At 41.4% G+C, this 72,089-nt stretch overlaps 3 protein-coding genes across 9 annotated transcripts in view; all 3 read left to right on the forward strand.

Annotated features, from left to right (window-relative positions):
* Window positions 1–15,765: 15,765 nt before the first annotated feature.
* On the forward strand, window positions 15,766–32,792 carry vwc2 (von Willebrand factor C domain containing 2). The gene is made up of 3 exons (XM_008284639.1): window positions 15,766–16,422; window positions 17,800–17,929; window positions 32,641–32,792. The coding sequence occupies exons 1-3, from the start codon at window positions 15,766–15,768 to the stop codon at window positions 32,790–32,792; spliced, it is 939 nt and encodes a 312-aa protein (XP_008282861.1).
* Window positions 32,793–44,723: 11,931 nt separating this feature from the next.
* On the forward strand, window positions 44,724–57,116 carry spmip7 (sperm microtubule inner protein 7). The gene is made up of 9 exons (XM_008284652.1): window positions 44,724–46,290; window positions 49,442–49,539; window positions 50,927–51,009; window positions 51,409–51,547; window positions 53,090–53,157; window positions 53,231–53,272; window positions 53,805–53,912; window positions 54,434–54,532; window positions 56,585–57,116. Exons 1-9 carry the CDS (start codon window positions 45,813–45,815, stop codon window positions 56,739–56,741), a joined length of 1,272 nt encoding a protein of 423 aa, XP_008282874.1. The 5' UTR covers window positions 44,724–45,812; the 3' UTR covers window positions 56,742–57,116.
* Window positions 57,117–62,954: 5,838 nt separating this feature from the next.
* The window catches only part of ikzf1 (IKAROS family zinc finger 1 (Ikaros)), an 18,136-nt gene continuing 9,001 nt past the window's right edge, over window positions 62,955–72,089 (forward strand). The window contains exons 1-3 of one of the 7 annotated variants that reach the window (XM_008284641.1): window positions 62,955–63,365; window positions 67,609–67,662; window positions 67,832–67,945. In XM_008284641.1, coding sequence (XP_008282863.1) covers window positions 63,038–63,365; window positions 67,609–67,662; window positions 67,832–67,945 — 496 coding nt within the window. In that variant the 5' untranslated portion in view covers window positions 62,955–63,037. The other 6 variants (XM_008284640.1, XM_008284642.1, XM_008284644.1 and 3 more) reach the window with 6 other exon arrangements.

Consider the following 72,089-nt stretch of genomic DNA (forward strand, 5'->3'; position numbering starts at 1 on the left):
TGTTTCTGTGAAAGACGGTGGGAGGGTTGAAGGTGGTTCCAGTAGGTCTGAAAACTGAAGACTCTGAGGTCAAGTTTACATTTTCCCAGTGGACGAAGAGGAAAAAGTAGCAAAACTACTGTAAAAACTACCGTATAGTGTCCTTCACTTCAAATATAACTCCTATATATTAAACTTGTAAAGCAATATCATGGCAAAATGTAGTTTTTAAAGTCAAAGCTGTCGTTATAGGCATTCTAATGAGATATTAACATATAGTGTAGCTGACCATGGTGGAGCTCATTCTAGCAAACACAATGGTAATGTAGAGATAAACGTTATTAAAACGTCCACAGCAAAATCACCTCTTCTGGTGGCAATTACCATTCACAAAGAAAAGAAAATTGGAATTCTCATGGAGAAGTAAGTTTACAGAAATAGTTATAAACTGGTGTTGGCTTCTGGCAGTGACTTTGTAAAATTATATACTATTAGGTGGTTTAATTTTATTGATAGAAAATGGAACCATATTTGATTGACCAGAGTTAAATATCTCACTAAACTAAATTACAGTTTTGTCCATTATCAGGTCAATATGTACTTTGTTTCAGCTTTGTTTTATGATTAAATGCTTTCTAGCTATATTTCCAGACTGTACATTTACTGCTAATTAGCAAATGTTAGCATGCTAATAGGCTAAACTAGCACGGTGATTAGGTGTCCATGTTACCTAATGAATATTGTGCATAGCATGTTAGTATGTTAGCATTAGCTTAACTGCTGCACCTAAAAATGATCTGCATTTATATTTTAAGGTTAATCAGTGCTTTGAGAGAAATGTGGTGTCGTAAGAAGTACAATGCTTAAAGTGGAAGTAAGAAGTAGTATAAAGATGCAGAAAATTCCAACAATACAAATTGTCCTTTGAGTGTTGGTTATTGGGCTACATAAGTAGGCTACATTTTCTGTCAGGGCATGTAAAGAACCATCACCCCACACTGTTCCACGTTCCACAAATGTCCCCAGAGCCACTAGCCTGATCATGGAGCTTTTAATGAACGCTTTGGGTAACATTTCACAAATATTCTATGAACTTCAAGATGGTAGGTCAGGAAAATGTTTCCCAAAAGCTTGTAGACATCAAGAGAATTTCCAAAAATGATCGTCAGGGAAAGTTCGCACGGAGGTGCAGCGAATGTTTCCCAGACCTTCACGATTGTTCCTTAAGGGTTTCATAAAACAACCATCAAAATAGCCTTCAGGGAACATTCCCTGAGGGTAATTTTATAAAATCTTTAGGAAACATTCAAATTTTAGCAATTAACGTTTGCAGATCGTTTGCTGAGGCTTCAGGTTAAAAAAAAAATCACTGTTCAGACCATAACCCCAAGACTATAGGTCTGATCCCTCCATTGTCCAGCCCCTGTTGTCAACAGCAACAGAAACCATGCGCTGGAAAGTTTAGCTGTAATCAATGTTTCTAAATGGTTTTCTAATATTACTGTAACTTCCTAAAATATCTACATCCTCATACACCTGACTGTCTGATAATTCTAACCTGTAACTGTTGTCAGATGGTATGTGAGCGTATGACTGGCACCGAGGGTGGTGCGAGGGTGAGGAGACCATAACTCTGAGGCCGTAGGTTTGGGTAACATTCCCAGACCGTATAGGGAATGTTCTGCAAACGTCAGGACGGTAAACGTGAGGTACGGTCTGCATTTTTGCCAAACGCAAAACTTCTCAAAATGGGACTGAGGAACATTTGGTAAAAGTTCCCAAGGACTTTAAGCAATTGTTTGTAGAACATTCAGCAAATGTTCACTGTCAGCTTGGTAACGTACAAGACATTTTACAGCACCACAGCAAAGAGGAACCCTCAGCAAGGGTTTTGCAGATGTCAAGATTGCAACCCAAAAACAGGCTTTCTGCTGACTTCAGTAAAAGTTTCCAAAATGACGGTTGGAGAAATGTTTACTAAAGAGGTGCAACGAATGTTCCCCAAACCTTGAGCGAATGTTGGCAGAACATTCACCAAATGTTCACTTTGTACTAAGTGGGCTACATGTTGCGTAGTTCCACCATAATATTTTACAGCATGTTAGGATGACCGTTTTGCAGTTGGATAAAGCAGGAGACTTGAGACGAGATAAGGTGCAGACCAACCGGGTGTTTATTCACTGACACTCACATTACAAAAATTAGACACAAACAGAAAACCAAAAAAAAAACCAAACAAAGCAAGGCTGTTAACTGGTGGCATATATTGTGGTGCTCCCGCCTTCTCTTTCATGCTCATGCAACTGCCAGCATTTTATAGGCAGCCCCTAATCAGCCCCTCACGCCTACCAACATAAAGGTTCACCTAAAACAATCAAACACAAGAAATACACAAAAATATAACACCTCTTTACTTTTAACTATAATAACAAACATTAAAACTATGTACTTATTTCCTAAAAACAACTGCTGACATCCTCATCAAACAATGCATCTATTTCATCACCTGAGGAAATTACTATCCCCCCCTCTCCTCATCTACACTTGGTTTCTCCTGGAACCTTTAAAAGGGTGTTCCAGGCCATGAGGACTGTTTTAACTGGAACACCTGAGGAGACAGAAGAGAGGTGAGTCATCACAAACTATTCTTAAAATAATACCACATGGTCATTCAGTTATTAATAAGTCCAATTATTTAATCATGTTACTAAAACTGTTCTCTTTGTCTTGTAGGCCTCACCAGGGTTTTGACCCAGTGCTGTGGGGAGAAGCCACCAAACAGCACATGGCAGCACATGTTAGCCCCAAAGCTACACTCATTAAATTCATCCCACCGTCATTGTCTGGTGTCTTATAATATTTATCCCAAAATGTGCTCTCCCATATGAAGATCAGCTTCACTACACAACGCGTCTTTAGAGGATATTCCTAGAACATTCCCTGAAGGTTCCCGAAAGGTTTCTGTTTCTTGGGCTGCTACTTTCTTGTACAGCTGTAAAAAAAATGATCAGGGAACATTCCTTGAAGGTTCCCTAAAGATATTAGATGTAAAAATGTAACTTAACAAATATGCCAGAAAGATCTTTATAGTTAGCTATAAAGTTTAGACATATTTTTTCCCTTGTGGTGTAGAGAATGATTTACTGCAGAGTTTACAATTTAGGTGGTAAAAGAAAACAGAAGAAATTTAACAAATATAATCTTTTCTGGGTGGGTATGTGCGGGGGGCTCCTGGGGGATTCTTAATGCACATTACAGGAACAATTATCTACATATTTAATCCCCCTGCTTTAGTCTTTCCTCATTCGGTACCAAATCACCCGGTGACCAAACCGTGTCACGGAAACGACTCCCCAATTCGAGCTAATTAGGTGAAGTCGTTCATCACAGCAGCAGCGTGTGCGCTTCACGGACCGCTCGGCCGGTGCGGCATCCAGCGGCTCTAATTGACCGCCTGTTGTCTGCCGCTGCTCCCCCTAGCGGCCGCCCGGCTCACCGTGACGTCGGAGCGCTACTGCCTATTTTCCTCTTTCCATTTATTAAATTATATATCCCCCCCCTCCTCCTCTTTCTTCTTGTCACCGTGAGAAATAAAGTGCCAGCGAAGAGCAGGGGGACATCAGCAGCCCTCTTCCCCCCCAAACAGCGGAGCATCGCCGGAGACGGAGCGCTTTCACTCACTGCTGCGATTAAAGTTGAGCGCGACACGCTGATGACCTGCGAGCATCCTCCGGGGAAACTGTGCATTTGACTGGCTTAACGAGCGTCAGTTTCCATCTCCTCACCACAGATCATTTGTTGCTGTCTGAGCTCCGCTGTCCAACAGTCCGAAGGCTGTGTTTGAAGCGGCGCACTGACGGATACGGACAGACTCCGAGGATCACAGGTGAATCTATGTTTGCTGTGCAGCTTTTTTTATTTTTATTTTATTTTAATTTTTGCATGTCAGTCTAAATTCTGGTCTGGTTTCATGTCAACTTAGTTTGCTGGGGATTGACTGTTTGCAATTGTGTGCATTTTCACAGTGGTTTTACTCACTCAGTGTTACAGTAAAGCCACCGTGCCTGCATGAACATTAAACTGCATCTATCACCAGATCCTATGCAAATGAGCTTGATAGGAGGGGGAGAAAAAAAACTAATGCAGATTGTTGACACCTGCTGAAAAGACTGTTGCACCTGTAGAGACTACACGGTTATTAGTGTAAATGAGCTGTGTTGGGATTGTTCATGTAAATAGGACTGAGGATTTTCATCAGTGGCTGCACAAAAAGACACTGCCTTTGCTTACACACTTCAGGATGCAACATCCAGTCAACACAGGCTTTAACAGCAGAGCAGGCAAACCCACACTACACTGTGTTCAGCATTTCATCAATTCACAGTGTCCTGCAAAGTAGGTGGTTGAGTGATGACAGGGTGCCTCGAATCTATGTTTTTGTAAAAATGGAGCTGCTTGTTTTTTGTATTTTTGGTAAATGCTGTTTTTTTTCCAGTTGTGAAGGGTATTTTTTTAAAGCATTTTTATTTAAGTATCACTCTGTGCTGTGGTAGAGAACAAAGTCAAATATGCTGCTTGCCCATCATTGTCATCTCATCATCTCTCCTTGTTGTTTTTGACAAATGTGGGGGAAAAAAACTGCTGATTTACACTCTCCTCTTTAATACATTGCCTGCCTCAGACTTTTCCTGGCAGGCTTTGTGCACAAAAAAAACCCACCTTGTTCCACTGCACATAATCTTAAGATTATGTGACAGTTTTGCAAGGGCCGTTGGTTTTGCGTTGCATGTTTAGGCAAACTTTCTTCTGATTTGGGTCACTCGTAAGATTTACAGTCAGAGGATAAAATTCAATTAGACAGCCCTGCAGCAATCTTTACTCACTGGCAGATGGCTTAATACTCTTGGATCCTGCCTGAGTGTCCCTTATTGCTCTAATTGGATTTCATCATTTCACACTGTTTATCTGTATAGAAATGAGTTTTAAAACGTGGCATCATTAATTCAATACTTCCTCAGCCCTGTCAGATCCCAGCCCACTAGCCACCTCTGTCGAAACATTTTAACATCTCATCCCCCGTGATCTGCTTTGTCATAAATTGAAGTAGAGCTCAGTGTAAATTGTTGCATTCTCCATGTGTCGTCGATGGCATGTCGGGACGTTGGCACGGTGTAAGTGGGAGAATCTCAAACGTGAAATACATGATGTGCACGCAGTGGTGAGGGCATATTTGTCTGTCTGAGTTAATTCTAGCCCCGAGGAGATGGTTTTCCTCTCAATGACATCCACTTTGATTTTACAGAGGGACATTTGCAGTGGTTTTATTCTCCAAGACAATATGAATGTCATGTTTGCTTGTTTTGCAGGCTCGTTGTCAGGCTTACTCTGTGTACAATACCAGCCTTAAACAGAAATCAAAACAAGGAGGAGGCTGCTGCTGCTGCTGCTGCTGCATCACTTTCTCTCCTGCAATCATTTTCTGTCACCATTTAGTTTTGTTTTTTTTTTTAGTCAATTTGCAAATTGGACTATTTATTCTTTTAAATGCCACTCCTATTAATTAAGACTAAATGGTAATTAGGAATAGACAAACAGAAACATCTTAGCCAGGGTGTGGAAAATTCCTGGAGATGAGAGCACCGCCTCAGTACATTTGGTCCTATTTATAGCATTATTGTGTGAGTGAAACAGCTATCAACCTCCCTGGAAGAAACCTTTCTGAGTGACATCAAAGATGAAAGCAAGAGGGAGGTCAGCCTTTACTCACTTAACCGCCATGGTTTGTGTTATTGAAGCCCTGCCAATTCAATTTAGATGAATAATAGTATCTTATTAGTCAAGGTAGAGCTAAAATTGAACCCCGATCTCAGGTTGTTGTGTCAGGACTTATCGTCCATAGTCGCTGTGCTGTGTAATGAAAACGACAATAATTTATGAGTCATAAATCAATGCGATGGCGAGCATCAGTGAAGCGTGAACTAACAGCCAGGTTGAATCCCTGCTTGATTAATCATTGTTGCTGCACCTCAGTGGTCAAAGCGGCTATGTTCACTAGCCTGAGATGTAAACAGAACTCTGGTCTTTGACAGAGGGATTTATTACTTACAGTGATGATAACAACTGAGTTGCTCCCGCAAACACTGAGGCTAATGTTGAGTTCATTCACTCTCGTGCAGGAAGCCACAGCAACATTTAAATGTCAGGAGAAAGTGGGGACGACGTCACTCCTCAAAAGTAATAGCACAGGGACCGGCAGCATTTCAATTCTGCAAATCTAATATTGGAATGGAATAACAAAATGTTACTTTATTGTTGGGGAGATAATTAGAATTCCCTGCAGCTGCATAATTACATCTCCAAAAAAATAAGAAAAAAAGTATTGTATATCTGATGATTGATATCAACTGTGTGTAGAGAATAAAAAGGCACAGCGCCAGAACAGGTGATATGAGGGGAAGGAGCCCATTTTTAACGTATGGCACACTCAGGTCGTATTTTTATGAGGGTTTGGCCACGATGGATCTGTGAAAGCTGATATGCTTTTCTCTCCTTAATACACTGGAAATGAATTTTGAGCTAACGCTGAGTATCTGTGAAATCTGACCTCACTTATCCCGAGAAATTCAATTTATTTAGTGTTTTCCCTTGAAATATGAATCTTCATTGGATTGCTTTTGAGGACAGACTAAAAATACACGGAAATAAATAAAAAGAAATGCATAAAACACATTGTTTCACATGCTTTTTATATAATTGTGGTCAGAGGGAGTACACTGGTTGATAACTGTCTGATATTTGCAGTATTAAAACATGCTTTTCCACTCAACATTGGCATTACTTCCTCATTGCCTGCTTGTAAAATTTTAATAATTGCTTTTTTTTTGCCTTTAAATATTTTTACGACCTTGTTAAAAAGCAATTTGTAGAGAAGTGGTCCCCTCCCTTAGCAACTACAAACGAGGCGTACGTGTGTAATGAAAGTGAAAAAATACAAAAATTGACCATAAAACGGTGTTGATATACCAAATTAGGAAGCTTTAAATAACATATGGATATTTTTACATTTTGACTGGTGAGGACACAGATTGTTGAAATGCCCCAATAAAGGACTTAGCAGTGTGCTCCAGCTCCCCCTTTTTTTGTATTCTGAATATTTAACGTGTCACATGGGTCATCCGAGCTAAAATTTTGTGTGCCGAATGGTAATTTACAGACAACCAAACACATTACTGTACCCAACACTGTGACATTGCTAATGTCTGGGGTCAGTCAAAACCTGAGCGCTGTAATCCCCTGTTAGAGTTCTTATGAACAAACTTGTAATGTGCAGAAACAGAAATCCAAACACACTTATCTGGCATTTAGGAGGCATAGTGTAATATAAAAAGCACTGGCCACGCTGTTCAGTTTTGTACAGCACTGTATTTGTACTGATGCATGTGTAACAGCTGTGATCCTGGAGACCTCAAACAGAAACAGTTCTCTGAAGTGGGCGTTTGAAAAAATGTCGCTGGTTCAAAATCGGGTTTATAAATCAGGTTGATAAAATTAGCATTAGTTATAAAGTTATAAAACCCTTAAGGCTTTAGGTATGTTTTGTAGGCTGGCCTCAGATGTAAAGCACTTCTAACCCATAGTGTAGATGATGTGCAGCGTACATACTGTCGTCATGAGCAATCTGCAATTCTAACTAGTTTATCGTGATTCATTGAAGAGTTTTTTTTCTCCCTCATTCTCAGTTCTAATCCTGTAATATAGTATTTCAAGGGAATGTGCCTCCTCTGCTTCCAGTGGAGTCTTTCCTGCTGTTTGACCTGTCAAGTAAGAGTTTTGAACTGACAGCTTTGTCATTGACGGTCAGGGTGTTTGCCGATCACGAGCTGGCGGGCGCAGCGGTGGAGGAATAACACAACGATCATTCAGTTCATTTAAACTGTGCTTTAATCATATGATCAGAGATGATTTAGTAATATATGTGTTTAGGATACTGTGGTCAGCCACCTGCCTAATATGGTGGAGCCAACACAGCTCTGAATCACCGAGACATGAACTCCACAGACCTCTGAAGGTGTCCAAGACTTTAGCCGCAGATCCTTTAAGTCCTAGAAGTTAGTGGCGGGGAGTGTTACCCTGCTGATAGAGGCCACTGCCATGAGGAAATACCGCTGCTATGAAAGGATGTACATGGTCTGTAACAGTTTTTAAGTAGGTGGTATATCTTAAAGTGACATCCAAATGAATGAAGGTTTTCCAGCAGAACGTTGCCCAGTGCATCACACAGCCTCTGCCAGCTCGCCCTTTTCCCACAGTGCATCCTGCTGCCACCTCTTCCCCAAGCAAACGATGCACAGCCGTTCAGATGATGTAAAAAAAATGTGATTCATTACACCAGGACAGCTTTTTCTATTGCTTCATGGTCTAGTTCTGACTCTCATGCCTCCGCTGTAGGTGTGTTTTTTGACAGTGGACAGGGATCAGCATGAGCAGCCTGTCTGGTCTGCAGCTACGCAGTCAGCTGTGTGTGTTCTGATGCCTTTCTATCATAGAAGCATTAAGGTTTACAGTAGTTTGTGCTGCCGTAGCTCTGAGGGATCAGATCCCTTGGACCAGCCTTCATTCCCCCACACACATCAATGGGCGTCCATGACCCTGCTGCTGGTTCAGTAGTTGTCCTTCCTTGGACCGCTTTTGGTAGCTACTAACCTCTGAATGCTGGTCCCCCCCCCCACAAGACCTGCAGTTTTAGAGATACTCAAAATAGTTTAGCCGTCAATATTTGGCCCTTGACAAATTCATTTGGATTCCTCAGCTTGCACATTCATCCTGTTTCCAAAACATCAACTTCAAAAACTGACTGATTACTTGCTGCCTCATACGTCCCACTGCCTGACAGGTGCCTTTGTAACAAGATAATCGATGTTAATGCCTCCTGTGTGTGGTGGTTTTAATGTTGTGGCTGTAATCCAGGGATCTGTAGTTTGATTACAGTAATTACGGCTTCTTCTTGCATCGTTATTTATGAATCGATCATCAATTTAAAAAAACAGTTACATCAGTGACGCAAGTGGAGGTTTTGGTTGTCTTTGAATTACTGTCATGCATGTTTAACAATGAGAAGCTTTTTGCAAAGTTCTCAAAACAGGTTGCGTTCAATCCAAGCGGTTGGATTTTTAAATTCACAAAAATTGATCGATGTGTTAAATTGTTCTCACGCACTGCTTTTTTTAAATAAAAGTTTTTGTCGACACACTTAAATCACTTCAGTATTTGCAGACACCCTGACAGGAAAACAGAGAAACCACATGGCTGCTTAGTGCTGTGTGGTTAAAAAAAAAAAGGTGTCTGTTCTTTAAGGCAAAAATATACAGCTAATTTCCCAGCGTTAATAAGTGTTTGTTTTCCTGAGATAATTGTTTGACGCTGACAAGTGTTAATTGGAGAGTTGTTTTTCCACTTAGAGAGCTGATTTTTTTTTTTCCTCCCTCTGAAGTGGGTGTTCAAATGTGTCACAAGTGTGAGTGAACTCAGTGATGTTAGCTTATATAAACTCTGCTATGAGGCTGATTGATGGCTGCAACTTGTAGTTCGTGCGGGGCTTTGTTGTGTTCGGGTGCTTTTAGGTCACACCTGTGCAGAGTGTATAAGAGACTGCAGCATAATTTTTTTTAAAAACTGTGCTGGTGAGAATAGAGAGCTGCTCCACCGGGGTCTGATCCTTAAAAGAGACTACAGAACTGTTGTTGCAGTTTATCACACAATATGGGCTCATTACACTCAAAATAACACGAATAATTTGGCGCCGTAACGGTCCATAACACAAGCTTCTTCATCATCCTGCAGAGACACGCAGACAGACTCTGTGTAGCGTCTGTATGTCACTCCAGAGTTTTTTTGTTTTTCTTTACTGCATCCTAGAATGTCTAAGATATAGCAGTGAAGCAAAGAATAGTTAAATTCTATGCAGAGTGGTGGTGCAAAGATAAATCCATGACCTTTCACCAAATGGCATAAATGCAAAGCTATATATATGTAGGAAAGTTTGCTGCCACTTGAACCTGAGGACTAGACGGGAAAAGAATCCACAAAGGCATCTTGAAAATGTTTCACAGTAGGCACTTGAGTTAAAAAAGGACATATTTGTGTTTCAATTTAGTCTGGAGAATTTTATGACATTGGGCTCACATTATGCCGTGTGGCGGAGAATTAATTAGAGAGACATTTAGAGATGTGAAGATGTGATCTGTATTGGCAAGATGGCATTAGGATGTAATGACTGAAGCAAACAATTTAATTTGAAGAGGTTGTAAAGATAGGGTTGTGGCCGTTTAGCAAAAATAAATGTAAAAGGATACTACTTTATATTTCTCTTATTGCCAACAAATGCAGCAAATTAGGGTCATTGTAGGTTAAAAAAAAAAAAAGGATATTACTGGTAATATCCAGAGACAAGGCAAAGAATATATGAAATTAAAGTTGTAAACGTACAAGAAAAGACTTGGATATGCTCTGAGATTTTAGTGGTACATTATAGGGGTCAACTGATTGTCAGCCAGATCTGATGTTTTGCTTTTTTTTTGATTATTGGTATTGTTATTTTTAACTGATTCCAGATAAAAATAAATAAATTCTTTGGCTCTGATGCATGTACTGACCATAGCACCGTCTGACTGGGTACACCTCTTGTACATTTTGTCATGGGATTTCATTTTTACTGTGTATAAACTGGTTTTTAGACTCCTAGATTATTAATAATTAGTATGTGAAAATCACTTGACCCCTAAAAAAAATAAAAATAAAAGTCAGTCATTTACAAGAACAAAATCTGAATGTTTTCTGAGATTCTAAAGTCATAAATGTGTAAGAAAAACAACATTAATTCTTAAAGTGTTGTTTGTTTTGTTAAGGAACCACATCACTTTGCTTTGTGATGTTGGATCGTGTTTGTTCATGGGTCAAAACGTAACCCGTGGGTCGGGTGAGTTGACCTGCAGGTCAAGCGGGTCCAGATCCAAAAGAGAAAAAAGCCGCATTCTGATTAAGTTTGAAATAACTTACAGAAACATTGTCTGTCATGAGCCAGACTGTCCTTACCAGTTCACCCTCCACTTTCTCCTGCCTTCTCTGCGTGACTCTGACTTTCAAACATGAAGGCACCGGAGTATGCAGGTCCTCCTATTCCCTGACTGTCAATAATCTGCATCACCGAACTATAAAGTAACCTATATCCATCACACATTTCTCTGAGACCAGAGCAGAATTCCTAAGTGAGAAGCAGCAACATGCAGCCACAAAAGAGCATGAGGATCATAGGGACACACTGCCTGTAGTGTTCCTATAATATTCCTTTAATATTTCTTTGATCGTTTTAGTAGCGTCTGCGCTGGTGAGAACACTCCTCAGACCAAGCCACAGAGATACAGATAGCTTTTTTTACCAATCAGCCACAACATGAACACAACCTTAAAGTTCGGGGTTATAACTCTGATCATCGTGTCAGAACGTAACGTTGAGCTGGCTACGTCCTGACATTCATGTGGATGTTACTTTGAAAACCAGCCTCTCCCGTGGAACCAGCACTCCTTTAGCAGAACAGCGTGCTCTGCCGCACTACAAAAACACTGCCGAGAAGTGTCTTAAGGAACACGATAAAGAGCCTAAGGCACTGACATGAACTCTCAAGCAGATCAAGCGTCTGTAAGGAAGCGCTAGAACGAGCCAGATCCACGGAGAAAGAATCCACCATCATCATAATACGCTGGTGGTTTTAATATTGTGGCTGATCGGCGCGACCTGGGAGAGGAGCAGGTGTGCGTCACTGTGCTCAGCTGCTGTAGTTACAGTCCCGGGTCATGTAACTTAAATTGGCCCTGCTTGTAGTGTTTTGTGAGGAACATGTGAAAAGCCCGCCTGAATAAACTCAGCCTGCTGCGTAAAGGTTTATTAACTCACCACTTTAAAACACACAACAACTATAAAAAGACAAAGCGAAGGAAGACAACTGAATATAGAGAAGTGTAGCGTTAAATGTCACAGTTATAGTTGAATTATCCTGCAATAACATTAAAAAAAACACATTTCATTTTTGCTTGTATATTTATGACTGTATCATGTTTTTAAAAATCTATATTACACCCTCTCTCAGCTTTGTGATTTGTATTTTTTTTAAACCTACAATGGCCCTAATGTGCTGCCTGACTGACAAAAGCCAAACAAACGGATGCATCAGTCTGCCGTTCAGTATTTTTAGACTTCTCTACCCTGTTTGTTGCTGTCAGAAGTGAGCCCATTGATTCCTGCAGGAGACGTACATCTTGAAAAATCTGTCACAACTTTTTATTTTTTTATTTTATTGGGTTTTACATATTTGTAAAACAGCAGGACACAAATAGTGAAGTAAATAGTGCAGTTGTCGGACTATTTTCAGCCGTGGATTAATGCAATTTTGTGCTGCTGTTAGCACTCAGGTCACCGGTGTGTAACGGCACTGTGAGTGGCATCGGAAACACCTTGGCTGTGTGGTGGAGGAATACCGGGAGACGGGTTTGTCGTTATCGCTGTTATTGAACACAACATGCAGATGGTGACAGATAAAAGGAAAAACCAACATAAAGCGTCTTAGTAAAGTGTTTGGTTGCATCATTTAGTGTTTTGATGATGGTGGTACAGAACTCTGTGCAACATGTCAGTCCATAAATCTCTCGTAGGTGTTAAACTGGGTTGGAATCTGATGACTGTTAAGGCCATAACATGTGATTGACATCGTTTTCATACAAACCATTCAGTGACCCCTCATGGCTTATGGGTGGAAGCATTGTCACCCTGTAGGAGACCACTCCCACCAGGATAGAAATGAAGAGTTCCATCCATCCATTATCTATACACCGCTTAATCCTCACTAGGGTCGCGGGGGGGCTGGAGTCTATCCCAGCTGACTTAGGGCGAAGGCGGGGGACAACCTGGACAGGTAACCAGTCTATCACAGGGCTGCACTTAGAGACAGACAACCAAGCACACTCACATTCACACCTACGGACAATTTACAATCACCAATTAACCTCAGCATGTTTTTGGACTGTATGGGAAGAAGCCGGAGAACCCGGAGAGAACCCACGCTGCACGGGGAGAACATGGAGACTCCATGCAGAAAGATTCCGGTGCCCCCACCGGGACGCAAACCGGCAACCTTTTTGCTGCTACCAACTGCATCACCCTGCAGTCCGAAATGAGGAGTTCATTTGCAAAAACAGAGAACTCAATTTTTGTAGACTTTCAGAAAACGTATTTTTTGTTGTTGTGTGCTTGAGATAATATCAATCAAACTGAAGCTGAGTGGATTTGACTCAGTAGAAATGACAAAAATAGAGATAACTGAAGTGTGATTGATATTGTCTCAGGTAGACGATGGAAAAGTGGGTTTTCTGAAGGTTTGTGAAGATGGAGTCAAATGTTTAATCACAGGATAAAGGTGATCGCTCAGAACATTGCAGTGTCACCTCTTAAAGCGAACAAGAATCAAGCATTTTCCTTTAATTTGTCGCCCCACTGTATGCTGGTCAGTACCAAAGCTGGCAGACTACAGTTGGCATAGTACGACCTAGCACATAATTAACAAATCATCAACAAGTTAATTCAGTGAACAGAAGGGCTTAGCGGCGTGTTCGCCAAGTGAACTTTTTCATGTTTTACGTCCAGATTAGTATGAACGCATTACACCTACTCATTACACTTTGTAGTAGAATTTCATGTTCACTCGGGGAACATTCTGGCATGGATTTGCTTATATACTTGTGTGAAGCCACGAGCTAATCAACCTGCCTCATCGTTAACAGGCAAAGTTATACGGACACCAGCAGCTTTTATGTACTGAGAGAGGCAGGGCGCCCGTGAGACTCAATAAGTTGATTCGCACTCTGCATAAGCCGTTTTACATTTGGCTCAAATTAATTTGCTTCTTGCCTTTTCATGGGATTTGTTGATAGAGAGGGAAATATGGATGCATCGGCAGCCTTGTCCTTTAACATACTGTGATACCGTGGCTAGTTTGCTCCCCGTTGCCAATCAGCCTGAGGGCCACCCAGAGCTCGGTCCTGACGGAGAGCACAACAGCAGCATCAGCGACAGTATTAGCGTGACAGCTAGTAACAGCTGTTAAGGTGGAGAGGTGAGACTGAGAAAAGCCAAATGAGGTCCTTTTACTAATGAGGCTTGGGATCATCTCTCCCTCTCTCTCTCTCTCTCTCTCTCTCTCTCTGTCTGTCTCCCCCGCTCTCTCCCTCTCTCTCAGCTGCAGCAGTGTTATCGGTATGCACCTCGTTCTGCTTCCTCTCAGTTCCACAGCAGCTCCAAGGATTCTGCCTCAAACATAGCAATTCAGCTAAAACACTACTCAAATACCGCTGGTGTGCCAGCAGTCAATTTCAGCCTTTTTCCTTCAGAATGGAGCAGAATTCATGAATATCAAAATGCATGACTTAAAACATATGGAGGGACTTTGGTTTTCTTACAGCCAGACGTGTGGCTGGTTATCCCTGCATTGTTTCTGCACTGTGTGTTACCACATACCTAATTGCTTACTGTTTACTTACTGCTTAGTTTCTCATCGCCTGCCATTTAAGGCCTCCTAATCACCCTGTTGGAAATGTGCTGTCTTCATTGACGTGGATAAATTAATCAATATGGGGAACTATTCTTAAACAAGCGCAGGCAGGACTTTACAGTTAATTGTCAAGTCAGTCGATACAGAGTAATCTCCCCCCCTCTTTTTTCAAAATAAGCTGTGAAAGCGAACGCGACTGCAGCCCACTAAACGGAGCTCAGCGATGACACCGAACATTTGGTGTGAGGGAAATGAATGGAAGTAGGCCACCGAACGCAGCAAAGCATCATAGCAGGCATTTGAATTTCAAGATGCCGCAGTAAATCAAGTTAAGCAGGAGACAAAAACAAAAACATTGACTACAGCTTTTTCTAAAATGTGCAGCCTCTGCAGTTGATCCTGGGATTTTACTTGACTCGAGCTGTCGTATATTGACTCCTGACACGGTGCTGAAAGCTGTGAGAAAGTGATGTGCTTTTACTTCTGATTAAAGTAACATAATGAAATATTTAGTGGGCTCCTTTCAGAGACAGTTTCGAGACACCTGCACTTCTTTGCGAAAGCTGAAGCAGATTTGTCTTTATTTTGAAATTGATACAGCTACTTCTTTCAGCTGTAGTAAATTCATCTTTCCAGACTGGCATTATGTTCTATTTTCAAATCAATTTCTTCTTTTGTACAGTTGGCTGTGATTCATTTAAAAAAAAAAAAAAAAAAAAAAAAAAAAAAGCAGACATTGATCTCGATTCTTTGCTCCGTAAGAGAAGCAGGAGCTTAGGAGTGTTAGAATCAGGTTGTTCTTTGGCCATTTTCCTCTTACTCAATCACTGCTGGGACCGATTGATGCAGGGAAGTGTTACAGTATGAAGCAGTATCGATTTCCCAACACGGCTCTGTGAATGCTCCCCATCCTGATGATCCAATTCACTGATCCTACAGGCTTGCATCACACTCAGCGGGATGTTTGGTTGGCATGATGAAGCAGTGCTCTGAAGTCAACCGAATTTCCTGCGCCGTTCTAGGGGCTAAATGAGACAAACACCACATCGGGGATAAAAAGTGACAAAATACCTGCTGAGCGCATAATGCCAGTTTAATTTTCTCTTTCCAGATGGACTGGCTCACACCTGAGATGTGAAGTGTGTTATGTGAGCCAAGGTGTTTTCCCACCTCGCTGGTGGTGGGGAGAGATGCTGCACTCCGTTGCCATGACAGCAGAAGTTCTCTTTGTTCTTGGGTTCCTGATGAGCAGTGCTCAGTGTAATCCTATTGCGAACGTACCAGTGAGCCGAGAACGCCTGGAAAGGGTGTTGACCCAAGCCAGGGAGGACAAACACCAGGACAAGCAGAACCCCGAGGAGCCTGTGGGATATGCCGCTCAGCAGCAGCAGCAGCCAGAGGAAATCAATGCTTTGGGCCCCAACAGGACTGCCGTGAGCCGCACCAGGCCGAACCTCACCTCCCAGGCACGAGGATCTAAAGGCGGGAAGTCCCAGGAGCTGTGGAGTGAACAGGACAGCCTGAACCAAATAGACGAGGGCCCTACCAGTGACGTCACCCTCTCCCTGGACGCCATCGACGAGTATGCCTACCCGGACTACAGGGGCAAAGGCTGCATGGATGAGAGCGGCTTTGTGTTTGCCATCGGCGAGGAGTTCACCCCGGGCCCTTCAACGTGCCCTTGCCTCTGCACAGACGAGGGCCCGATGTGCACCAAGCCAGAATGTCCCAAGGTTCACCCTCGCTGCATTAAAGTGGACACTAGCCAATGCTGCCCGCAGTGCAAGGAGAAAAAGAACTACTGCGAGTTTCGGGGCAAGATCTACGCCTCGCTAGAAGAATTTAAGGTGAGCCCCATTAAGTGCATTCACTCATTTCTGACATGCTCAAACTTGAAAGAAGTGCTGACAGAACATTCCTCGCCATCAATGGAGTTTATCACAGGCGCTACACAGAAACTAGTTACCTTGCCTTGCAGCATGGAAGCGAGCAGGCAGGCAGATTTATAATGGCAAAGGTCAGCACTTGTCTTTTTTCTCACACAACGCCAGAATATTACCGGAGGCTAGATTTAGCAATGCAGTTTCAGCAGAGTGTTTCCATATTCAGTTTGTTGAAACACATGATAGAGTTACAGTCATAGCAATGTTACAACTGCAGAGCGCTCTGCTGCATGTGGGTGTTTGAGAGCGAAGACACAGCGATGCACTTGCAAAATCTTTAATGTTTTATCTTCTGGCACTTCATTTAGCAGCGCCTAATGCTCCACTTTATGTTGGCGAGTCTCTCACCAGGTGGTTAAGGCTAATATGGGATTTCTTCCTCTAACTCACGGTGTTGCTGACAGCTCTTTGTCAAGTCTCTGCTTAAGGAAATCTACAGAAAGCTCCACTTCCGCAAGCAGCATACATCAGCCTTTGTGTGAGAGTGGAGGGGGGGCGCTTTGAAACTAAGCAACAGGCAGGTTTTTATGCTTGATTGCAACATTCTGGGGCATTGTGCTAAGTGCTACCTCGCTCCATTTTTCACAGTGGAGTGCCGTGCGGAGGCGCAAGCCAATGCAACGACATCAACGCGGGCAAAATTAACCTTTGCTCTCTTGTTAAGACTAAAGGTATACGACTTTATACGAGCGCCTGCTAAATGAAACCTTTCACGGTATTGTAGGCACTGGATGTAATTCCAGTCGTATGCTGCCAGTCCCAGCCTTTGTCCCACATTTGTTCTGTTCGAGGTACACAGGAACGCTCGGATAACCAAGTCATTTCCAACTCTGTTCACGCACCAAGAAAATTGGAAGCATCTTTCTTTTGTTTCCCGTTCCTATTGATTTCTCCATATCCTCTGATTGGATAGTGAAGTTCAATTTTCAACTCAGCCTTCTCTAAAACGAGCCACTCATTGGCAATGAAGCTGAGAAAGATGGGACTTCCCTATAGATGTAGCTTTGTGACACTGAATGCACACACTCTTAAACAGGCCAGACAGGCAGGAGTATTTTGTTTGTGCATTTGTCTGTTTGAGAGACAGAGATAGCGGGAGAAAGATAGAACAGTAGCAACAGAAAAAAAAGAGAGACTGAGACAAACACTGAGGCGCACAAAGAGCCAGAGACAAAGATAGCAAGAAATTAATTAAGAGGAGATGACTCTTTGCTGCCCGTGTGTATCTGTGACTGAGCTGTTTGCGGGGGTGTTAATTACTATTTCTTCTCTGCTATCCAGGTGTCTCCATGTGAGAAGTGCCGGTGTGAGCCAAGTGGGGAGGTGTTGTGCTCCGTGGCAGCTTGCCCGCAGACGGAGTGTGTGGACCCGGAGTACGAGCCGGATCAGTGTTGTCCCATCTGCAAGAGCGGTGAGTGGCGACGATTTCTCTCAACAAGGCTGCGGTGAACACTTGATCCCAGTACAACCAGTGTTACAGTGGCGGCCGCTCTGTAGCACCACTAGAACAGACTAGTGGCGAATGTTTTTTTGCTCAAGGGCACCTCGACAGGAGTAATGAGGGCAAGGTGGCACGACATTCATTTCGCTGACGCAAAGCACGCAGCATGCTGCACTGCAGTGTGTGCAGTATCTTGCCACATCAGATCAGATCTTTTCAGATGAAGTCACGCCAAAAATATAGCTAATGAGCTCTGAGCCGGGGCTTGTTTTTGTGTAAATCATTTGCTCTTGTGTCATTTTTCAGTCCTAATTTCACATAATAATGGCTCGGCTCATTTGATGAGTGCTGTAGCATATGTCCCATTTAAGGTACGTTTGCTTTTTGTGCTGCTGGGGGTTCTGGGGTTTCTGATCCCGTTGGTTTGAGAGCTCTGGCCTGTCGGAGACGAAGGAATTCTGCGGCTCAGAGTCGATTATCTGAAGTTCTTTCGGATGATTCCAGACAGCATGTCCTAGATTATGTCCCCTTGTTTTCTTGGTGTGACTCTAATGCAACGTGGCAATGTCAGCAACATTGCTTCCTTCAGCAAAAAGAATGATGACTTGCGATATGTATCTCTGACTTGGAATCTTAAAGTGGCGCAGGCTGTCTACTATAAACTAGAGCAAACAATCTGCATGAATCCATGTACTGCAAAAATGCTTTGTCTGTTTGAGCTGCTTACTAGATGACAATATCATTTTTGAGCACCACTGCCAACGAGATATCTGGATTTTGATGCTACTTGTCGAAACGTCTACGCGTTAAGTGATGGACACAAGAGATTCAGAAGAGAAACTACAGACTGTCTAGCTTTATCTTTAAAAGAGATGTGCAAAAATACGTCAAGATGATAATTTAACTAGATTAAGTACACAAAATGTCCACCGCATTCACGCTATGACTTCCATCTACGTACTTCATTATAATTACACCCAGAATATCCCATTAGGATAATTCATGTATCATTATAAACTCATAAAACAAATGTAATGAATGCTCACGACCAGTTATCAATCAGAGGTGGTCCCGCTCCAATTAAAAACCTGTCTTACAACCTTCAGAGATAACGAGTCGCAAAAATTCGTAGTCATGCAGGGTTACTCACGCTATTAATATTTGCCTGCTGTAATCTTGGGGAATACATGTTGGTCCTTTGTTCCCATTTTTTTTTTTACACACTTTTTTTTTTTTTTTTTGCTGTACACCCACTTTTTATATATGCACATATTGATCATGCTGAGATTGCTTTGTACAGGGTTTGGGCAGTGCTCCATATTTTCGCTGTGAAATGCCCAGTGGATTTGCTTGGTTGTATTTGTAGGCACGTCAGTCCAGGAGATAGATGTAGATGCAGTACAGTATGCGCAAAGATGTGGCAGACTGAAGACAGTGTGCATCTGTATTATTCAAAAGTCCCACAAAATCCATGGGCTCATTCAGCCGACAAGGATTTTCCGTTTTAAGATGGCATCAGTCCCTATTACCATAAGATTACCACACATTACCATTCAGTAAACGGAGCTCAGTATGTTAAAGACACCGAGTTACCTGACCACAACTAACACTGTCACACTCTGAGTTAGAAATACTTGGATTAGTGTAGTCCTTTGAGACTCTGTGGCTAATGGGTTACTACACTTCTTCAAATATTAACATAGAGAGTTCTCCTCAGCCTGCAAAAGCAGTTGTAAAGTTACCTCTGTGCTTCTGGAGGAGCTTTCTAAAAATGATGACTCCGATTACATCAAGCTAATCTCATCTTGGACGGGAAGATTTTATATTTCAAGAGAAAACTCGCACTTTAAACTGGGAGCAGTTTGAAATCTGTTGGGTTTCATGTAGACCGTATATAAAGATTGATGACCCCTCTTTGGGGTCACCCACAGGTTTTCTGAAAATTGGTTTTGAAGCTGATTGCGGTGGCTTCAACTGTTTCCATCTGAACAGTTCCTGACTCCCCCTAACTACCAGCTAATCCTAAAGTGAGCAATAAGGTGCAGAGTGGAGCTGAGGAGGAACATGCAAACATATCTGGGTCATGGACTGTCTTTAACCCTTAATAGAATTTAAATATTATTTTAAACTGTGCTGTGGTTCTGAATGAGAAAACTGGTTATCGAGATTAAAAACGTTGTTTGCACCAGGCTGTAGACATGTTTATTTCTGCCGTAAAGTTGGACATTTTACCACGGGGGTATATGGGGATTAAGTCCCTTTTGGAACCAGCCTCAAGTGGCCATTTGGAGAACTGCAGGCAAATATCTGTAAAATACTTTTAAAATATATTTTTGCTGATGTACAGTGCTTAACAAATTTATTAGACCAACTGCCTGATTTGTTGAGCACTGTATATACACATAGACCATCCAGCATCATGAAGTGCTTTAATTTGCACTCAGCTCTTGACGTTTTACCGTTTTGAACAAGAATGAGTAACTTCAAGCTGAATTCACCTCAAATCTGAGCCGCCTCACTGAGAAGTCAGAAACTAATCAAGCATAACATTCAACCGCTAAAACAAACATTTCTGTTCAGACACACAAGTAAATAACTATAATTTGACGTCTTAATGAAGAAATAATAATGTGGTTTACTATTTTTTCTTTTTTTTTTTTGGAAAACAGTAAATTTGAAAATTTGTGAATAGTAATAATTCAAATTATATTTCAGCATAAAAAACATTGTTTTGATTGGAAAGCTTCAACATACCGGTGTATTAACCATTGCAGAAACATAAAAAGATGTTTTGGTAATAACCAATGCTCTTAATTTACAGCAGCTGTGGCATAAACCTTACACTGGGTGGTGGTCTGATAAATGTATTAAGCACTGTATATTCAGATTTTAAAAAAATTACTGTGAAAGGTTGAATTCCCATTTGTAAAACTACAGTTTATTTGGAAATTATTTACAGCCTTTCTTTTTCTTCAGATGTAAATTTTTAACTTTATTATGATTTTACTAGTTATCTCCAATTAGACAAAACGGGGCAGATTACGGCTTAAAAAAATCTGATCTGTTCAAAATTACTGTAAAAACAGTTTTTTAAAAGGCACATTTTTTACAGTGTAAAATTAGGCTATTTCTGATGTATGATTCACTTTAATAAAGATACTTGCATGCATGCTGGTCTTGCCAGCACCACTGAAGCGTGGGGGTGAAATATAAACTTCAACTCAGAGCTCAGAGGAAAAAAAAGTGCTTTCTTGACGCCAACTTTTATTTATGTATTTTTCCTAATTATTGCTAATAATAGGAATAATGATAATGATAAATAAAAGCTAAACCAAGCACCTTGTAAATGTTCCATCTGTCAATTCTGAGCATGATAAAGTGAAAAAAAGTCAAAAGCCACAGTGTAGTTCACACACTGAGTAAAACTTACCTCAGTGGTTCCTCTTATGATTCAACCATTAGTCTGTCGTGACCTTCCAAACCAACCCTCAGTCACCTAACACTGTCTGTACAAAAATGAACTGGCCTTTTTTTTTTTGTGCAGAAACAAAAGCACCTGAAATAGCTTCTTCCACTTTGCAATTCAATGAAAAACACTGTTGAGTTGCATGATGGGGAGTGAGTGACTTTTTGCTGCAATTCTGTGTAATTTTGTCTTTCATAAAGTCCTTAAAATTTATGGAATTGAAGTAGTAAATTGCCAGAGTGTCCCCGCTAACCTGGTCGTATTATTTCCTTTGGCGTACACCTGTATGACACTTAGCTAAATTTAGAAGCCTGTTCCTTCGTCGTCATGCAGCCTCTGTCAGCTCGGTCTCACACTCTTTTAGCGTAATCTACGGGAGCACAGTGGTATTTATGAAGATGCAGAAATAGCCTTTGGCAGCATTTACGCCTCATCCGTGCAGCAGTCAGGCTACAGTGTTTTTAAAGCTGAAGCAGATGAGATTTTTAAGTATTTTTAGGATTGTGACAATCATTTTGACTCCGTTTTCACTTTTCCGTGCCTCCTGCTGGTGTTTTCACATATTCAGGATAGCTGTGAATATCGGAGCTCAAACTGTTAATTGGATTGAGAATCTTTGTACCAGTGTGTGTTTAACAACCTCTCGTTGGACAAGGAACGATTCTGGCTGTGATTTCGTGAACACGGCTGGCGAGGTTGTCACCGTGTAAACACGAGGTGTAAACACTCTCCGCAGCGTCTTTGTGAGTCTCTGCGTACCGCCGGTCACCTTCCACCTCCTGGGGAAAATGGAGGCCTTTGTCAGGGAATAATCAAAAGCATGTTTCCTTCGAGACTTAATTGCAACATGATTGCATTTGCATTTGCAGTTCATTTCACACAAGACTTGACACAATAAAGTAAACACAATAACATGTGAAGAAACTAACAGCACACGGGATACCTTATTAAATAATTGGAGGAAATACTAATTGGATGTAAACAGAAGTAAATGAGACATCAATCTAAATAACATCAATGATCTTCTCTCAGGTCGTATCAATATCAAAATGATTACACATCGGATTTCACTTTGTCTTTTATTCATGACGCTTCTTTGCCAGGTATTGCAGGCGCCGTGATTTAAATGATGAAGATCATTGATTGTCAACTCCCATCTCGCCACCGTTGATCACGCTGCACTCAATATGAGACAGCGCCGAAGTGGTAGCTCCGTGATGAAACACACTGATGATGTAAAATAAGGTTACTGGAGGTTGTCGGCGAGTTCCTCCTCTGGTTCTGTTGTTTGTCTCGTCTGCAGATGTTGTTTGAGGTGCAGGCAGATGTTAAGACCTCCCAGGATCTCCGCAGCATCCGAAGTGTCACATCAAAGCTCAGTTCATTAATGGCAAAGAATCACATACACATCCGGACGTATAACGCCACCAAAAAGGAAAGAAAAAAAAAAAAGGTATCACAGAGTTAAAGAGTGTGCACAGAAATGAATGAAAGAGGAGAGAAAATGGAACAAATGAGGCGAAACATTGAAACACTAGATCTGTAAAGAGAGAAGAAAAAAGCAGTTTTTCTATTCAACAAGTCATCTCTCCTGTCTTTTACCCTCATTTTCCAGCAAACAGCCCTTTTACTCTTTACCATTTTCCTCTCTATTGATATAAATCACAATGAAATATTTCAATGTTTGATAAGTTCATCAATTATGCACAGGCATTATCTTGGCCTTTTCAGGCATGCAAAATCAATGCTTATGGCAGAGCACCCTGCCTCAGATGTGTTATTCAGCCTGTATGCAAGGAGACACTTGGGGAAGAGCCAGGGGAGGAAGATGAAAGTAAGAGGTATCGCTAACATCCACCCCAGACAGTTGTTCATGAATATCAAAGAACAGCTGTGAATGGAGGCAGGTTCTCATCATTTTTTACTCATTATCTTAAAGCACTGGAACACATTGCAATTAAATGGTTTCATACCCTCTAAAGTTTGTGACTATCACTCGCTTGCTGCCATAAAGTTTAATTAAACAATATTGATTCATGTAAAGAACACCAAGTCAATATGAGTCAAAGAGAGAAAACATGTTCTCGACACCGGAGGTTTTTTATTTATTTTTTTTCCTGCTTGCCAATATTTTTGAAGTGCTGTTTTCCTTCTCCTTTGACATATAGGTAAAAGGCGTCGAAGTGCTCGTTGCCAAGTTTTGCCTCGGTGCATCTGCTTTTGAAGAATGCTTAGGCAAAACAAGAATCAATGCAGGAGAAGCCTCTCTCTCTCGTTGGCACCTCGGCCACGGCTCCCTCCCTCTTGTCCTTTGCTCTTGCAGGGTATCGCCTTGGCAACGCATGAGGAAACAAGTGTGGCTCTTCAAGACTCAGACATTAGGGTCAACACTAATCTGGGGGGGATGTGATAAACAGTCTGAACTGGAGCCAAAATCACTTCAAATAGAGCAGCACGAGACATGGTAGCCTGGTTGCCAAGAGGGATAGAGACTCATTTAAATTAAGAGAGGCATGATTCATAGAGGGCCTTTAAAGATGTGGCAGGTTTTTTTTTTTTTTAAAAAGGAACACATCAAAAAAAAAAACACATGAGTCAAAGGGAAATTGTTTATAGGGATGTAGAATGATGTGGCTCGCCCATTTAAAGCGCCTTTCATCTCATTCTGACAGCACAGATAAGGTATAATGTAGCAAACAGAGATACCCTCGGTCAATGAATGCAAAAATTATGCTTCTTTATTACTAAGCCCCCAACCCCTTAGTTACTGTTGCTATGCCTATCCAGCACTTCTCTTTTACACAGAAGTTCATTTTGACGTTGGATATAATTTTCCTCATTAACGTATTTTACTCCACTAAACCAGCTGGCGTTAGTTACTCGTAAGATCTGTTGTTTTTTTACCATCATGTGGAACGTCTGATCTGATGAGTTTGGCAAACCTTATTGAACAAACCTGTCTGCAGTTGCTCCAAGACAAACGATGAGCAGTAAGGAGCTACACACATTGTTCTAGCTTTACATGTTGTCCCCCCCTGCTCTAGCTATCCCAGATGACTTTCTAATTAACCCTCAGAACCCTAAAACCAGCTGGCGGGTTTGCAAGTCATGGTATCTTTAAAAAAAATCTCCAAAATTGCATCGTTTAATCAGATGGTTGAACAAATGATGTCTGAAATGCAGTCCCATCAGCTAAATGAACCAAATCTAAGCCTAAACCACTTTATTCTACATGTTTAAAAATGTGCAAAAACAACAAACCTGTTGCACCAAACAAACAAACTGAGAAGCCACTCGTGTGACAAAAATCAGGAGACTTTTCAGCTGAACTGCAGGTTGTGTTTACACAGAGCAGGTCAGAGACAAGTTGTAGAAACGATGTAGAGAGATTGAAGGGGGAAAATAAAACTTACTCGATCAATAAGATAAATGCAGCATGACTCAAAAACAGTGTACGGAAAAGCAAGCTGTCAGCAAGTTGTTGGAAGATACATTGAGCATGGTGAAAGAAAGTTATTGTGCAGAGTGGCGTGAAAAACAGCCAGCTCGTAGAAGTTGTATAAATGTGAGTAGTAAAACATCTATAGTACTAGTAAAACTCCTGTTTTGTCTTTTTAGTGATTTATGCCATTGTCACTTTGTTATATGACACAGAAGGCATTTTTGAGTTCTCTCTCCTTCTTGCCAGGGTCGTGCTGTTTCCATTCAGGTGAAGGACTTTATATTGAAGTGAAAAATGAGCCCACAGTGAGTGAAAGTGACAGGAGCACAGAAACCGCATGCAGAGGGTTAAAGCTTAAACCCCACATAATCATACATTTAATGACATATCCTCGTATTTGATCATAATACCAGATTGTCATTGTAGCTCGTTAGCAATACATGCTAGCAATTAAGGTTAAACAAACAAATCCACTGTTAATTGGTGCTGGAACATGTATAAACATGTATATTATTGAAACTGCACAATACACAAACTCACAGGACCTGCAACTTTTTTGTTAAGGTAAAAAAAACAACATTATGAATGAAGCATTGCGGTGCTACAGAGATGCCCCGACCTATAAAACGTGTCCTCCAGATGTGAGGAAACATGTTTGTTCACTACAGACCCCAACGACAATCACATCATCATTTTGTGTCAATGGAAAACTCCATTCCCACTAAAATCAGTACTTATGTTGCAATTGTATTGTCTTGCATACCATTCAGCCCTACTGTTAATCTGTTCATTGCACTTTTTGTCGGGCTATTCAACCTTTAATATTACCAGTCTTGCACTTGCATGCATGTTGCTTTAACGTGCAGAAAAATCCAAAGCTCAAACTATGATTTGGCAGTTATTGTTTGTAGGTAACAAAAAATTGCCAAAGGTTAATTAGCTGTCCAATTATTGCGTCCAATCTTGATTAACTTTAGCAAAAAACAAGCATAATGACAACGAGTAATAAAGTCAGTTTGTGGCGTGTGTTGCTTTGTGTTACATAATGTCTGTAATTCATGCGGTAATCAGGAATAATAACTAAAGTGTGCACTGATTTCAGCTTTCAGAGGGAAAGTAGGACACTTTGAATCGTCTCATAAATTCACAAAAGGTTATTTTTTTCCTTGTTCCTCCTTTTTGTTTAATCCTTTCATCACAGCACTACAATTTATTATCTAAAGGACATTATCCATTACTGGACTTCAGAGTTATGATTACAATAGAGAAAGGTCACAATAATGAAGGTAATTGTCACATTATGTCTTAACAATTACAGTACTGCTGGGTCACTGAGTCGCTCTGATCTGCTTGTTAGCTGTTATTTTCCAAATCTTTTTCAGAATAAAAGTCAGTGTGACTAAAAAAACAGTCTCATCACAGCTCTAATTTTCTCAGAGCAGATAAAGAGATGAACAAAGTTGAAGATCTTGCAGGTTGCGAGACCTTTACATGTACTGTGTTTTTTTTAGCTTTAAGTAAATGGAGGTCCTCCAGTAAACTCTGTCACCTGGACACTGCTGTGATGGCTGGCGTGGGTTTGTGGCTCCATCCCTGTGAAGGACATCGGTTATGACAGTCGCACTACTGTGCAGCTGGGTAATTCAGCCACAAAGATTATCAGCGGGTGCAGTAGCTGAACATAACATATGCAAACAAAAATTCACATAAGCTGGCACTTCCATAAAACTGCTCCTATCTGCAGCTTTAATGCAATGCAGTTCACATTTAAAAGTCGGCACCCGTCTCACACGACACCTCCCAACGAAATTATTCATATTGTTGCTAAATCATAGTCTCTCCTCGCAAAGTTCTCCCACTTCCTGTATTTACAAAGCAAGGTCATTTTTATTCTGCATTTATAATGCAAATGTACTAAAGAAATGCATTAAGATGAGTGATTTCTGCTTTTCTTCTCTTTCCATTACCTTATAATGCAGCTCTGCAGGTTTTTAACATTTCAGAATTAAGGGGTGTTATGATCGGGATGTGTCCTCGTTTCCCGGTCCATTATCTGGCGCCGCTACAGAGCCAAAAGCCACAGGTGCTAATGGCTATCTCTTTCACATGCTTCCCATGCCAACTTCTAACACGCTGCAGTGACAGTTTGGGTCCAACTGTTCACGCACATGCACAGTCCATTTGTCTCTGCCTCTTCGGGTGCTGTTGAAAAGCTCTTGTGAAGCCTGATGTGCCTATAAAAATCTTTTTCTGCCACAGCGCGCGCGAGAGAGGCAGAAAGACAGAGAGTGATGGAGAGACAGGGATATATTATATTAATGAAGCAACGGCAAAAAGGTGGGTGTGATATGAATGGCAGAATAATAGAGTGACAGCAATGAGTAAGCACAGTGGCGCCGAATCCATGCATTAATTAACACAAATGAGTGTCGTGCAACTGTGAATGACTGGATGACAGGCTGCGGTTTAATCCAGAAGGAAGTGCTTCTGATTTATGTTGTGAAGTGCGAGATTATTTTTTTTTTGCATTTTTCTCTCCAAGCATATCCTTGACATATGCGTCTTTTATTAGAGACGCAGTGTTCTAAATGCTGCTAATGATGATGAATCAGTAGCGACAGCAGTGTGGGCCACAAGATGAGTTGTTATTCAAATAGGGTGTGTGCGTGTTCATCTGAAGACTTATAAATGTGTTAGGGTTGACATTTTGACAGGCCTCGGCAAACTGTTCACATTGATTGATGTGCTAGCATGCACCTTCTGGGTGCCGCCGTCCAATGAAATGCGGCGGCTGCAGCTGAAAGACTCCCCATTTATCAGCATCTTAATTATAAAACAGAGTGGCTCAAGACCTTGTTAGTCTAAGGGAAGAAGCCATTGTTATGCTATACCTGATGTTGTGGAAGCAATTCCCGCAGTGTTTATATTTTGCCGTGCGGCTTGAGAGATAATGGATGATTTATGAGCACTTTTTTTTGCAGCCTCCGGTCGAGGACAGAGGCACATTCACCAGATGAAAACCTAGTGAAGGTAACGCTGTCGGCGATACAAGGAGGACGTTTATGTTTTGGTATCGTTTGGCTTGGCGAGGAGATTTCTCCGTGCAGTCGATGTTGGCAGATAGAAGAAGCACCAAAACAAGCCGGGCTCCAGTGGTAGTTTTCTACCACTTACAGGGCAACAACTACTACCCAACATCAAAATTTCCATTAGGGAGAGCCAATTTCCAGCAAACTAGTAAAAAAACTGTCCCTAGGGGTGCACTTCAAAACTGTATTAAAGCACTGCGTAACAGTGCTTAATTTGTTTTTTATGCACACTCTGAGCACTCCAACCTTGAAGTTACGTAAGGAGAGAAGCCGCCTTCAGCAAGACATATGCTTTACTTGTGGTGTAGCCGATCTAAGGAGTGTGGAACAAAATATAATTGAATATCTCTCGTGTGCACACCGGAGATTGAGTAAAATACCGAGTGTGAATAAGAAAATGCTGTCTGAATCCCAGGATAAGACAGTGGAGGAGATAATCGTGTGATTCAGGTCCTTAAGAATTCAGTGTAATCACTGCAATCCCAGGATGCATCTCTCTCTCTCTCCCTCTCCCCCCCGATAGGAGCCCGGTATTTCAGAATGAAAATGCTCCTCTGCATAAACCATGAGTGGTCACTCAGTGGTCTGAAGAGGACGGCGGTGATGGCCAATGGGAAATCTATTTTGAGCAGATACAAAGGCAGTTGATGATTCATGGCAGATTGGGAGGAGGGTGTGAGAAACTGTAGGAAATTCCACCTGTAAGAGGATCAGAGTGACAAATTCATTATGTAAAATGGGATCAGCACCGCTTTTCAGTCCAAATGAATTCCTCAGTCAGAAATGGACACGAGCGAGCGTGTTCACAAATCTTGACGCTTGTGTATGCATTACTTTTTGTGTGCCTCGTATATTCCCATAACCAGAACACTATTTTGGGAAACAATCAATGAAAGCCCAGATGTGAGAGCCCATTTTCCACTGAGAGAAATGAAATGAAGGGCAGCGCATTGGGTCTCTTGTGTTCGCTCTCTTCTTTCTCTGACTGCCTTCAAGTTCACTAAGATGTCATGAAACTATCTTAAAGGAACCAGATAAGACAACTAACGGCACTGAACTCCATATGGAAATGTGGTCATTGCAGCAGATATGGCATCTAAAAGTAGCAGTAAAACAGCTGAAGCTCTGTCCTACTTTCAAACTAGCATGTGTCCCATTGGCCTCCGTTCCACAATGTATTTTTGCATGGAGGGTTTTCTGTCATCAGTCTGTGTGGAAAGCTGAATATGTGGCGGGGTAATTCTGCTCACGGTGCTCATATATATGTGCTCATTTATCCAAATAATGTCTGCACCGGCTATGTAAATGTGAATACTTTACAGTATTTACCCACTTCAGCTCGAGGTCTGTTATTAAATCATCAGAATGACAAAATATTAATATAAAATGTGTACAATACGTTTTGTTTAAAGGATGGAGTTCTGAATATTTACCAGCGAGTAGCTGAGAATAGGACTGGCAGCATACATCAGCTTTGTAGAATCACCAGTAAAGGACACTATTGTGAAACCAAGGCCACTACTTCATCCTGAATGGGACACTGTGTGTTGTGTATTTGCAATAGCCAAGGTTAAATGTGTTGAGCATGCACATTTGACACACTTAAAATGCAGAGATCCGTCTAACTAGCATGTAGGCTAATTGGAGGATCTTTGGTTAAGTTGCCAACTGAGATATGGAAATTTTCAACTGCACAAGTCAGCAGATAATTATTTGAACATTAGCTCGTGTCCTCAGTTTGCACCTTTAATGAGCCAAAAAAACTCTTTATCAGTAATATCACATACACAACAATCATCAGTGATGCCATTAGCTTACACCAGACACAACAGAAGTGCAAAACTGTGAGTATATGTTTTTTTTTTCTGTATGAACTCATTTATCAGAGATGTAAAAATGTTACTAATGAGCTGCCATCAAACATTTTAAGTGTCAGTATCTTGGTGCTGGTGCAGGTCATGAGAGCACAAATGTAAAGTGTTCCCAAGACCTTAATGAATGTAAAATAATAATGTTAAGGTCAATACATTCAGAGGCTACTTAACTTGATATTTAATGTAACGGACCAGGCTTATAGAAGAAGTGGCAATAGAAAGATTTTCTTTTACCAGAACGGCGTAATACACGGACAAGGCTGTGAACATGGGGAATTTCAAACCGATTTGATTCCTCAAGCAACACAAAGGAGTCACTAAAGCAGCTAGCTATGGGGTCGCAGAGGTCTGGACCTTGGTCCCTTTCAGGCTGACTCTTTGCATTGTATGTGGGTGTACATGAACACGTTTTTATGTGAACGGAAGTGTTTATACCTTTGTTATATGTCTCCCTGCTGACACTTCTGTTAGGCTAAGGATGGATCATAGCCTAAGCAAAGCAGTCAACAGAGCTGTGCGAATCCTTCATTGATCGCACCGATCAGCCAAATAAAAACATTTCAACCAATTTGAACTTATTCCTCAGAAATATGCAATTGTATTTTTGTCACATCTTACAACCCTGCAGCAGTAAGCAGGAATTTAACTAGTTAGTGTCCTCTCTGCCTGAAAACCAATTAAGGTCCCTCTAAGGATGCCATATGCAAGATTTTAAATTTAAATTGTATTTGTTTATTTAACTTTTATTTATCCAGGTAGGTCAATGGAGATCCAGTTCTCATTTACAATGACGACCTACAAATATAGCAGTAATATAGTGGCAAGCATCTGCTATGCAATGGTTTATTGAAGTAATGGTGTCCTTAACACAGAATGTAGTCGCACCTGCTCTGTGTGCTGTAATATGAGTTTGCATGTTAGTGAATCCCTCCCTTTGAAACTGTTGGTCATCACTGCGTTTAGCCTGAGAGTGACTTTCCACACCACACAGAAAAGCGAAAGTGCAGATGAGTGTACAGCTGGTGTCCTAAAAACCAAAGAATTTCAAAGCTAAATATGTTTTAATGCTATTTACCGATTGAACTGCACTCGTTCCATTCTAGCCTCGTGTGAGAGTCTCTGCTGCTGTCGTGCAACACCTTGTTAGTCATTCAGTGTATTTTACGGTGCTAGCATGGGCGAAAGGTTGTCTCTGGATTATTTCTTGTTGTTTCTCATGTATGCAACCTTTCTGGCTGCAAATGAAACGTGAGGACAAAGCGGTCACCGTCTTTTCTGATCCGTTGATGTCCATCGCAGAAATATCTTTGCCTACAAGAAGGGACTTGTCTAAAAGTTTCACTGAACTGGTCTTACGCATGGTTTCTTCATAGCTACGTGTACATATGGGAGTCAGTCGGAAGTCTGTTCATTCCTACTGGGAGATCTGTGATCCCCAAAGTGTTTGCAAAACACCTCCTTCTGTGTTTTTTTTTCCAGTCTTAAATCTGTCTCAGGTCAGGTGAAAACTCTGCAGTGGATTTTGATCACTACAAATGAAATTTGCGATATTTCGCAAAGCTGGCTCCACACCTGGAAAGCCAACTTCCTCACTTACTTCTCATCACGCATTATCGGTCCTGTTATTGTTATGGTAATGATCCATGCACATTTTCCATTATAGTAAATGATAAGAAAAGGTTAAACTTATCATCTCTTCTATGGGCGTGATAAAGTTTGTATCAGTCCATAAAGGATTGCATTTCTTTGCACTGAACAGTTTGTATAATATTAGACATTATGGACACAAAACTAACTGAGGCATTTAAAGTCCGTTAGTGGTAAGAAATAGGAGCTGTCTGGCTACATTTTGGATTCACAATGGCCTCTAAGCAGATGTCATATGCTCTCAACTAGGTTTTATTCCACTGGATCAGTTGATTTCAATGGAATATTGTCAGTGTTGAAGATGACAACGTCTGTGCACAGTAAGGGACATCCAAACAGTTAAGATGGAAATACGAACAATGTTTTTTTGATTGTATAAAACAAGAATATAATATTAAAAACAACTATTTTTTGTTGCCCCACTTAATGTAACTTTTAATGCAGCTCTTTATGGTATGTGAATCAGACATGCACGCCTGAGACAAAAACAATGCTTATGATGTTAATGAACAGGCGTTCAGATCATGTTGCAATTACTTACTTTATATCATTTTATGTAAGTTACATGCATTAAAACATTTATCAGAATGCATGAAACTGTGCAACTGCAGCGCATGTTTTCCTATTTAAAATGTCTGTCCAAATTTTGCTCTGACTACGACCCTGAAAGGAATGTGACTAAACTGTGTATTCAGTTCTTAAATGACATTTTTTACACATTGAACAGTGTCCTTGGTCAGTCTAGAGCAGAGAGCACAGACGAGTGCAACCTCAATAGCACTTTTTTTTCTCTTCTCTAAACTGACTCCAACACCTATATGAGAAGGACTTTCTTTCTTGTCTCTGTATCTAGTCATAATGCAGAGGTCTTTGCAACTAAAACATCACCTGACCATTATCTGAAGTCCCTGTTAATTTACTTTGACCAGATTAGAACATCAGAACATCCCACGGCACATTAAAAACCAAAGGAGCGAAGCACCTCATGCGTGTTCAGTATTCTGAAGTAGAGTCTGACCTCAGTAATATAACACGGTGCCGAGATCACAAAAGAAATGTATCGAGAGCACATAAGGTCAAGCTGTAATTCCATTTTGAAACATAATATGAGGCCTACTTTCGGTTTCGTGCTAGTTTCCCTGTTTTTCTTGTATCACCTCCAGGGCCAAATTGCTACGCGGACACAGCGGTGATACCGGCCGGCCGAGAAGTGAAGATTGATGAGTGTACAATCTGCTACTGCACATATGAGGAGGGCACGTGGCAGATTGAGCGTCAAGCCACCTGCAGCAAGAACGAGTGCCAGCGGAGCTAGAGACTGGCGCAGCGAGGGGGGACTTTGGCACCTTTCACCCAGCAAACTGGACATCAGGGTCGGACAGCAGCCCCCGAGCATTTCAACATTTATACTGTAGTCACTCCTGTATTACTGAAAAATGCTTTTATGAAAGTTTATAATCCACACACAGAATATCTATTTATCTATGTATTAAATTATTTATGAATATATACAAAATATAGGGGTCATTAATGCTGAACTAGTGAAAAAAATATTTTTTATAGCCTCTGTATTTTAATAAGCAATGTATTGGACCAGAGGTCAATAAAACAACAGAATGTATAGAACACACACAGCTGTCTTTGGAGGTGAAAACCTCAACGTTTCGACACGTGGTGTCTTTTGACAAAATCCCGACACCCGTCCTTCTACCACCAAAGTGCAGACTAGACAATGTGCGATCCGTTTCAGAACAATGGCTGAAGATTTGCTGTGTACGACGATCAAGTGAAGAGTTAAAAGCATCGGCGAGAAAACAAGCGGGAATTCAAGAGGACTTGACTGTTTCCTGATTTCTTTTATCTTTTTTGGATGTTCAAATGTGCTTTGATTTGGAAGTGCTTTTTTGTATTTCTCTTGGTACCGTGTGTTCATGTTTCAAATAAATGCCAATCTGTGCTCTGTAAATGCTCAAATGGTACCTTTTTTAGCTGTAGGTCTTCATGTTGATGGTAATTCGTATTTACAGGCTTACAAATAAATAAAAAATATACACAATTGACTTGATAGCTGAGTGGTTAGGGCAGATCCCATATGGGGACATGTGCCCTGAGCGGCGGATCACCGGTTTGATTTCCGGCCGGCCGCAACATTCAGTGCACGTCAGTCCTCCGCTTGGAATGCTCGGGTCGACCAAAAATTCTGTCTTTGGAATAAATGATTTGGCATTTCATCCATCAGAGGTAACCTTTGAATGTGACAAACTTGAACAAATCCACTCTTTAGATGTAAACATTTTCCTGTTTTGAAGTCCTTGGATGATATCAGTTTGTGTGAAAGCTCCAGGTAAATATTTAATAGGTTGTCAAGAGAATATTAAGTTACTTAGTGATGCGGTTTCATTTCCAGTAGCATCACAAAATAAACAAGAGAGGTTAGAAGGGAGAACACACAGGATCTCCAGAGCTGGATTTGGATTTCCAACTCCATTAAACAAAGGCCAGACTGGACAATACAATGTCATTGATTCCAATTTGCTTCCCAAACTTAGAAACTGAAAGGTCACCTGACTTGCTGCATATTTTTTTCTTGTCTTCATTTTCAGTTGGAGGAGGAGGAGGCGTAATGAATGCAGTGCCATGGGGCCCATCGACCAGCAGATCAAAATGATGATTAATAATTTAAGTGCAGGTTATGAACACTGAGAGGCAGGCTGTGATAAACGGATGCAGATGTTGTGTTTCTGCTTTCTCCTGTTATCTTTTGCATTAGCAGCGCGACGCTCTCTGTGTCACCCTTCACAGTGTCCTGGCCATGCTGCAAAACTCTTTGATCAAGAGGTTGCCAGACAACGACGGTGCATCTCCAGCAGTGAGACGTGCCTGTCAGACAGTCGGCAGGATCGAGGTAAATAAGCCTAAATGCATGTACATGCTACATGACAGGCTTCTCCCAGAACAGCAGGGGAGCTGTGGCACGGATCTATTAAGGTTTTTGTGGCTGGTCTTTGCTCCTCTGATTCTATGACTGTAAGGATCCTCTCACAGCAAACTCATTCATTCAGGGAAAGAAGGGCTTGTGCTCATGCATACAAGTGGTAAATGATGGTGAGATTTTCCTTTCCTCCCCATTAATCCTCACACAGATACACTTTTCTCTCCATTTAGAGGAATTCATGCTGCTATGTCATCTCTATATTCTTTCATCTTACAAGATAATGCTCCCTTATGTCTAATTTCCCAAGCAGCTTACCTGCTGTGTGCTATCCAGTGAAGTAATGACTCTGACCGCGGGGCTCTCTGTCACCCCTCTCTGCTCTGCCCAGGTCATTAACAATCACAATTGGCTTTACATCAGTTCATATTCCGGCAGTTATTCAAGATCGGATCTGTGTGTGATTGGAGAGAAGAAAGCTGTGATTAAGGCTGGCTATAAAGTCAAACTCATCAGAAACGCGGCTGGGTCTTTTACTTTGAAATACAAGTCCCAGAGAAGCTGCGCATCTAAACTCCTTCAAAGATAGGCCATTAATTGGACACATCTGTTGGAGAAGCCCATAAGAGATTAGCCCGGTCTCCCCAATGCTGTAACTATGTAATTAGGCTTCTGCCCTGTTCTGGACAATGCGCACTGCTGCAGAGAGATGAAATGTGTTCATATTACAGTAGGTGATGAAATTCATTATTCATTTATAGCAATCGGCCAGCTTGTCGTTTGAAATTAAAGCGTCGTGCGTTCTGAACGGCCCCAAAACTGTGGTCAACAAAAGAGAGCTGGTGTGCCGCTTCTCAATGTGACTCAGTAAAGTACACAAATATAGGCACATAATCAAATGTCCCCCAGAGTTATTGGCTCTTCATAAGGGATTGTGAAATATGGTGTAACCTAAATGACAAATGACACAAGCGTTGAGCCGCAGCATATTCTGCGCCTTCGCTGTTTTATCATTTTTAATGCTTGTTGGGAAAAAAGGGCCTCGGGTGAATAACGTCCGTTGCATGAAATCGCTGACAGAGGTTCTCTTCATGTTGAATGTTTGTTTTAACCTTGTTAACATGTACGTATGTTGGTATTTATATGCTGGAAGACTTATCATGAATAAACCAAACAGGCAACACCATGGCTGAGTATTTCAAGAGTTCATTTGCAAAAACATAAAACTCCATTTTTGCAGATTTTCAGAAAACATTTTTTTTTGTTGTTTGTTTGAGATAACATCAATCAAACTGAAGCTGAGTGGATTTGACTCAGTAGAAATGACAAAAATAGAGATAACTTAAGTGTGATTGATATTGTCTCAGGTAGATGAAGGGGAAGTGTTTTTTTTTTTTGAAGGTTTGTGCAGATGGAGTTATCTGTTTTCGCAAATGAGCTCTTCATTTCCAACTTGAAATTGCAGTGTACTGATGACAGAAACATGAATTTAGACTTCCAGGGTTTCAGATGTCACAAACTAAAGGAGCAATTCTGCAAATTGTCAGGGTGGGCCTTTCTGTAGCATTCTTCTTTTTCCAGAATCAGTTTCTGGTTTGAACATGTGCGGCTTGTGCAGTGTAGAGTAGTTCTACAGTGTTTGAGCAGAATTGTAAGGGAGCTGGTGTGCTCAAGCTGCAGCGAGTGACAAAGACGTAGATGGAGAAAGAGGTGAGGACCTCACAGAGCTGCACATTCTAAAGGTAACCATGGTGTAGAGTTACATCTAAGCCATTTCAAGGCATCGATGGATTTTTTTTCACAGAAACAAAACAGAAAAATATAAGTGACATTGTTTTTTTACTCTGTCCATTTTCTTGAACATTAGGGAACAAGTGTTTGTTTCTTTAACACATGGCATCTCTACGACATAATGGGTGTCATGAAATAACCAAGAACACATTGTATTGGAGATGATAATGGGCAGATGGAGAGTGGGAGCACGCAGCAGAAATGACAAGACTGTAAGGAATCACACATATGTGACACTCAGAGATAATGAGGTTGTCGATGCCGCTTGTGGAATGTGCTTCCAATCTTCCTGAAGGGACCGGCCAAGTTAGCAGACATTGTAGAGGACAGGATCACGTGCGGATCGCGACCCTTACTGGAATGTCAACATTCAATATTCCAGGATCTCTCTTCTTTCTCTTGTCTTCTGTGACACCGTGTCATTTGAATAAAGCTGCATTTTAAGGTGCATTTTTATAGGCAGCGGTAAGAGCACCGGTTTTTGTCTGATCGTTGTCCTTTAAAGCCACGTCTCATTAGGCTGCGGATTAACTCAGTGATAGAGAATCTGTTCTCTGCCGAACAGCTCAAACATCTTTTATGCACAATTGGCTAAATGTAACCCCTTTCTCACCAACAACGAAAGAACTTTTGACTCTCTAAGTCAAAAGAGAAGACCATTACCATGCTGCGTTTATATTTGTGCGCGGTGTATCTAATGATGATACACACAGATGTGTTTTTAGGGATTTAATCAATCCCCAGAGAGGCACTTTAAAAGTTTCCTCTATTTCTCGAGCCATTTGTTGTTGATACTGTTGCTCCTGCTGCTCAGAGGATGAGTCCCCTGACTTGACCTATGAATAAAAATATAATTTTATTTCAGTATTGCGGATGGCATTTTAACTAGCATGAATATACAGACCGTTAAAGGGAGTGGATTTATATATTGCTTTTTTTTGCTTTAGTGGATGAAGCACTTTACAGTTTTTTCCATTTGCACACACCCTCACGACAACAGTAACAGAGCTGTAACGGACCATCAGAGGCCACTTGGGGTACAGTGTCTTGCCCAAGGTCGATCTCATGTGGGCAGGAGATCAAACTCCCAACCTTGTGAGTAGAAGACAATCTGCTCCTCCAACCTGTGAAAGCCGAGACTGAAAATACTTGTACGCTAGGTGACGTGACAGCGACAACCCACTTGATGAACTCTTGCTATACTGGTGACTTTGATTATTTTTTTTCCTTTTATTATGATAATGGATTAACTTATTTCTCTCAGTCAGATTAGCAAACACATTTTCCATTTCCACACAAAAGTCAAATTTCACACTGAGCTGATTAAAAAATTGGGGCAAGCCTCCAACGGAAAAAAAAGAAAAGAAAAAAAAACTCTTTAAAATACAAGAACACCGCCCTGGATGGGAATCAAATTACAGAAGGAGCAGCGAGTTCACCAAAAAATAGCAGGGTACCACAGTAATTAGCACCAGGGAGGTGAAAAATTACCCACGTGTGCTCAAACGGAGTTCTAACCACTGATTAGCAGGTATGGGGCTTTTGTCTTGTTTAACAAATCTCTGGCGTCACACTGTGAGATGTTTTTTTCCCCCCTTCAAAATCTTTACACAAGGTTTTATGGCAGTGTTTTGTTCTCTTTGTCTGCCTGATATTACAAATCACACAAATAAAAGGGTGAATAATTCCTTTTATGGTAGCATACTGCCCTTGATTTTGAGGGCAGTAAGTGACAATGGAGGCACAGATTTACATATTTTGTCAAGTGATCAATCAGATGTATTAAAAGCAGGATTGGAGCATTAATATGACAAACTATAGGGTGCATGAACTGAAAAAGAGGTAAATAGAAATGTTGCAATGACAAGCTTGTTTTGACCCATATATCTGAAAATTGAAGAACATATGTTGAGTCAAATTTTAAAAAAGGACTAAGACGACTAATAACTTATCTAGTAAGTGTTTTTTCTTTTTCTACAGCTGATGTGTTTTTATCAATACACAGCAGTTTGGATTTCTGACACACTCCTCCCTTTTGGTATTTTGATTAGACAATCATTTATTGAAAACCATGTAATTACTTCGTTACACACAATTACTTAGATGAATATTTCTAAGTTCTCCACAAGCTGGTTGAGAATCTCTTCACAAAGTCTCACTGAATAAGATTTTCAGTCGATCCTTTGAACTGACAAAAGACACTTTATAGTACTTATATTACTTCTAAGTAGAACAGCGGGCCGTTGCTCTGATGTAAGATCAAAATCCAGCAGTTTGGATATTCAAAATACAGATCCCACAGTAGAAACTAGAACCAAAAAAGTCCTTTCATTACTGAGGTTCAAATCTTTAGTTTTTTTTCTCTGTACTTTGTATGCCCAGCTTTATCTTTAATGACTGAATCAATCCTCCTCAGCGTGGACGGAAGCATTGTTGCACACATTTCTGCAAAAAATGTTCACAGATGATTTCTTCGGCTGCTCGTTGCTGGAGGGGTTGTGTTGCTCTACCTTTTCTTTATAAAATATTCCAGAGATGTTCTGCTGGATTCAAGTCAGGTGACACTCGTTCAGGTCAGAGTTTTCACCTTTTTCTTCTTTACAATCTCTTGTGTGATGCTGGCAGTGTGTGCTTTGGATGGTTATCATGCTGGAATAGTTCTCTTCAGCCAAGATTCTGCAGACTTGTCAGCCAATATTTGTGGTACATCCACATGCTTTCATGATGCCATCTGTAAGGATATAAATGTCACCTCATCAACACCTTTTGCTCTCACACAGCCCCACATCATCACTCTCCCACCTCTGTGCTTCAATGTCAGGACTATACATTTACTGTGGCAGCGCTGGTCAAACATGCTGGACCTGAATCCAATACATTTATTTCGGTCTCATCTGAGCACAGAATGTGCCCCAGACATTCATCATTCTTCTTTTCACATCTTTTTTTTTGAAATTTTAATCTGTCAGTTTTGTAAGACAGAGCAAGCAAGGTTTTTTTTCCCTCCATGGACGGTCCATAGAGGTTAATGTTACGAGCTGTCCTTCACATCGTCTGAGCTAACACAGAAATTCCTGATTTCCGTTGATAACCTCTGTGCCAAGTCTGAAACACTTGCTAATTTTTCAGAGTTAGATTGTACATTTAATGCTCGTCAACTATGTCGTCATCTTAGGAGAACGACAATTGCAGCTCTGATTAACGTCACTATGGCTCGTTCTATACCACCTGATTACTGCTGTAATTGTGTTAGGTCCAAAACTGAGGAAGTTCTGCTGTTCACAGCTCATTTTCTAACCATGTTCATACAATTAAACTAATTGGAAATCACGGGTACTTGAGTTTTGCTTCAGCGAGCACAGGTTTATCTAACTTGTGTGCCAGTGGTTGCAGGTGTCTTCACTTTTGTTGCACTACTTTGGAGCCTGTATTTGCTCTGTCTTTCTAAAGTATTTGTTTCTTATTTGTATCGTTCATGATCGTAAATAATCAACTTGTCAATTTAGAAATAATGTATTCACACAAATCATTTGATATTGAAATGATATTGCACAGGGTCGTAGGCTGCTCGCTTCCTCTGCACACTGTATGTTTTGTTGCAATGCAAAATATAATAATGGGAACGGTTTCATCAGTATGTCAAAGTATAATACGAATGTTTTTAGAGGCTTGTTCCTCTTTAAAGTTCAGAATAAAGAACCGTTTCAATGCCAAATTCAATCTAAAGTTTTGAAAGCACAGGTTTACTTCTCTTACGCGAGCATAAGCCCGAGTCAGCGGCCCTATCTGTCTGCAATCTTATCCAATGCATTAAACGCTCTAGGAGACAATAATTTGACAGAGGTGAAAATGTTCCACGAGCCCATAAGACAGGAAAATAAGCAAATGTTCAGAGTGCAGGTTACCTGCCTGCATCTATACCAGGCACTGTTGTGAGCTCTGATAAATAATATCTGCACAAAGCGACTCATTCAGTCTGGATATCTGGTGTAACACTCCTGCATGGAGATTCACTTTCCCATAATGCTGTAATGATCAACCTTCGTGGACTCCTTTCTTATTAGAAGTGAATAATTATGTAGGATTGTGTTTTTTTGTGCACATTTATCTTGAAAGAGTAACGGCTAGATGACAGCTGAAGGTTATGAATATTTAATGTCATATTTGGAGCATTTATTTCAATTTCAGAGGGAGCACTGAGCTTTTAACCAGAATCACTTTAAATAAAAGAAGGCTTGTTATCTGTAAGTGCATTTAGGCTTTCTGCTTAATACGCCACTGTTATCAACAGCGCGGTTCATTAGTAGATTTTCGATTCTTCTTTCAGAGACCCGAGCCCTTTGAATTTCTGCTGTGAGAATACTGAGTAAATTCTAGTCCTCTGTTTCTGTGATGGCGAATTTATTCCTCTGTATTCCACCGTTCTGAACATTAATTTCACTGGACAGCTGCTAAATGCTGGTAAAATGCTTTGAGGATTCTATTTGCACCCTCTGAAATGATTTCTAAGCACATCACCTCAAATCCATTAAATCCAGCTTTGGATCTCTTAAAACTTCTGCGAGTCATCCTTGGAGCCACATGTAACATTCCCATGTGATTACGACGCCTCTTGATCAATCTGAGTGAATCACTTCATGATTGAGCGCCTGAGTCCCCAGAGTCTATATGCCTGAAATTGTCCTTTATAGATTTGGTATTATATCTCCAGCTCTCCTCCTCTGCCATTAGCTAGATATTCACATTTTCAATTTCACCTCTCTGCCTTGTCTTGCCTCCAGATGAGGATGATACTCACCATTGCAGCGGCGAATTGTCGTGCTATTCATACCACACACCTCGCTCTGTGACAGATGTGCTTCGATTAACTCTGACCAGGTCTTATGAAGGCATTATACGGGAAGCAAACACCTGACCGGGCTTTGTTTTAGAGTTAAGAAGTAATCTAAATGTGGGAGCAAGCAAATCTTCTATTTTCTCTAAATGACACGAGTTGGACAGGTGACTGCAGGTTCAATCTGGCCCGATCCATCACAGGCTGTTACAGAGCAGGTAGGTGAGTGATAAGGCTTTAAAGCGTCTTGGAGGACGCGGCTTCAGCATTTCATCCACAACAGGCAGCCTACGTCAATGTGACCTGCTTGCTGAACACTTTTGAAAGAAGGGGGGGGTTCAATTCAGCAAAGCACTGCGGAGCCACGCACATCTGCATAAGTTGCTGTCAGGCTGCAGATAGCATTGTGGATTGTTAGATTATCATAAAGGAAGCAGCTTTTGTCTCGGCCCCGTGGAATACTAAGTGTTTGTATTTGCAACACAACATTCATCCTGGTCTGTTCTTCTTTTTTTTATTTTCTTTGGCCCTTGTATGGTAATTCATCATCCAGGTCTTGATACATACTTCGAGGGTGCCCAGTGAATGTATTAGCCCCCTGGCTCGCATGCTGCGCTTCATTCCCTTGGGATGTTTTGTATATTAAAACTATAAGGACGTCAGACCTCAATGCAAACAACCATGAGAATTTGTGTTTTGCTTTTTTTTGCCTCTCCCAAGAAACATAAAAAAAAAACCTCTACCTGGCAGAAAGAAAATGGAGGTTCAGACGGTGGGCAACCACTCTGTGTTTTCTTTGCTATGTTTAAGTTTCAAAAGCAGGTAATTTCACCTTGGTCAGAGGGAATGGAAACAGCCCAGGTGGGCAATGTGCAGAAGGTTTAATAATGGAAAGGGAGGTCTCAAGGGACAAGTCCATCTTTGTGAGCAACAGAGGAAGTCCATTACCTTCAGTGTGTCTTTGCTTAATGCGGTGTCTTATTCGTAATTGAAAATCAGAGATGTGCTATCACGCACAGATCAAAAGCAGAAATGTGGAGTGTAGTCCTGTGTGCCTCCTTTAGACACCTCGAGGCTGAGCTGAAATATCCCCAAAAGTAGTCATCATGTGAAACAGACTTTTTTTTGTCCGACGTACTCCCACATCCCTGTCAGATGAGCTGAAGTGCCTCTTCCATCTCGGAGTGGCACAACACAACCAGCCGTTAACCCATTGCGTTAGCTTACTGGTTTGACACACGATTGTTTATCCGTTCATTTTAACCAACAGTTTCAGTGATTTATTCATTACAGCGATTACTATTAACCAAGGTGTCCTGAGCAGTCAACCTGTTGTACCTGGTAGCTTACTGAGGCAATATATCAGCATTATGTCCATTTGTATGCTTTGTCATCAACACAAAAATGTGGATAAGTTCTTTAATCACACCATAATAGCATATTTCTAACTGAGCTGTGCCACAATCTTTCCACACCCTCAGGGGCTAAGAGTCCTCCTGCACGCTACCTGGAAGGTTATTTGCTTCCCTTCATTTAAAATAGTTACACATATGCCAAACACAAGTAATTTCCCTAATTATTTACCTCCTCGTGTTCATTTGCATTAATCTTTGGATCATTATGTCTCCCTCTCTCCGTTTTTGGAAGCTCATTACTGTAAAAATAGGACTGAGTCACCTATTCAAGTGACTGTACTGGTCACCAGTTCTTTCATGTTAAGCCCGCTTTCAAAAGAGGACAGGCGCTGTTACCCCGACTTACTCATGATTTACAGCTGCTTGTATATCTGCTGTAGTCAACATATTCATCACTGAAAGTGACATTGCATTATGCTGACTCTCCCCTGGGGAATGTTAACATTAAACATCATGCTCATGCACCATCATGATAGCCCAGAGAGTGCTTTGCGGGGGAAGAGTGTGTGTGAAAACTTCCATATTAAAAGCATTATAAGGAGCAGATTTTTCACTCCCACCTCCCTCATGAAAAATGTACAGCGGCATATTCATTACTTCATTGAGCTAAGTGAGTGTGACAAGCGGAGAGCTCCAGCAACCGAGGGCAGGGAAGCAGCACTACAATAAAGCCTTCGGCCACTCTCTGAGGACATGGCTACCCCCGCCGCTCATGAGAGCTTCATCTCTGCGCTCCGTCTGAATTTTTCCAAATGGTTGAGGGTGCCGCACACAGTATGAGACAGAGTTCACTTCAGCCAATTTGCCCTCTAATCTAATGCATGCATGGTCAACGGGCAGTAATCAATTCACCGCCTTTACAGTGTGATGAATATGACCCGTGAGCTATGACTTAGGGCCCTTATGCTATAAATATGGTCATGCATTTTCATCAGTTTACAAGACATACGGATATAATCCCAGCAGTGGATGCTTTGAGCTTCAAATGTCAATGAGGGTCCTTGCGTGAACTCCACTGCATATCATGCATACAAAGAGACGGCTGGGTGTGTGTGATTTTCATGAGACATGGCCCTACAGGTATAAACAGGCACCTAATGCATCAAAGCTTTACATAGAAATGGCACGAACATTTGCAAGAAACTACTATCTGTCAGTCATCTGCTCCTCTTTCATTTCTTTCAGAGGTGAAAGATGCTGCCTGTCTATGTTCTGACCTCCCAGCTCTGCCTGTTTGATCCTGAGGTGCCAGACTGGGTCACCCTCAGCCCCGCCGTCTGATTAACAAAAATTATGCCTCGCCCAGAGCGTCATCAGGCCATATTGTCCTCAGACAGCCAACATTGCAGTTGTGACTTTGCCACTGCAGCAGCATCAGCAACGACAATGCCTCTTAATCCAGAGCAACAGTTTCTTTTTCTTTTCTTTCTTTCTTTCTTTCTTTCTTTCTTTCTTTCTTTCTTTCTTTCTTTTTTTTCTCCTCAGATGAATGCAGCTCAGGCAAATTAGCGGCTGCCGCACTGTAGCATTGGGCCTGGCACCATGGGTGAGATGTGAGATTTAAATAATTTCTGAGTCTGTGGAGGAGTCTAGAGAATGGCAGACAAGCTGACTAATAACACGGGATCCAGTAACAAGGGCTGCTCCGATGGTAATGACTCCTCTCTCCAGAAATATCTGATTCCCTGCGAAAAAAAAAAAAAAAAAAAAAATGCCGTCATCTCAGACTGAGGTTGATATTTAAAATCCTGAAACAATAGAAAAAACCCTGAAATAATTGGAGTAGAAAGCATTGGAGGAAGAGGAATTTCTGATATTAATTAATGGAATACAAATGCAACAAATCATGTGGACCTCTGGACAACTCCTTTCATTAGAGATGTGTGAATATACGGCTCATGTAATATAGGACTGATGCAGCAGGCTGGAGAGGGATTTCAAAAGAAGCTCACATTAGATCTCACAAGTGTCATTTGTGCTCTCCTTTTGTGGAGGAACATTGCGTGGGAGTTGGGCATATTCGCCACTCAGTTATCAGAATAACTCTAATTAGGCTATTTTTAACACATCCCTTTCAACAGCTCTTGGGTGTTTACATTTGCTAATGACAGCCTGAGTGAAAATCATCTATCAGCAAGCATCACCATCATCGCCACTGACACATTAACATGAATTCCCTCCCAAGAAAAATGCCACCTCGCCAGCATGCTTTCACTGTTTATGTAAAGCCTGCAACATGCGCGCCCTTATATTCATATGGCATATTTACATTTTCACAATGCACTTCAGACAACCCGGGCAAACTAATTAATAAGCAGTGAGCCACATAGTTTTTCTGTGTGTTTTTTTTTTGCTCCAGTGAATATAAGACGGCTCTTTCAAGGCAGCACGTTCACACAGATTACGCCCTTTGTAAATAATAAAAAAAAAAACACAACATTTTGCCTCCATGTGATTTACATAATTTTCATTTAGTTTACTGTCAACTTTAAAAATGCAGCTTACATTTGAAGTTTCTCTTTCAGCTAAAACCACTTCAGGCTGGGAAAAATAGCTTGTTTTGCCTGCATGCATAAAGAAAAATCATTTTAATATTTCTTTAGGGACTTTGCAACAACTCAGTATTGGCTTTACTCTCACCTTGTTGTACAATAATGATATTTTTAAACTCATAATGTATCATCATAATATTACAACAGAGACCTATATTTTTTTTGTGCTGTGATATTTGTGGACTGTCATTGAATTCATAAGGGACAGGACAGCGTGCACAGGCCTGTTTCTGGTGTCACTACAGGCTTTACAGGCTCTATTGCGCCATCTAGTGGTCGTTTAGATTAAAGACAGACAGGTTTTTAAACAAGAAAATAATTCCTAACCCATCACCAGAAGTAATGTAGCTCTCTCCAAGGAGGCTCACTCCACTAAACCCCGAGGCAGGGCCAAGACTTCTCTTTATTATTTGCCACCAAAACACATTTATGTGGAGTAATTTTCCGGGCGCAACGGCCGTCCCTGACAACTCACAAAACATTTTTATTTGGTCAGTGTGATAAATTAGTAGCTGTAGTTGCCAAAATATAGAAGCTCAGAGGAAGCATTATTAGTCGTGAATGCTCCCCTGAGGTGAATCAGCGCGGTGTGACGTTTACAATAGATGTCGGGGGAGGTTTTTTAGAATCTGTAGCCATTAATATAACAAACGGAGAATAAATGTTGTGCTGGAGCTACACCTCAACAGCCTGCAGGTCATGTGGCCTCCCTGCATGTCAGTAATTCGATCTGAGCAGCAAACAAAGACAGTCTCTGGGCAACGTACTGCAAAGACGCACGAGCATTCTGTGAGTTTCTCCGCAGGTAGTAATGACTGCAGTACTGGATCCCTCCAAGCCGTTCTCCGCAGAACTACATGTCATCAGACGGCTGAACTCCAGTCTGCACCGGGGCGGAGGTGGAGACGGACTGGACCCTGGACGTGCAGGCTCTCCTAGACTTCACCCCCTTGCTGGGCACGCCATGCTGGCTCCTCTACGAGACGACGTCCCCCTGTTGGACCCTTGCTGTGGTCAGCTGAGTGCTGGAGCTGAGGTGGACCTGGGGGTCACAGGTCGACAGAAGTTCATAGATTTTCGTCACGTGGCCTCTGCTCTGTGGGTCCCTCCAGGTTTCAGAGAGCGGCCTCAAACGGTACCAATCCACTCTGGTATCCGCCCGGACCTGAGCAAGGACAAGGCCTGGAACTCCAGGAGGATCCCTGACGCAGCCTTGAAAGCAGGACTGAATGGTAAAACAACAGGAGATCATATTTACATTTACATAACGTGCCAGTTAGAGATGGAGAGTATATGAGCAGGCAAGGCTGGATGAACAGGAGAACTGCACCAAACTCTCAGGATCACAAAACAAACTGCTTACTGAAACAATTCTGATCAACAATTAGCCATTTCTATGTTTTTCAAAGCAAACATTTTCTTCTGCCAGCTTCTCTTATGTGAACATTTCCTGCTTTTCTTTGTCTCATAGCAAACTGTTCATCATTAACACCTGAACTGTTGTTTGGACAACAAAAGCAGGTCACCTTAGATATTGGGAAATGGTGTCGCTTGTTTTTCACTGTAGACCAAATGATTAATTGGCTATTCAAGGAAGCTGGCAGACTTATAAAAGTGGTCTCATTTGTTCCCGAAGGAAAATCTGTTGCACAGCAGTAAAATCCAGGAGACAAGATAAAAACATAAAGCATGTAAAGACATCATGAATACAAAACAGAACAGAAAAGAGAAAGAAAGGAATACAAATTAAATACTAGTTTATCGGCTGGGTGAACAGCAGATGTTTCGCTGCCGTCGCTGCTTGACTTTGGTCCTTTAGTTGTTTCTGTTTGATGACTGCTGCAGGGTGAGAGGTCAAACCACCGGAGGTCAGCAAACAATAGGATTTTGGGTTTTTATAATAATATTAAAATATTAAAACTCTGCACAAACAACATACAGAACACCCCTCTGTGTGTAACAATGAAACCAGCATTACTTGTAGGATTAAAAACCCCCTTGTTAATGCTATTACTGCCTCTATATGTACAGAACTTACCCTTTATCTTATGTGGAGGACTTAGATCACAATCTAGTTTTATTACCTACATTTCTTTACTCTCTGTTTGAGTGGATTCACAAATTAGATTTCAAAGTGGGCTGCAAGGTGACGCAGTTGGTAGCACTGTTGCCTCGCAGCAAGAAGGTCGCCGGTTCGCGTCCCGGTGGGAAGTTAGATGCTTAGAACCCGTCCATGCATGGCGTCCACTACTGTGGGCAGTTAGTCACACTTCAACTAAAACCACACTAATTACAATAATTAGTCCAAACCAACAGGGAGCAGTCTCCAAAGTCCTCCTCATGAGCATGTGATTGTTGTCTTTACTACATTACATTATCTCTACACCTTAATCCTCACTAGGGTCATGGGGGGCTGGAGCCTATCTCAGCTGACTCAGGGTGAAGGCAGGTTCACCTGGACAGGTAACCAGTCTATCACAGGGCTACACTTAGAGACAGACAACCAAGCACACTCACATTCACACCTACGGACAATTTAGAATCACCAATTAACCTCAGCATGTTTTTGGACTTGTGGGAGGAAGCCGGAGAACCTGGAGAGAACCCACGCTGCACGGGGAGAACATGGAAACTTCACTCAAGATCCTGGGTGTCATCAATGGGATGCGAAATTTGCATCATGATTTAAGAAAAAAAAAAAAAGGTTGATGTTGGTGGAAATGTGCCGTTTACCTTTTGAACATCTGGTAAAACCTTTAATTCTGCAACAGTATGTGTCACGTTTTAGCTGTAAGTGGACGTGTAGCTGTTTGCTGTAGTGCACGTCATGCATGGGTGGTTATATTCTGCTCATCAGGGCCCAGTGTGTAGGTTTAATGGAAAAACATTAGTTAATTAATGTTGTGATATAATTATTATCTGATGTGAGTTATCTTGCACGCTGCGCAAAAGACAGATGTAAGTGAGCTTAGGAGGATTTATGGCGAGACGCGTTAATTAAAAAGTGTACCTGTAAGTCCTGGTTTCTGAAAGAAATTAATGGAATTTTGCAAAGTGGGTTTTTCTCAAAACGAGAAAACTTCGATTCAATGGTGCTTCCATACACCAAACTTTATTTCTATCTATATTCTGAAGGTTTTCACAGAGCAGTACATTCATGTATCATTCATTACCTGATTTACAGAACATCTCATTCCTAACAACATGGGAAAAATGGATTTTTTTTTTTAATGCTTGTTGTGTGTATTTTCAGTTTTGTGAAGCAACAAAACAAGAAATCTAAATTCCGCTCTGTACATACATTTGGTTCTTATATATCAACAAAATGAAAAGAGCAGCGTTTTGAAGCCGACTTTATTCAGTGTTCACGTGTCTGTTCTGAAAGTTAATGCACCTTCACATCTTTGAACCGAGATAACACATGGTTTGCATGCTTAAACAGAAAGTATGGGAAAAAAAAAACATGTAAAAACAAAATAATAATTACCTTTAAGTAAGTGATCAACTGGGGAAGTTTCACACAAAAATAGTATTCTCAGTCATTTTTTTTAATTATTTATGTACAAAAGGTTTAAATACGATTTAGGCTATCGTAGCGTCTTTAGCCTTACAGATAACAGTGTCTAAACTTTTCTTGCCAAAAATAAACGTCTTTATGCTGTTGTCTTGGAAGTGTTCTTAAAATTTAAATATTAGATACTATAAGCTATATTTAGTGACTCCTTTAGTTGCTTTTTTTTTTTTATTATTTTGAATTGAGTCCCTATTTGAGCGAACTGATAGTTAGCACATAGTTAGCTTAGCTACTACCGCTACCAGTTTGATTTAACATTTTCCTTTCTTAAAGTTGGAGCGTTCCATGCTGCCTGTATGTTTATTCATTTAAATCTAATTTCTCTTTTTACTTAATGCTTCACAGATGTGAATCTTAACTAAAATACCAAAAGAAATCGCATTAAAAGCCTTGTGCTCACTGGCTAAGCTAGGTGTCTAAGTTAGCCTCAAAAAGGAACAGCTCATCGCAAGAACAGGATTTATAGGATTTTAATCTGGGAGTGTGATTAAATGTAATGTAAATTTCTCTTTAAAGAAGTTATCACAAACAACCTGACACGTAACAAACCTGCAGCAGCCTGTAATAGAGATAAGCAGGAGTGTGAGCTGTTGTTATCTGCGTCTCTGGGCCAAATACTGTATAATTAAGTTGTCATTTGTAGTCTGCTGTGCGCTGCTACCTGATGGGTACTGAGGAAAAGCCGGATTCATACACAGTTCACGCAGAGAAGGAGCTGGTCAGCAGGGACCCGCGGCTCATTCTGCCCCAGGGCCTCCTTGCAGGGCAATTTGACCTTAAAAGCAGTTAATACTGTGCATAGTTATACTGTATTTCACAATTTATCCGTGTCCCAGAGACCGCATTGTTGTTTTCTCCATCCTCAGGTTCGAGTGATCCTGTTAAAATTCAACTGCACTCACTGAAGACATCAACTCAAGCAGCGACGCACGACAGCGAGCCTGATAAACATGCTGGACCTCAGGTGGGTGATGACTGAATTAGTTTTCCTGCTGAAGTGCTCTGTGGTGCCTTCAATTTACTTGTTTTGCCCAACTGAGAAATTAAACATTTTACACATTAAACAGTTCATTCATTTCTTCCTGTTTAACTCTCAGAGCACACGAGCACTCATTGATTTATACACTCAATCTAGTACACTGCACACATTGTGGTCGAACCAATGCTGCCGGCTTGGTTTCTAGACAAAGTAGTTATTATTACATTTCATCACGTCGCTGGTGAATTAATCACCTCGCTATCATAACACAAGAACATATTAAATATGTAAAGCAACAATCCACTATGCATGTTAAAGCACCACACCGGCCTCCTATTATGTGGGCAGGTGTTCACTTTAACTACATAAACCTGCATTCCTGTTTTGTTACTGGATCTGCTAATTGAGGTAATCATACTTATCTTGACATGCATTATTATAGGTTGGGAGAAGCTCCGCAACACTCAGCGAGTAGCTTGTGTTGTCTAGCGAGTGGAAGTTTGATTAATGCCTGTATTTAAATGGGTAGTAATGGAGGAGAACATCCTGCTGGCCGATGTGTAGAAACAAACAGTCACAGGATGAGCTGTAATAAGTTTGTTGAGTTTTTATCAGCTTTTTATTTCATACCTGCAAAGCTCCTACCCTCCTCCCCCCGCAGCTTGTGTTGCCATGCAAACAAATATCAACACACAAAAACAGCAAACAGGACAAACATGCCAACTAATCAGCTTTTTGTTGCTGTCATTGTCGGCACATTTGGACATTTCGCTCAGAACACCACTGTGCCAAAGTACGGCCTCGCAGAGCTGCTAGCATGGCTGTGGTCTACCTCATTATACATCTACAATGACTTCATGAATGTTAACTAAGTTTGAGCAGATTGAGTCGGATTTGGAGACGCTGCAGATCTGCAAATATCAGAGGTAATTTGTAAGCTCATCAGGCTGGTGTTGGACGCATTACACTGTACATTGCAAATGAATGGTCTGCTTAACCGTACGAGGATTTAAGTGAGAGATTAGTTTTCATTTGCACGTAGGAGTTGGTTAATGTGTGAGCAGACATCAAGAATACATGAGCTTCACGTGTTCAGTAGTTTGTAAGAAAGAGAGAAAGAAATCAACACAAATGAGTCTCCAAGAATTAAAGATAAATCTAAACATCTTTAGTCCAAGTTTTTACATTTTGTGAATTAAACCATAAAAGATGTTTTTGTTTAATAAATAGTCAGAAATAGTAGAAAAATGCTTTGACTTCTGTCAAATATGGTTCTGAGTCAAGAACAACCTGCAATCTGCTTCTTTGTTTTTCTGTGTTTTTTTTTTTTGAACTGGAAAAAATAATAAAACTCTGAATATTGTGTTTTAAGGACACCTTTTCTTCTGATCTTCGACTGCTGACAGACAACTCACCGGCAGCTCTACGCTTCAGATACACATCTGCAACACAGAGGTCAGAAAAAAAAACACAAAGCAGTGAAGTTAGACAAAGCTCACCTCCCACACAATCCATCACCAAGAGCCCACACACACTGTCATCCTGCTTTGAGTGTTATTGGGAGTGAAGAGGTTTGATTTTGTGCTCCAGTGATGTCATCAGGGAACACTGTGCTCGCTTGTTGTGTTAATTGCTGCTCAATGAAATCATGCTGATGAACTGTAGCCTCGCTTAAAGCCTCAGGGAAGAATCAGCTTCCCGGTTAATAAGCTGTCTAATATACTTTGCGCAATGAAGGGGGTCTCTTTAAGAATTCGAATTAAGGCAAATAACATCTGGGAATCAAATTAATCAATTGTACTCGAGGCGTGTGCTTCGAGTGTTTAACGGCCAGAATTCCACGTTCGTTCGCAGAAGCTATGAGGAAGTGAGTTGGGACGCAAAGCTGCCGCGGCGCTTGCAGCCACCGGGAACAACCCTGGAGAAAACGGCAGACCCGGTGAGCGAGCGACCCTCGTCGAGGCGCTACAACGGCCGACCTCAGCTGTGGCAGGTGAGCCATGGAGAACAAACAATGACAAGCGCTGCCAAGGCCGGAGCCGAGCTGTTTTCTTCTCTCCAGCTGACGGCCGCTAAAGGCTTATACCCAATCCCACAACTGAGTGAAGGAAATTAGAATTTTCAGTAGCCGATTTCGCTCTTTTAAAAAAAGAGGTCATAAATATCACAGGGCTGGAACAGAGTATTTCACAGAATAGAGTTCAAGACTTCTGCTCTGGCTTCAGTAACCATGGCAGCATTCAAGGACCTACTTTACTATCAAGAAAATAGCACAGAAGCCGTGATATAATTACTGCACCTGAATGCAGTTAATTAAACAGTAATTTTTCTTCTATCCTACGCATTTACATATTTATGTTATAGTCAAATGGTTAATGTGATAAAACAATGCTGTCAGTTGTTGGCACAGAGTCTAAATTGCAGCATGGAGGCAGTTACAGGATGACGTATATTTGAAGACTTCATTTGCAAAAGCAGATAACTCCATCTTCACAAGAAAACCCACTTCTCCATCGTCTACCTGAGACAATATCAATCAAACTGAAGTCATCTCTATTTTTGTCATTTCTACTGTCACATCCACTCAGCGTCACTTTGATTGATATTATCTCAAGCAAACAACAAAAAAAACTAGTTTTCTGAAAATATAAAATGGAGTTATCAAACCAAAACAATCTGAGCTACATCCAGCTAATCAAACCCACACTATCGTATCCCTGCTATCTTCTGTCCAGTTGGTTTTCGCTGGTTGCTTTAACTTGTTACTGTAAAGCGTTTTAATGCCTCCGCTTTCTGGAGGATTTCAACCCCTATCAGCAGCTATCCTCCGCTATGTGGGTCAGCGTTAAAATGATGTTTGAAGATACATCCTCAGAAACATTAAAGCAGCGAGCGGAGCTGCAGAACCCAGGCAGGGATCCCACTGGGCCCATCCACCTATTCAACCGTCCTGCAGCGCAGCACTACTCTCTTACTGTCTCTCCGTGGTGCTTGTGTGTCTGTGCTTTCTTTCTTTTCTCTAAAAATGCATTGATCCGGTTTGTGTAGCACCCCACCTGGAAACTTCCCACTGGCCAGCGTGGTAGCTGACTCCTCTGAGCCATACACTTTCACTGATGTCCAAAAACTATTAAAAACACAGCAGTGAGCCTCGCCGTTGCCCAAGGTGACATACGAACACTGCCAGTTTATTTGAGTCAGTCCTGCAAACACCGTCCTGCTGCCTTTACCCACAAAATGTGCATTAAATGTGCAGCTGAAAATCCCAACAGACACACATTGTTGTTGTTTTTTGTTCTTTTCATGGGATTAGTTAGAAATAAGAAAAACATTATCAGACTTTAATATCTTCAAATCAGCGGGTAAAGGTTTCATCATTAAGCACTAATGATAAAACACTGCGCGTAGAATTTTAAACAAACAGATTTAGCTTAATAAGTTTACCACTACTCACTATTTCACTCTAAAGTGAGAATGTTTAGTTTCTTTCCTTATCAATTCTGCTTAAAGATCTATTATTACTCCCCTTTCCAAGTCTGTAGGAGCTGACTGGAGCAGACGACAGCTTCGATTTAGGAGTGATGCCAAGAAACCCGTATCATTGTAAGTTTTCAACAACCAACTTCAATAGTCGTTTTGTTACCGAGTTTTAACTTTGTGTCCTCATTATTTTCAGCTGCAGTGGATGTCCGAGGTCGGGTCAGATCCCTTCATACACGTGAGTACTTTCTGTCTAAGTGTATGTCTTGCATACGGCGTCGTGCGGTTGTTTATGACCCACTGGGTGTTTGATCAGATTTATTCTGCTGCACGACAATGATCAGTCATAGAGAAGTGCCTTCAGAAACAAGACAAACAAACAAACAGCCCTGCAGAAGATGCTGAGGCCCCCGCAGAGCCCTGATCTGGACATCATAGAGTCAGTGTGGGGTCACGCGAACAGACAGAAGACACTGAGGCGGACTAACTAACAGATGAACCGTAGCGAGTTCTCCAAGATGTCTCAACCAACCGGCTGAGAACGCTGAGATGTAGAGAGGGAGCTGGTGCTGGTTTAAACATTGATTCAATACATTTTTACCTCCCTGTTTACTGCACTATGGGGAAGTTAGTTGGTAAATAAAAAACTATTCCTAGCATTATTTTTGACAGCGTTTTCACTTCAGCTTTAGTGCCCAGAGCTTCTGCACAGCGTTGTATTCGTTAATGGGCTTCTCTGAGAGCTGGCTTTGCTTTATGTGTGTTTACAGTGGTACCATTGGCTCTAAGAACATGGATGACATTGATAACATGGATGAAGTCTTTCACCCGCTGACCCTGAAGAGAAGCATCATCCCTCCGTACACGCCTACAGCACAGTGAGACACACATTTACATGACGTGCTGGTCAGCTGCAGGAGTACTTTCACCAAAATGCACCACAGAGCACCACAGGAAGTCATTCCTGCCTGTGGCCATCAGATTGTACAGCTCCTCACTCTGAGTGTCAGAAACTCTGAGTCAGTAGGTGTACCTTGGGCTTTGGGCTTTTTTAATAATGTGCAATAAGCATTTCTAATCCAAAATTCAACTGTAGGTAAATGGTGGTATTATTATTACACTGTTCACACTACCGGAGCAGAATGCACATTTATATATCTCGTGTTCAGATATATTTTATTTCATGTTAATACTTATGTCTTGGGGATTTTTATCCTAAGTAAAGTGTTTCTGGTTCTGATTTGTCTCACACACACAGTCGCTGCTGTTCTCCGCAGCTTTTTGGTCGTATTTTTTATAACTAAAACATAATCCTGAACGAGCTGTTGTCAGTAAAATTCCTCTCTCATGGTGATGTTCTAACACATTCTGATATATGACGTGTAAACTTCTGTTTCAGTCGAACCACCATCCCCGGCTACGCAGGCAAGGCTGCTTATTCCAGCTCTGCTGCTGCAGTCTCCGTCCCACATGTGTCCCGTCCTGCCAGCTCCTCTGGGTGAGTCTAACAGCAGCTCGTATGAAGCCAATCGACAGTGTGCGACTATTGTTGTCGTTGTTTGACCGTCCAAACACTCAAAGCAGTTTGCTGCCTTGCTTCTGTCTGATAAAACTTTTTATATCATGCTACCTATAAAATCGCTGCTCCTGTGTCCTCAAAACACATTATTTTTGTGCGAGTTTAAGATTCAATACAAGAATTATCACAAATGTCCACTGGAGGGCAATCCACTGACATCAGGTTAAGCTCTGACTTCACTGTGCTGATGTGCTCATGTTTTACTGTCATTTCTTTGAAAACGAACTGCAACTGAGATCATTAATTATCATTATTAACAACATTACAGTCAATTTAGAAAACGAATAAAGTAAAATGTTTGATTTAGTTCGTCCTGACTTTAGTTAATTTAACACTCGCTGCACATGCACGCATCCACACACACACAAAAAAGCATATGATATAGTGCACATGTATGTATAATTAATGTGTTTCCATAATAATATTGTATTAATGCTCATGTTATTATTATTATTATTATTATTATTTTATACCATGTGTGTGTTTTGATGCTTTGGCAGCCTTGTTTCCTGACACGTTCACCCCAGTGGCCCCCATTGTGCTAAACTGAAATGAATAAATTGACAAAAATATTAATCTCATTCCTGATTTTTGCTTTTAAAAAGAAGAAAAATATTGAGTCAAGCTTTTTCAAAGAGCAAGGCCTGCTTCACAGAACGAGGCAGGTGTCTGAGATCAGACCAGAATCCTCTGAATCCTGCTACTTGAAATCTTGATCGAACAATGCGCCGACAAATCCTCACAGAGATTTACCATGAGATCAGTCGCAGCGTTCACTTGCCAAGAAAGACATCTTCCGGCTTAATTATGTTGATACAAATCGAGGGAGTGGGGACGGTAATGCTCAGTGGTACAAGAAGCACAAATAACAAAAAGAATTTTGTCATATCAACACTTAAGTATAATAATTAGAAGGGAAAAAAAATCTAGCTATCTGGCAATAAAAGAGCAAAAACGTGAGATAAATTAGAAGAGCTTAAATTAGTGTTACAGGGAAATGGACGTACAAGATGCCAAAAATCTCTTTAATTGATATTAGAAATGATAAAGAATCACTACTTCCTAATGTTTATTTTGTCTTTTTTTTGTCTGTGTTATTATGTATTTGAGTGGCACTACGCTAAAGCGTTGCAGGTATCTGCAGCAGCTAACTATATCTTATTTTTTGCATGAGTGGGCTGGTGAGATACAAGTTAATGGTCAGTTGGAAACGGCTGCAGTAATTGGAAATGTTAAAAAAGGAGATTACAAAAAACAATGGATGTCATTCCTGAAGACAGACAGGTAGGAAATTTGAAGTCTTGAAAAACTGGAGAGGAAACGACACAAAGTTTGATTAGAGAGGAAAATAAATAAATAAAAAGATTGTCGCAAAAGAGATTTTTACAACAGATTTTTCTTAAATTACATTAAGGACAACTGTTCAGGAAAAAAGTCAGCTCAACATTAAAATCGTCAGTTTATATGACTGAAAAGGGAAAGTGCTTTCGCTTATCTGACTGCAAACACTGCTCCACTCTGGGAGCGCTGGCTGTCTGTTAGGGAGGCGTAAACCTGTTTCCTAGTTGGGCCCCAGTTTAGCGAACTTTACCGGCTTTTGGAGCAGGCATCTCCAGATGGCTGAATCCAGAGCAGCTCGTGGTAATGGTGGTTTTTCACAACCCAGATCCATTTTCCTGGAGCCCGACACCCCCTGAGATCTGTTTCCTCTGCTGATTAGGCTGGCCTCCCATATTTTTTCCCCAAAACAGAAAAAAGACAAGCGCTTGGATTGATTAACTGTCTGCTGCAACGGTCAGACGTCTCTGGGATTTTTGCTTGCCAAAGCCCGCTCATTACACAAGTGCCTTTGGGTATTTTTTTCAAGTGTCAGCCTTAGTTATTTGATGTTTCACTATGAAGATTAGAGTGGGGTTCTTGGATTTTTTTACATCATCAAGAATGACCTGTAATGTAATGACTTCTAAAAATAGTTAAACGTGTTCACAGGGCAATCAAAGAATCGAGGAGTTCTGCTGTTGGCCACGCGGCGCCCCTCTCCCGGATGTTGACCACCGTGAAGCCCTGCAACCCCTTCCTGAGACCCGAGCTCCCTGCTTCACGGAGAGACGTTAGACAAAGCAGATGAGAAAGTTTTGAAGGTGTCAGCTTCCTATTTATGCCATTCAATCTGTTTATATGAATACGTCTATAATGATGTGATGTCAGTGAGTGATTCAGACGGAGTTGGAGAATAATGAGATGCCCCATTATCATAATTTCCTTGATTTAGATGAGTGGTTTTCTAACTCTGGGTAGCGAGCTTTTGCATTGTCCTCTTAAACATTTACTCCCTCACTGACTCACTCACTCACTGACTCACTTGCTGTGTGTGTTTCAGCCCACACACTGCCTCTGTCATGAAGGGCAACGAGGGACAAAAGGAGAAAATATTGAAGGAAGTCAGGATTTTTCTGCACCAGTGTCACATATCTGACAATGTAAAAATCTATGGCAGGTATTAAAGAAGGATTTACAAGTAACATGTCCTTATTCAAGCTTATCAGCTCAGGAGGTACAGATTAAAAATATCCTGCAGTCTGCACTGCACAAATCATTTAGAGGTTTTAGTTTTCTGTAGATGTGACTGTAATGCAAATCGTCATTATTATGAAGTGCCTGCCAGCTACAGCTTTATGACTCTGTGGTTTGTGCTGCTTCACGCTTAGACAGGAAATAGGGATGAGCTGGTTTTCCTGTTTCTCTTCATCTATAGTTTGTTTAGATTTACATTTCACAAGGATTTGCACTCAGACACACACAGTTGATTTGTGTGAGTTAAAGGTTGCAGGGATCTGAGTTATCTTTGTTTTTTACTGCCTGCATTTACTGCCGTTCACGGAGCAATTCAGTATCTTTGTAATTCACTTAACTGAATAAACTTGGGAGATGTCAAAATGAAACACTCAGAAGATGGGAAATTCTCAATTTCTTTAACTTTTCAAAGTTAACAAATTGGAGCGGATAGATCCTCCATCTCCCACAATGCAGCTCCACAACATCCTTCAGTAAACGTGATGAAGTTCAGTTCAATTTAGTAGGTAATCAGATATGATTGTACACTTTTGCTTTATTGAAATCCATCCATCCATTATCTATGCACCGCTTAATCCTCACTAGGGTCGCGGGGGGGCTGGAGCCTATCCCAGCCGACTTAAGGCGAAGGCGCTTTATTAAAATAATGCATAAAATAATTTAAGACAGGTCTTTTGAAATGAACACAAAATGTGTTCCTTTTTTTTTAGAAGAATCAAAAATGTTTATTGCTTAACTCACACACCTTCATACCTCAGCTGAGTCCGACAGACAAGACCGCAGCTTTCAGGGCAAAGTTTTCATATTTGTCAGGTAGAATGACGCAGCATCCTTCACAGTCATGGTGAGGATATCCGTCTGAATCTGGCAGGGACCCAAAAAAATGACATAACAAAGAAATGTCTGCGCTTCGGCCAACGTAAACCCACTCGTGGAGACAAACTGGATAGATGTGGACGCAGCGAAAAATACGTAGATACCGACCTGCTGTGCATGTAAGACACAACGTCCCTTCAGCAGAGTCCACCAGGGTTCATGTAATGTGAATTTCGTCATCACACCATGTCTGTGAGAATCCACACGGAGCCCAAAATTTGAGTTCACATGAACAATGTTGCTGCAAGTACAATGGCTCAGCAGTAGTGTATGTACACATAATGTATAGATATGACCTACTGGGATTGTATGTCTGAGAGTCCTCGAAGTGGACTCCCACGAACAAGAAACCTCACATACAAACATCAACAACGCATCCACAGAGTGGAATCAAGACCTTAAATCAGAACAAACAAGGTTCTAGGCAAACTGTTTAAGCCATGTGTCAGACAATTCTGTATTTCATTCATATTCTTGCTTGTAGCCAAAGCTTTAGTCTGTTTGACGGGAAAAAAACACCCGACTGGCTACCATCACAGCCAGGGTGCCATCACTACCTCAGCTGTCAGCATGTTGCCTTTTGTTAACAGAATCTGTGCGCTCCTGCACTTAAGTCAGTTACAGTAATAGTGAAAGGTAATCACATTACTTTAATAGGTATTCAGCAGCAAAAATATTTACAATAGTTGTGATATTTGTTGCTTCAATTTGATTACTGAGCCCAGATCAGTGGTGCCTTCACATAAAATCCTCCACATCCACACTCTACATATACAATGTGGTGCCATCAAAAAGTCCTGGGACTGTTTGTGAAGCATGTGAATAGAGTCCAGTAGCGTTGTGCTAACATCAGCAGCTACCGTGTTACAATTTTTTTCCGAAAAGACCAATTTGTGATTCCTCCACTGACAAACCCCGGTGACTGATGGGCAATGTTAGCAAGCTGGCTGATGTTATGTGTCCACAGAGGTGTTTTTACACATTAGCAACGCACTGTTTCCCAATAAGGCAGGGTTGATAGGCATGTTACTCGTGGGCCACCAGCGGGTCATGACAGGTCCTGTGGAGGCGTTGGACCGACATGGCGTCTCGGAAGCAAACTTTTTTTTTTTTACAAGAACAGTTCAGCGAAAAGTATTTCTGAACACATTTGAGGCAAGAAATAAGCGATGCTAAATCTGTGCTCATTTTAGTTTCAACACGCCTCATTTGCATAAAGTTGAGGTTTGGGCTACTTTATGCAAATGAGGTGTGGGCAGCTAGCCGGCAGCTAGCCGGCAACACCACGAAACCTTGCCCGAAACACAACGCGACACGACCAGAATGCAATGCGTTTCACATAGACAATGAATGAGAAATGTTAAACTGACGGATTCTGTGGACACTTAAAATACAGCAAATCTGGAGTGGCGTTTCTCCTCTTTTAATAAACCACCTTCCCATTCCGCCAGCCCCTGCACTGAACAAATATGTCTCTGATTAGTTCCTTCCCTCCACTGAACACAGACAACAACACACAACCTCATCGAGCTCCCCATCAGACAGCAGAAGTTGACTCCTAAAGTGGTTGTCGAAGTAGCATGGCAATACTGGGCTTACCGCCATGTAATAATTGGTTTTCAATTCCGTCTTACCACTCTCTGTTTTAAAACACGATCAAATTAATGCGTTACCTGGTTGTTGGGTAATTCCAGCTTTTGCATCTCTGGCTTTTTAATCATATTTGTTAGGATTTGTCTTTTCCTTTGCACAGGAGTGAATCCATTCCATCTAAAGAGTGAACTCTTGCTCTTGGCTTGATACGACCTAAGAACTCTGTTGGTGATTAATGTCTGGCAGCCACCAATTAAGTGCTGAGCTGTGCAATTAACTTGAAGTCTCATTTTGGACAACCAGAATTTGTTATAAAGCACATTATCAAATAACAGAGGGGTCAGATTTACCCACTGTCAACTGAAGCTTCATCAAAAATTAGCTAATTAATAGTTAATAATTAGTCATCATTTTCCACCAACTTATGACTGTTGGAGATGTTTAAAAAAATGAGACATCGTTTTATTTTTTCACTTTCTTTCAGGCAGTCAGACAGTAACATTGATTCTCATAACTTAGCTTAGCTTAGCTTAGCTTTGCATAAAAATGGAAAATGTAGGAAAACCTCCGGCCTGATTTTGTCTAAAGGTAACAAAATCCATCTCCCAGCACATCAACATTTCACTAATTAATGCTCAATAGTTTGACTCTCTGCGCTCGATTAGCTGTTTAGCGCGTCTTCCAGTGTTTATGCTAAGCTAAGCTAACCGACTGGCGACTTTATTTAGTTTACAGATCAGACAGAGGTGTAAACCTTGCCGTCTGCCTCCCTAAATTAAAGTCCAAAAGGCTCGTACATTGCCGAGTTTGCTCTGTTTGCTGTTGTGTTTAAGACCAATAAAACTGAGCAAGCCTTCTGGCACAAATCATAACTCTATTTGCAAAAAAAAAAAAAAGAAAAGAAAACACCCCCTCCTCCTCCTCCTCCTCCTCCTCCTCCTCAGATTTCCCAGCCTGTGGTCCGAATCTCATCACAGGCTCCTTTTCAAAACAGGCTCACAAACATCATGATTGATTCAGCCGCTATCCTCCAGGATCTCTCAATGCCTGCCTGGGCTGGAGATTAATTTCCTTTTCCTCATCTTAATTTTTACTCATCGCCTCTCCATGAAAAGGCTAAATGTCAAGCATGCCTGACTCCTTCTAGTGACACGTCTATTCCAGCAGATAATTACCATAAGGAAATTGATGCTTTAGTGTGCAGAGGGGAATTTAATTTACTCTGACATCCTCACAGCATAATGCATTCCTAAAGAAAGAGAGTTTTTCAGTTTGCAATTGACTTTTTAGATAAATTGGACTATTTAATGTGATTATCAGTCTTGAACGTCTTTGACTTATTAAGGTGTTGAAACCAATTAAGGGTTACATGCTGCTCATGCTTCCAAATGTGAAACAGTGAATACTGCTTAAAGATCCATGAAATAAGAACCATCCGGAGCCTATTGTTCGCTAGTCAAGCGGCTACATTACCTGATGATGTTTTGAGACTTGCTAGGTAATGATATTAATTACAGCAACATGGCTTGCTTCTGGCTGAGGATGAAGCTGGAAGAGCAGCGGGTTGCGTGTAGGTTTAGTTGGGGAATGTAGTCCATGCAGTGTAATGTTAAATGCTGCAGGATTATAATTATCTCGTAAAACCTTTGGTTTGTTTGTTTTTCCACATGGCCGGTAACATTTTATACATTTTGTAGAAGTCAGTGCGGTCAGTATTGATCCCACTTCTGCAGGAACTTCTCTAAAACCATGAATGGATTATTGTCTTCACCGTATTTTGTCTCTGAGTGAGTGAAGCTGTTGTGTCACCGCCTGGGACGATATCTCAGTTAGAAAAGATCTCAGACATCATTGGATACCCTTAACGTCACATTTTAGCCCCAGTTTTCCCTCTGCCTGGCGTCTGGGTTCGACCCTCTTGCTGCTTTTGCATACCTGTCCGAACACTGACCTCATAGACAAAGTAGCTCAGAGGAAGCTTTGAGGAAGTCAGAGAGCGTTGCTGCAATCCATATTATGGCCGTGAAGACACAGCAGGCCACAGTGCTCCTGCCCAAAGTTCCTCCTTTTGCAACCAACTGCCTGAATGTCGTGTTTCTTAGGAGATAAGAGCAGCCTCCCACCAAAGGTGACTCAGCAATCCAGTGCACACAGCCTCTCCTGAGATAAGACCGTCCTCGGGGCCCGATCACAGTGGGATACTGGGAAAAACAGTCACAAGTAGAGAAAACAGAGGAGAATAACCACTTCTTATTGTGCAAAGTATAAACTCATGTAACTTAATCAGCTGTGAATATATATATAAATATATATATTAGCCTATATATTACCCTGCATATTTATAATTAAAGAAATTGTATTGCAAAGATCGACTCCATCAGATATTCCTGTGAGATAATAATGACAGGACATACCTGGAAATTAGTTTTTTTTAGTCAAACCAGACGTGTAACTCATTTATTATTTAGCATTTTCATCAATATTCATTCACAATTTATATTTCTTTTAATAAATTCTGACTATGTTCTCCCTAGATTTAACTATTCAATTCTTGTAGAGATTGACATTCAGATTGGCATTAGAAAAAAAAAAAGGAAATTAGTTATTAAGCACCATAAGCGGGTGTATGAAGTGATCTGTGGCTGTAGCTGACTGCATGTTGTCTGCAGGAGTCGAGGCGACGGCTCACGGAAAGGAGGCACACTGTTATGCTCAGACAGTGTGGCGATACTTTACTAATTTATATTTCATGTGGATCTCGGTTTCAAGTCACTTCCAAGCACTTTTGAATTTAGATGGTCGACTTTGCGACAAAATTTCCAATGTAGAAGTTCCAGTAAAGGCAGCAGCATCTGAAACTAAGATATGAGAGTGATGGGTTTGGAGTCAGTGCCACTATGTTGGTTAGTCGACTCCTCTGCACAAAACCAGAAAGAAAACCACATTTCAGTAATTTAATGCATATCTGCATGGGGACTTTCTGTAGGATTGAGGCAGTAACTGTGTGAAGGTGCAAATGAAAACAGAAAGTAAGAATCAAAAGATAAAAAAAAACAAAAACAAAAAAAACAGAAACTATTTGCTCAGACATAATCCTGATTCTGGACACCGTGAAAGGGGAAGACGGGAGGCTCTGACATTAAAAGGAGCCAAAGAGAAAGTCAAATGGATGAAGCATTAAAGAGAGAACAAAGTCATTATGTGGGAGAGAAAACACTTGTGTTAATTTCATGGACTACTTCAGCAGCGCGCCAGAACAGGTGACAGAAAGGGAGCTGTCCAATATGCAAGTGAGGGTAGCCCCCCCCTCCTCCTCCTCCACCATCACCCCCCACCACCACCATCAGCTTCCTCGGTGTGAATGAAATAAATAAACAATGAATGGTCCACTCTCCTCGCTCGCCTCATCCCATCTCATGCATGGCTGCCAGTAATGGTCTACTGGGTGTCAGCTTTTATTGGCACGGCACAAAGCAAGTGCCAAGGGTTCGGTGGCTCGACTCCCCGCTGCAGACTGTGGATAAAAGCGAGCAAAATGCCTCAGCCGAGCTCAGAGACATAGTCATGTTGGGCTGGAACGAGGAAGTGCAGTGGAGAGGGGAGGGACTCAGGGCGCAGCTCCATGGGGCCGCCGCGGCGCTGCGACCTTCTGCACATGGAGCCGGGGAGAGTTGGAAGAACTTCATACTGCAAACTCAAGGAATAGCAGGTAAAGTGACTTCCACCGCAATTTTCAGGTCCACACTCATCTCAAACTCTAGCTCAGGACCTCTAAAGTGAGCCCGTGTGCTCTAAAGATTTTTAGGAAACATTTGCGCCTGACTGGAAAAGACTCTCCTTAGAGTTTCGGTGCAGGTGCGCCGCAGCATCAGATCCCGCTTGGTGCGCGTAATTTGGGTTTATAACGGACAAACGGACAAAAGTGTAAAGATTTAATTCAGGAGAGGAGATTAATTTAACTGTGACATTTGTTTCTACATATAACCAGTAAATTAAGGGAAGTAGTGGAATTGTTCCCTATTTTCCATGTGTCTGTTTTCTTTTGGGAACATATGGATAAATTATTTCCTCTTCGATTAAATTTATATTAAAAAATACGTGCTTACTCTGTATGATTTTCTACAAATTACGCGTTTGTGTGCGTCATTTTAACCCGTTTCACTGTTTTTACTTTCCTGTTATAACACCTGTTGCAACAGATGTGCGCACTCACTAAACTTCAGCTCGTCCCTCTTGGTCGAAGCTTTAGAGAAATATTAAAATACACATTTCCAAGAATAAAAAAAAAAAAAAAAAAAAAAAAAAAAAACTTTTGATGAAGACGCAAATTTATCGGGGGCCAAACAGCAAACATTTTAGCGCTGCTTAACCAGGAAATCAAGGCAATCATTACGCACCGACGAGAGCCGTGTCTAAATAAGCTTAAATTAATAATCGATAAATCTGATCATTTCATACCGTCAAGCTTTGTGTTCACCTGTTCGAAATCGAACCACAGTCTCAGTCACACGTCTGTGTGAAGGGAAGGAAAAAAGACACATGTAGGCAGGACAGATGAAACTTTTTACGCCGCTGACACAGAGGTGGAAAGTTCTACATCAACGCCCAGAACAAAAACTGACAGATTCAAACAGTTGAGGAAATTAAGAGTGTTTCACTTTTTTTTTTTTTTGGTAACACGTTACAAACTTGTAGACATTTACACAAAAAAGAAGACAAAAAAAAATCCACTTTTCTGGTAGTTGATAGAATTTAAAAAGTATTTTAACCATTTATAATGAAATCTTTAAAGTGGCTTTTGTGTAATTTATTCAGATATTAAACTGTCGTCATATTTTGAGTTGAACCTGTGTTTTTTAAATAAGTTTGAATACAGTTAAAGTTTGAATTTTTCCAAATTTGAACACATTTAAGGGAAGTGAATTACTTTCACCCAACATTGTGAACAAATCCTAACACATGGCAAAAATAAAATGCAATAAAGCAGCAGAACCATTTTTGATGTGTAACTTGTAAATGAACCCCAGCAGCACCTCCACAAATAAGACTTTTTCATAGCTCAGTTGGAAAGAGAAGTGCTGAAAGTGCTGCAAATCTGTCTGCAGATACATCATCTTTCTTGTCAGTAGAAACAGAAGTAGGCGGGGGGTGAGGTGGTGGTGGTGCTGCTGGTGCTGGTGGTGGTGGCGGCGGTGGTGGGGGGAGGCAGAGGAAGACAGACAGTTATTAAAATGATTGTACTGTCTGAATAGCAGAGTAGTGAAGTGTGTCAGATGCAAATGAAGGAAACTTCTCTTCAGCGCACCTTTACTCTCTCCCCCCCTCTTCCTCCCCTCCCCTCACCACCTCGATAGGCTCCCCAGAACACATCTGCGAACACTATCTACCCACTTCCACCCATACATTTCATGAATTACTGATGAGAATCTCCATATGAACAAAGGTGACCATGCACCACACTGTTTGCCAGTGTAGGATAAGCTCTTCTCCTAAATGCTTGATAAGAAAGCGCCCACAGCAGCTTCTCAAAAAGGGAGCCAGAATTATCAATTCAGATGTTTTCATTAATCGTCAGTTAGTTTTCTTAGTAAGCTGCCTTAAGTGGAAACTTTGAGTGGAGTGTGTGAAATAATCATGCTTTGTATTGTTAGTGCCGTCAGCATTAATGTGTGATTCATATTAACATTATGCACTGCTGCTTATGTGCTCAAGTGTTTAACTGTTTAATTGCAGCTCACAAAAATACTTTTTGCATTTTTAATATTTACATGCTCCTTTAATTGTAGGAAAAGTGTAGAAAGCTCTAACTCTCAAGAAATACCTTTTTTTTTAAACATCCCCCCTCTGCTAACGTATTCCAGATCATTTTAAATGTGCATTATGAGTGTTCACGCACGCTCACAGCAGCGCCTTCTCCTGGGTATCCAAACTTTGCTGGTGTGGTCCTCGGTATCTGTTAACGGTTTCGTTGTTTCTCATCTCCACCCTGCTCCCTGGTGTAGCTTTTGCACCTCGCTTCGAGCCTCTAACCTCCTCCCTCCCCCCCAACAACCAACACACACACAAACACGCAGGAGGGGGGACCGAGAATTCTGTCAACCCACAAGCCTCTTCCTGCCTCTCCTCACTTGACGTGCTCCGATCAAAACTGTTCCAGTCCCCCCCATGCGCTTCTGTGTCACAAGTCTTTTCTGTGACTTCCATTGCACCGGCTGAAAGATTCCACCTGCCCCCAGTTTGTACACTCGATCACACTAGCATTCGTACCCCCACGCACCATTTCAGTTTGAGGAAAAAATTTTTAGTGGGATGAAAATGCTTTAACTGCACCTGCTTTTATCAAAAAAGTATATTTTCAAAGTAGGATTAAACTTTGGCCTATTAAAACAACAGTTTGAATGATCATCCATGTTGTTTTAAAGTTAAGGTAGAAACAAAAACTACAGAGAAAAAGTATTTAAAAGGCAGCAGCAGTGTCTGAAACACGTAGAACCAGCATAGCATCACTCTGTGTGTGAGCAGAAGAGCTACTTCCTGAATATTCTACGTGCACCTTACTTTCCACATGCCTACGCAAGTGGGTTGTGGCTGAATGTAGGAACTCTCTATTTTATTTCTGTCGAAGCCCCCACACCAGCACATCCGTGTTTCCCTCGCACCATCTGCCCAGAAAAAAAGGGCACATGAGAATATACCTCCCTCTGCCCCCGACCTCCAAAACTCCAGATGCTGAAGAACGCCGCTGCAGAGTCACAGTAACACGCAACACTCCTGTGTGCTGCCGAACAAATCATCTGCACCAGTGACCTTTGCCACCCTCCTCCTTCCTCCTGCCCTCACCCTTGTGTCCTGGGCGTCTGAAGGCCGCCGAGCTCCTGACTTGACTCCGCAGAAAACTGTGCGTTGCGACAGAGCGGCCCGGTCGCTTCCCACTATTTGTTCCAAGTGTGTGGAGCCATCTGTCAGTAAAACAGGAAGGCCTAGGTTCCCCTTCTCCCTTGGGCTCGTTTCGCTATTTTCGGGAGCTTCACTTCTCCCTGTGTGGCTGCTTGGACTGGGCAGCGGCCCCACCAAGGGCTTCTTGAAGTGGCGGCGCTGGGGCTGAGGCTGTTGGGCCCATCTGCTGCAGGCTTGAGGGCCATCCATTATTAATGGGGCCACGAGCATTGGTGACTCCTCAGATATTCAGCCCTGGCCGGAGGATCGCTTCTGGACTCGACTGCCTCGTCTTGCTAAAAAAATGTAATAAATAAAGAGAACTTCTCTGTCCTTCGGCCTGCTTTTCTGTCTCTTTTCTTTTTCTGCACCTTCCTGTTGCATTTGCTCTTCTGACTTCTTGCCCTCTTGTTGCTATCCACCTCTCTGCCACCATATCTCGCTGCCTTCCCCTCTTCTTCTTCTTCTTCTTCTCCCTCCTTCGCTCCCTCTCTTTGTTTCTGATTGTGGCTTGCATGTGTCTGCGCTCGGGCCGCGGACTCAGCGATGCATGCTCAGTAAATTAGAGAGAACACGAGCGCCGATCAGCTGGGCACGGCAAACACCCGCATCCAGGGTGACCTGGGGCCAGTTAATTTTCTGCTTAATTTTGCGGCAGTCAGTTTGCATTTTTGGATGATTACGTGGCAGGAAATTAACAATAAATAACAAATGTGGTGTGAAAGCCCATTCCCAGCAACCCCGTGCTACCGGCGGGCCCCATCAGCCGGAGCCAAGCCACTCTCCAAGCTCAGACTCTCTGTCAGCCTTGTAATGAAAACGTCTGTGATTCTTTGTAATGTAATGTGGGGGACAGTGGTGTGTCTGTGGCTGTGACAAGAGTGATCTCAGTGAGGTGACGGAGTCACAGCGAGAAGTACACCCTCGACTCAACTCGAGCTTTTTATAATGTTGTTTCCTCAGCCTGCACTTGATTAAACTTATACGCATCTACATCTCCATCTCTCTCCCATTAGAGTACTTGCACCGCATGGAGACAGAGGAGGCCCAGGAAATGGCCCAGATGCCAGGTAAAAGCCTACGTACTGCATGATTGAGACGTAGAGTGCACAAAGTAGATACAATAGGCCCACAGACAGGCTCTTACACCACCCGGAGGTAATTTTGCCTCTCCTGAATGAGTCGTGTCGAGGGGTTGCGTGTTGAGTGATGGGTGTTTGCTGGTGTGTGTCTCCCCAGGCAGGGACAGCCCCCCTGCCAATGAAGCGTCTGAGGAGGCAGAGGAGCCCATGGCGGTCCCCGAGGACCTGTCAGCCGGCTCCGCCCACCAGCAGAACAACAGAGGGGACAAAGGTACGAGGCAACTTCTCACCAAACGCACCCGCAGCCGGTCAGACCGTCACTGATGCTTGTACTATTTAAGAGAGTGTGGTTGCTACATTAAAGTGAGCGTATCCCATGAAGCGGCGATCAGAACGAGTCCAAACCACTGCAGTGCCGTTCCCAACAGTCATGTGTTCAATCTCAAAGCGTCCAAATCAGAGTGAAACCGTTAAATGAAAGTTATGTCAGGATCAAAAGCATAACATATATATTAAAGCAAGCATTAAAATGTTTTTCTAACTTAATCCCATGCTCATCCAGTGGGAGATATTTGCCGTCCCAAATCCCTTGGAAAAATTAATTTAAAGCTGCAAAGAGACACATTTAGGTCATTGGCAGGAAAGGTAAAAAAAAAAATCCCTTTGATCCATGGCATGTCATTAAGCAGCCAAATCTTAAGGAATAACTAATGTGGCCTTGATTTGAGTTTGTGAACAGCAAGCCAGGGAATACCGTGGTGAAAATAAGGATGGAGCTGCTGGGGGACTCAGATCAGCGGCATATATTTATCTCAAGTCTCCTAAGATGGGTGGTGTGTGAAGGAACAGGAAATGTTCATTAGTCATTAAAAGCTGATAAGTTTTATGTGACAGCAGGATGAGTCAGACATAGAAAACTTAAAGACTACAGGTATTATTTAAACTCACGGCTACTTTTAAGCACACTGTGCCCACCAGATGTCTAAAATCGCAGCTTTCAAGATGCACTCAGACGAGGTGAAAGATCAGAAGAGCCATTTTCATTGATTTAATTAAGCTATGAACTCTTCACCAAATGAGATAGAGGTATGAAAAAAAAAAAAAATCAAGCTGGAGAAAAATTCTCAGCTACAATTCAGGTAAATTGAAAATAGTTGTTTTCACTGTGACAGAAAAACAACAGCACCAAGGCTCAAAGTTGACCATCCTGTTCAGTTCTGTTCCCTTCAACCAGATAACGGCAAAGATTAGCAGCACACAGTCAAAAAATAAGATGTGAGAGGAAACTGAAATAGGATGTGTAAGAGTTTCCTAAGAAGAACTTGCCATCAGACAGTTTCAACACTCCTGGAGATAAAGAGTTCAGGAACAAGGCCAAGCTCAGAGAGATCAGCGCATCACTGCACCACATAGGTCACACACCTGCGCACTCACACACACACACACACTCACACACACACACATGCTTACTCACAAAGGCTCTGTCTTTGACTTTACGACTGTTGAGCCGTCAGGCGGTGAACTCGACACAGACAGGGGATCTCAGAACGAGAGCTGCGATGGCGTCTAAACGATTAAAACATGTAGTCAGGAAGCGCGTTCGTATGACTGTGTCGATCTCGATCAACCGACAAAAAGCAGATTGTTTAAATGTCTGACTTTCATCGGCTTCACGTAAAGAGAGTAAAGAGGGCGCAGCTGCTGGCAGCCTGGATGTATGACTTTATGTACAATACGTGAGTTTCTGTTCATTCCCTTCACATGAGTGTGTGTGCGTATGTCTATATAGGGACAGAGAGAAAGAAGGGAAGTGCAAGTATCTGCTTCATCTATGCATCGCTGCCTCTGTGATAAAAGCCCGAATGAGTTATAATTATCACACAGGATCATGTGCTGCTCAGTTCTCTTTAGTGAAAAAGGGCAAAAAAACAGGAGGACTATATGTGGGACACGGGACCTCAAAGTATCGAAAGCTAGAAACCTCAAAACCCAGGTTGTTTCCTGTTGCAAATAAGCCTTCGCAGCCTGGGATCGTCAGTGTTGGCGCACATTCACAATGCGACAGTCTACGTGTTTATGAGCCCATGCATTAGGGAGGTTCAGAAGGTAAAGTGAAGCCTGTTTTAACACAAAGGTATCAGCGCAAATACATGTAAAAAATAAAAATAACAAAAAATACACGATTGCATTGTGTGGCTTAAATTGAAAACAGGACTGGACACATGTTGGGTTAAAGTCACAAGGCTGTAAAACGACCCTCACGACATCCCGGTGAAATGATTTCTCTTTCACTTTCAGTGACTCAGACGGAGCCTTTGCTATTTCAGAGACATGAGACTGAGATGGAGCTGTCTAGTTCCCGAAAACATGGAGGCGAGTTTTTTAAAAAAAACAAGTGTGTGAGGGGAAAAGCAGGCTGTTTCTGGTGTTCCTGCAAGTTGTGTTGAGTGTGTTGCTGGTGTGGTTTAACACATGTGGTTCCACTGCTGCGCACAAAGGTTATTTTCAGGCAGTGAGAGCAGCACAAGCCAGTAACAGGAACCTTCAGCAGGTTCCCTGCATTTCCACGCTGCACAACTAACACGTTTTCTCCGCTGCCTTCTGTCTACTGTTGATCCCTGTCAATATGACGGGTTTACTTCTTTTTTAATGCCATGCTAATACTCAAGCTTTTCATTTTATAGTATGTCAGTATTTGTTATTTCTCCATTCTCTGCAACAGCCTGTGTTATCTCTGTCGCTAATCTGAGGATTAGAGGCACAATATGTTATAGCTTTTTATTGAGTCCTGTTTTGTTTGACTACTACCTAACACTTGCTTCCCAAAACGAGCAAATCAGGATGTGTGATCATGACAAACATGATATAAAGTAAAAGCCTTCTTCCTTCTCCCAGTTTAGTCACAACTTCCCCATATCCATGCGAATGGGTGTCAGTCCAGTGTTCATGGTTCCTTTCTCACTGCTCCGGGTAACCTGAAAGTAACACTGGGTCCTAAACATGAAGTGCTTTTTTTTTTTTTTTTTTACTGTTTTGTTTCAACTATTAAACCGCCTAAAAGTGTTGAAATCGAGTCATTCCCGGGTCAGTTCTGCAGAGGAATCTATTGAAAAGCTATAAGGTTCAACCTCTATTGATTTACATGTCAGAGGTTTTGTGGGTAACACCATACATTTAATGATGAGGGTTAAGTGGTGCAGCCACTTATTGAGTTTTGCTTTCGAGCTCTGTGATATGTAAATGTAAGAACCTGATCACTTGCCAAGAAAAATCCCTCCAGCTTGATTAGACACTTACGTCATCATTTTAGTGCATACGTCTGAAAAAAAAAAGAATTGGTGTTTCAAGAGAGAGCTTCGTGCACATGCTCTGCAACACGTGCTACCTGGAGTCTGTGTGCAGGTTGTAAGTGTGTTTCACTTTTGCAAACAGACTGACACGGATGCAAATTGGCTGCACTTGACTAAATGTCTTAATTCTGTGGTTCCCCATCAGTGGTACGTGTCCTACTGATAGTATTAAGGCAAAGGTAAAGGTTATGAATTACCCAGATTAGGGTAATTTTCAAAAAAGAAAAAGAAAAAAAGATATTACAGTTTTTAAAATATATATTTACCTATTTAAATACCATTTGTTGAGATTGTGCGTAAACTGAATAATCAGTGAGCGGAGAAGTTCAAACTGTGATGGATGACAACTGAAATAATTAAGCCAGAGTAACAGATTTGTTAAAATAATATGTTGGTTAAAACTAATAGATAAATGGTAACATTAGAGTACATGAGCAAAAACAAATTGATAAACCAATAAATGAACCATCCAAAAGATACGAATCAATGTTAAGAAGGTAATAATTAGCAAAATTAACAAACTAATAGTTAATGTAGCTAATTAAGTTAATTTAAATTCTTGTTTGTACTGTTGTGTATGTACAGCAAAATGACAATAAACTTGAATTGATTTTTTTTTTTAAAGAAATGGATAAATAAAAACAAATAACGTTAGTCAAAAATTTTTAGATACATGATGAAAATGACGGGCTGCAAGGTGGAGTGGTGGTTAGCACTGTTGCCTCGCAGCTAGAAGGTCGCAGGTTCGCTTCCCGGTGAGGAAACTCCAGGATCTTTCTGGAGTTTACATGTTCTCCCCGTGCAGCGTGGGTTCTCTCCGGGTTCTCCAGCTTCCTCCCACACAGTCCAAAAACATGCTGAGGTTAATTGGTGATTCTAAATTGTCCGTAGGTGTGAGTGTGAGTGTGCTTGGTTGTCTGAACAATGATAAACAATGTTGGCCAAAGAAACAGGTGTGGATCAGTTAGCTAAAAGTGATGAGTAAATGGTTAAAATGTAAAATAAAATAAAAAGGTTAGCCAAAAGTCCAGATATATGATTAAAATGGCCAGCGAAGAGTAAAAA

This window comes from Stegastes partitus, unplaced genomic scaffold (genome assembly GCF_000690725.1).
Source record: "Stegastes partitus isolate 25-593 unplaced genomic scaffold, Stegastes_partitus-1.0.2 Scaffold367, whole genome shotgun sequence".
NCBI classification, from domain to species: domain Eukaryota; kingdom Metazoa; phylum Chordata; class Actinopteri; family Pomacentridae; genus Stegastes; species Stegastes partitus.

Excerpts from the sequence above, each read along its gene's own strand:
- vwc2 (XM_008284639.1), top strand. The coding sequence starts at position 15,766 with ATGCTGCACTCCGTTGCCATGACAGCAGAAGTTCTCTTTGTTCTTGGG. Across the intron at positions 16,423-17,799 it reads CCTCGCTAGAAGAATTTAAG|GTGTCTCCATGTGAGAAGTG; the intron begins GTGAGCCCCATT and ends TCTGCTATCCAG. Across the intron at positions 17,930-32,640 it reads TTGTCCCATCTGCAAGAGCG|GGCCAAATTGCTACGCGGAC; the intron begins GTGAGTGGCGAC and ends TATCACCTCCAG.
- spmip7 (XM_008284652.1), top strand. The coding sequence starts at position 45,813 with ATGACTGCAGTACTGGATCCCTCCAAGCCGTTCTCCGCAGAACTACAT. Across the intron at positions 49,540-50,926 it reads ATAAACATGCTGGACCTCAG|GACACCTTTTCTTCTGATCT; the intron begins GTGGGTGATGAC and ends TTGTGTTTTAAG. Across the intron at positions 53,913-54,433 it reads CCGTACACGCCTACAGCACA|TCGAACCACCATCCCCGGCT; the intron begins GTGAGACACACA and ends CTTCTGTTTCAG.